Source organism: Aegilops tauschii, chromosome 1, assembly GCF_002575655.3.
Source record: "Aegilops tauschii subsp. strangulata cultivar AL8/78 chromosome 1, Aet v6.0, whole genome shotgun sequence".
Taxonomy (NCBI): domain Eukaryota; kingdom Viridiplantae; phylum Streptophyta; class Magnoliopsida; order Poales; family Poaceae; genus Aegilops; species Aegilops tauschii.
The window spans coordinates 319308926-319380331 of NC_053035.3; the positions used below are offsets into that span (position 1 = coordinate 319308926).

At 45.5% G+C, this 71406-nt stretch overlaps 4 protein-coding genes across 7 annotated transcripts in view; 3 read left to right on the forward strand and 1 right to left on the reverse strand.

Annotated features, from left to right (window-relative positions):
• Positions 1 to 38319: 38319 nt before the first annotated feature.
• On the reverse strand, positions 38320 to 41034 carry LOC109758411 (uncharacterized). 2 transcript variants are annotated; one of them, XM_020317274.4, is made up of 7 exons: positions 40738 to 41034; positions 40216 to 40304; positions 40043 to 40118; positions 39577 to 39626; positions 39237 to 39491; positions 38968 to 39006; positions 38320 to 38673 (listed from the first exon to the last, which is right to left on the reverse strand). In XM_020317274.4, exons 1-7 carry the CDS (start codon positions 40880 to 40882, stop codon positions 38485 to 38487), a joined length of 843 nt encoding a protein of 280 aa, XP_020172863.1. In that variant the 5' UTR covers positions 40883 to 41034; the 3' UTR covers positions 38320 to 38484. The 2 variants fall into 2 exon arrangements, with proteins under 2 accessions (XP_020172863.1, XP_020172857.1); XM_020317268.4 differs by having other exon boundaries at positions 39171 to 39491; positions 40738 to 41033.
• Positions 41035 to 44130: 3096 nt separating this feature from the next.
• Positions 44131 to 48042, forward strand: LOC109758393 (uncharacterized). Of its 2 annotated transcripts, none has more exons than XM_020317245.4 (7): positions 44131 to 44619; positions 45178 to 45318; positions 45436 to 45801; positions 46231 to 46473; positions 47108 to 47200; positions 47313 to 47513; positions 47608 to 48042. In XM_020317245.4, the coding sequence occupies exons 1-7, from the start codon at positions 44287 to 44289 to the stop codon at positions 47818 to 47820; spliced, it is 1590 nt and encodes a 529-aa protein (XP_020172834.1). In that variant the 5' UTR covers positions 44131 to 44286; the 3' UTR covers positions 47821 to 48042. The 2 variants fall into 2 exon arrangements, with proteins under 2 accessions (XP_020172834.1, XP_020172839.1); XM_020317250.4 differs by having other exon boundaries at positions 44153 to 44619; positions 47313 to 47498.
• Positions 48043 to 48316: 274 nt separating this feature from the next.
• Positions 48317 to 50477, forward strand: LOC109758479 (12-oxophytodienoate reductase 1). 2 transcript variants are annotated; one of them, XM_020317341.4, is made up of 4 exons: positions 48317 to 48541; positions 48911 to 49182; positions 49259 to 49432; positions 49714 to 50477. In XM_020317341.4, exons 1-4 carry the CDS (start codon positions 48474 to 48476, stop codon positions 50298 to 50300), a joined length of 1101 nt encoding a protein of 366 aa, XP_020172930.1. In that variant the 5' UTR covers positions 48317 to 48473; the 3' UTR covers positions 50301 to 50477. The 2 variants fall into 2 exon arrangements, with proteins under 2 accessions (XP_020172930.1, XP_073353122.1); XM_073497021.1 differs by lacking the exon at positions 48317 to 48541 and having other exon boundaries at positions 48574 to 49182.
• A 17566-nt stretch (positions 50478 to 68043) lies between these two features.
• LOC109758383 (uncharacterized) overlaps positions 68044 to 71406 on the forward strand; it is a 4796-nt gene continuing 1433 nt past the window's right edge. Inside the window, exons 1-4 of the mRNA XM_073497022.1 lie at positions 68044 to 68331; positions 69472 to 69960; positions 70581 to 70802; positions 70931 to 71015. Of these exons, the coding sequence (XP_073353123.1) occupies positions 68215 to 68331; positions 69472 to 69960; positions 70581 to 70802; positions 70931 to 71015 (913 nt within the window). The 5' untranslated portion in view covers positions 68044 to 68214. The remainder of the gene's footprint in view (positions 68332 to 69471; positions 69961 to 70580; positions 70803 to 70930; positions 71016 to 71406) is intronic.

Below are 71406 nucleotides of genomic sequence, written 5' to 3' on the forward strand. Positions count from 1 at the left end.
TACCTATGACGCCCCCGATTTGACCGTACACTAATCATGCACGCAAATGTGTACGATCAAGATCAGGGACTCACGGGAAGATATCACAACACAACTCTACAACATAAATACGTCATACAAGCATCATAATACAAGCCAGGGGCCTCGAGGGCTCGAATACAAGTGCTCGATCATAGACGAGTCAGCGGAAGCAACAACATCTGAGTACAGACATAAGTTAAACAAGTATGCCTTAAGAAGGCTAGCACAAACTGGGATATAGATCGAAAGAGGCGCAAGCCTCCTGCCTGGGATCCTCCTAACTACTCCTGGTCGTCGTCAGCGGGCTGCACGTAGTAGTAGGCTCCTCCAGTGCCGTAGGAGTCGTCGTCGACAGTGGCGTCTGGCTCCTGGACTCCAGCATCTGGTTGCGACAACCAGGTAGAAAGGAAAGGGGGAAAATATGAAAAGAAGCAACCGTGAGTACTCATCCAAACTACTTGCAACCAAGGAGCTACACTACATATGCATGGGTATATGTGTAAAGGGCCATATCAGTGGACTGAACTGCAGAATGCCAGAATAAGAGGGGGATAGCTAATCCTGTCGAAGACTACGCTTCTGGCCACCTCCATCTTGCAGCATGTAGAAGAGAGTAGATGGTAAGTTCACCAAGTAGCATCGCATAGCATAATCCTACCCGGCGATCCCCTCCTCGTCGCCCTGTTAGAGAGCGATCACCGGGTTGTATCTGGAACTTGGAAGGGTGTGTTTTATTAAGTATCCAGTTCTAGTTGTCATAAGGTCAAGGTACAACTCCGGGTCGTCCTTTTACCGAGGGACACGGCTATTCGAATAGATAAACTTCCCTGCAGGGGTGCACCACATAACCCAACACGCTCGATCCCATTTGGCCGGACACACTTTCCTGGGTCATGCCCGGCCTCGTAAGATCAACACGTCGCAACCCCACCTAGGCTCAACAAAGAGGTCAACACGACGGTCTAAATCCTATGCGCGCAGGGGTCTGGGCCCATCGCCCATTGCACACCTGCACGTTGCGTACGCGGCCGGAAGCAGACCTAGCCTAGCAGGCGTTCCAGTCCAATCCGGCGCGCGCCGCTCCGTCGCTGACGTCAAGAAGAGCTTCGGCTGATACCACGACGTCGAGTGCCCATAACTATTCCCGCGTAGTTGGTTAGTGCGTATAGACCAAATGGCCAGACTCAGATCAAATACCAAGATCTCGTTAAGCGTGTTAAGTATCCGCGAACGCCGACCAGGGCCAGGCCCACCTCTCTCCTAGGTGGTCCCAACCTGCCCTGTCGCTCCGCCACAAAGTAACAGTCGGGGGCCTTCAGGAACCCAGGCCCACCTCTACCGGGATGGAGCCACCTGTCCTTTCAGCCCCCTCATCAGAATCACTTGCGGGTACTCCTCGAGCCGACCCGACTTTAGTCACCACATGTGTCATGTATATAAAGTATATAGTATATACCCGTGATCACCTCCCGAAGTGATCACGGCCCAGTAGTATAGCATGGAAGACGGACAAGAGTGTAGGGCCACTGATGGAACACTAGCATCCTATACTAAGCAGGTAGGATAGCATGTAAGGGTAACAACTGTAGCAACAATGACAGGCTATGCATCAGTATAGGATTAACCGAAAGCAGTAACATGCTACACTACTCTAATGCAAGCAGTATAGAGAAGGAATAGGCGATATCTGGTGATCAAGGGGGGCTTGCCTGGTTGCTCAGACAAGAAGGAGGGGTCATCGGTGACGTAGTCGACCACAGGGGCATCAGCATCGTCATGGGGTCTACCGAAGAGAAGAGGGGGAGAAACAGTAAATACATAGCAAGCAAGTGCATAACAGGACAACAGGCAGAGCTAGACGTGTTCTAACGCGGTATGAGGTGATACCGGCGAAGGGGGGAAACATCCAGGAAAATATCCCCAGTGTTTCGCGTTTTCGGACAGATGAATCGGAGGGGAAAAGTTGCGTGTTCGTTATGCTAGGAATGCGTGGCGGACGAACGGGCTACGTAACCGGATTCGTCTCGTCGTTCTGAGCAACTTTCATGTACAAAGTTTTTTCATCCGAGCTACGGTTTAATTTATATTAATTTTAAAAGATTTAAATCATTTTTTTGGATTTATTTAATTATTTTAAGACAACATTATCCAGAACAGTGCACGCTGACGTCAGCATGACGCCAGCAATCAACAGAGGAGTTGACTGGTCAACTGACGCGTGGGTCCCAGTTATCATGGTCACAGTTTAACTAAACATAATTAATTAGGTTAACTAATCAGAGTTAATCAGGTTAATTTAACAGATCTAATTAAGTTAATTAATTATTTATTTATTTAATTATTTATTTTTACTTTTGTTCTCTTTTTTAACAAAAGGGTGTAGGGCGGGCCCCACTGGGCAGTGGCCCATAGGGCCAAACGGGCGCGGGCGAATGGGCGACGGGCGCTGCCCGATCGGGCACACGCCCAAGGGCGCCCGAGCGTGGGCGCACGGTAGCCGTGGCCGCGGCCGGAGCAGCGGCGCGACGGGCCTAGGCGGGGCAGCGCGGTGGAGCAAACGCGCGGGACGAGCTCCGGCGCCCAGCGGTGTCGCGCGCGAGCAGGGAGGAGAGGTCAGGGGCGGCCGGGCTGCAGCGGGACGAGACAGGGCGCGAGCGGTCGGGCCAGAACGCGGCGCCCAAGGGCAAGGACGTGCGGAACGACGAGGAGAGGGAAGCAGGGGGATGGCGTTCTCACCCCCGTTGCAGGGGAGTTGGGCGGTGAGGCGTGATGGCGCCGGCGATGGAGAGACGGGGACGCGAGCGACAGGGACGAGGCATTCCGGCGGTTTCCGGCCACGGCGCGGTCACAAACGGGGCGGCGTCGGTGCGGAGGCGTCGGGGACACGGCGGGACGGAGTCGAGTGGCGTCGTTGGCGACGTGGACGGCGAGCGCTTCGGGGTGCACGCGGCCGGCGGTGCCGCGGCGGGGTGGCGCGATCCGCGCGCAAGGGCTTGCCTGGGAGTGGAGTGGGGAGGCGGAGCGGTTGGGGGCGGTGGAGGACGGCGACGGGCGGGATTGGGCGCTGGGGCCCCGATCCAGATGGGCTCGAGCGAGAGAGGAGGGGAGTGGGGATCGTGTGTGGGTTAGGGTTAGGGTTAGGTCTAGGTGGGGGGTAGGGGTTATACAGGAGGGCTGCTGGGCCAGCCTGGCGGCCTGCTGGGCCAAGGCCCTAGGGGGGGGTTCTTTTGTTTTGTTTTGTTTTTTGTTTTGCATTTTCTTTTATTTATTTCTCTTTTCTGTTTTATTTCATTTTAATGTATTCAGGCATTTTCTAAAAAGGTGTTTGCTGCACTATAATTACCTATGCCATTTTTGGCACACTACTAATTTAGTTATATTATTATAACTTTATAAAAGGCATTAAATTAATTGTTTTGCCCTAAGCTTTGGTTATTTTACTGAATTTAAATATTATAAGAATGTTGGTTTCTCCACCATTATTACTCATGAATTATTCGGCAACACCCCAACATTTTAGTTTTAATATTTGAAAATATTTTATTGTTTGCTTGATTTTGAATTTGAATTCGACCCGGTTTCGAACTAACGCGAGATTAGCAACAGTAATCGAGGTGACGTGGCATCATTGACGTGGGATTACTGTAGCCTAATTATCCGGGCATGACAGTACCCTAGTAATTCCTCTAATAATTATGGTCATTCCTACAACAATTCTTATGGAAATTTTAATAAGATGCCTTCTGAATTTGAGACTAGTGTTAAAGAATTTATGAATTCGCAAAAGAATTTCAATGCTTTGCTTGAAGAAAAATTGCTTAAAGTTGATGAATTGGCTAGGAACGTTGACAGAATTTCTCTTGATGTTGATTCTTTGAAACTTAGATCTATTCCACATAAGCATGATATCAATGAGTCTCTCAAAGCCATGAGAATTTCCATTGATGAGTGCAAAGAAAGAACCGCTAGGATGCGTGCTAAGAAAGATTGTTTTGTGAAAGCGTGTTCTTCTCGTTTCTATGAAAATAAAGATGAAGATCTAAAAGTTATTGATGTGTCCCCTATTAAATCTTTGTTTTGCAATATGAATCTTGATAATGATGGGACTGAATATGAGCCACCTTTACCTAGAAGGCGTCCCAAAAATTCGGAGTTTTAGATCTTGATGCAAAATTTGGTAAAAGTGGGATTGAAGAGGTCAAAACTTTAGATATCAATGAACCCACTATCTTGGATTTCAAGGAATTTAATTATGATAATTGCTCTTTGATAGATTGTATTTCCTTGTTGCAATCCGTGCTAAATTCTCCTCATGCTTATAGCCAAAATAAAGCTTTTACTAAACATATCGTTGATGCCTTGATGCAATCTTATGAAGAAAAACTTGAGTTGGAAGTTTCTATCCCTAGAAAACTTTATGATGAGTGGGAACCTACTATTAAAATTAAAATTAAAGATCATGAATGCTATGCTTTGTGTGATTTGGGTGCTAGTGTTTCCACGATTCCAAAAACTTTGTGTGATGTGCTAGGTTTCCGTGAATTTGATGATTGTTCTTTAAACTTGCACCTTGCGGATTCCACCATTAAGAAACCTATGGAAGAATTAATGATGTTCTTGTTGTTGCAAATAGGAACTATGTGCCCGTAGATTTTATTGTTCTTGACATAGATTGCAATCCTTCATGTCCTATTATTCTTGGTAGACCTTTCCTTAGAACGATTGGTGCAATTATTGATATGAAGGAAGGGAATATTAGATTCCAATTTCCATTAAGGAAAGGCATGGAACACTTTCCTAGAAAGAAAATTAAACTACCATATGCATCTATTATGAGAGCCACTTATGGATTGCCTACCAAAGATGGCAATACCTAGATATATCCTTGCTTTTATGCCTAGCTAGGGGCGTTAAACGATAGCGCTTGTTGGGAGGCAACCCAATTTTATTTTTACTTTTTTTTTCCTTTTGCTTCTGTTTAGGAATAAATATTTGATCTAGCCTCTGGTTAGATTTGTTTTTATGTTTTAATTAGTGTTTGTGCCAAGTTAAACCTATAGGATCTTCTTGGATGATAGTTATTTGATCTTGCTGAAAATTCCAGAAACTTTCTGTTCACGAAAACAATTGTTAAAAATCACCAGAACGTGATAAAATATTGATTACAATTGCTTCTGATCAATAAACAAATTGTCTCTGTCGTCCTATTTTGGCTGAATTTTTTGAGTTCCAGAAGTTTGCGTTAGTTACAGATTACTACAGACTGTTCTGTTTTTGACAGATTCTGTTTTTCGCGTGTTGTTTGCTTATTTTGATGAATCTATGGCTAGTAAAATAGTTTATGAACCATAGAGAAGTTGGAATACAGTAGGTTTAACACCAATATAAATAAATAATGAGTTCATTACAGTACCTTGAAGTGGTGTTTTGTTTTCTTTCGCTAACAGAGCTCACGAGATTTTCTGTTAAGTTTTGTGTTGTGAAGTTTTCAAGTTTTGGGTAAAAAGATTTGATGGATTATGGAACAAGGAGTGGCAAGAGCCTAAGCTTGGGGATGCCCATGGCACCCCAAGATAATCTAAGGACACCAAAAAGCCAAAGCTTGGGGATGCCCCGGAAGGCATCCCCTCTTTCGTCTACTTCCATCGGTAACTTTACTTGGAGCTATATTTTTATTCACCACATGATATGTGTTTTGCTTGGAGCGTCTTGATTATTTGAGTCTTTATTTATTAGTTTGCCACAATCATCCTTGCTGTACACACCTTTTGAGAGAGCCACACATGATTTGGAATTTGTTAGAATACTCTATGTGCTTCACTTATATCTTTTGAGCTATATAGTTTTTTCTCTAGTGCTTCACTTATATCTTTTAGAGCACAGTGGTGGATTTATTTTATAGAAAATATTGTTCTCTCATGCTTCACTTATATTATTTTGATAGTCCTACAAAACAGCGTGGTAATTTGCTTTAATTATGATAGACATTCAAGATTAGTTAAAAAAATCTTATGAGTGAGTTGAATACTATGAGAAGTTTGATGCTTGATAATTGTTTTGAGATATGAAGATGGTGATATTAGAGTCATGCTAGTTGAGTAGTTGTGAATTTGAGAAATACTTGTGTTAAAGTTTGTGATTCCTGTAGCATGCACGTATGGTGAACCGTTATGTGATGAAGTCGGAGCATGATTTATTTATTGATTGTCTTCCTTATGAGTGGCAGTCGGGGAAGAGCGATGGTCTTTTCCTACCAAACTATCCCCCTAGGAACATGCGCGTAATACTTTGTTTCGATAACTTGTAGATTTTTGCAATAAATATATGAGTTCTTTATGACTAATGTTGAGTCCATGGATTATACGCACTCTCTTCCTTCCACCATTGCTAGCCTCTCTAATACCGCGCACTTTTCGCCGGTATCATACACCCACCATATACCTTCCTCAAAACAGCCACCATACCTACCTATCATGGCATTTCCATAGCCATTCCGAGATATATTGCCATGCAACTTACCACCGTTCCGTTTACTATGACACGCTCCATCATTGTCATATTGCCTCGCATGATCATGTAGTTGACATCGTATTTGTGGCAAAGCCACCGTTCATAATTCTTTCATACATGTCACTCTTGATTCATTGCATATCCCGGTACACCACCGAAGGCATTCACATAGAGTCATATTTTGTTCTAAGTATTGAGTTGTAATTGTTGAGTTTTAAGTAAATAAAAGTGTGATGATCATCATTTTTAGAGCATTGTCCCAAGTGAGGAAAGGATGATGGAGATTATGATTCCCCCATAAGTCGGGATGAGACTCCGGACTAAAAAAAAGAGGCCATAAAAAAAAGAGAAAAGGCCCAAATAAAAAAATGAGAGAAAAAGAGAGAAGGGACAATGTTACTATCCTTTTACCACACTTGTGCTTCAAAGTAGCACCATGATCTTCATGATAGAGAGTCTCCTATGATATCACTTTCATATACTAGTGGGAATTTTTTCATTATAGAACTTGGCTTGTATATTCCAATGATGGGCTCCCTCAAAATACCCTAGGTCTTCGTGAGCAAGCGAGTTGGATGCACACCCACTTAGTTTCTTTTGTTGAGCTTTCATACACTTATAGCTCTAGTGCATCCGTTGCATGGCAATCCCTACTCACTCACATTGATATCAATTGATGGGCATCTCCATAGCCTGTTGATACGCCAAGTTGATGTGAGACTATCTTCTCCTGTTTTGTCTTCTCCACAACCACCATTCTATTCCACATATAGTGCTATGTCCATGGCTCACGGTCATGTATTGCGTGAAGATTGAAAAAGTTTGAGAACACCAAAAGTATGAAACAATTGCTTGGCTTGTCATCGGGGTTGTGCATGATTTAAATACTTTGTGTGGTGAAGATAGAGCATAGCCAGACTATATGATTTTGTAGGGATAACTTTCTTTGGCCATGTTATTTTGAGAAGACATAATTGCTTAGTTAGTATGCTTGAAGTATTATTATTTTTATGTCAATATTAAACTTTTGTCTTGAATCTTTCGGATCTGAATATTCATACCACAATTAAAAGAATTACATTGAAATTATGCCAAGTAGCATTCCGCATCAAAAATTCTGTTTTTATCATTTACCTACTTGAGGACGAGCAGGAATTAAGCTTGGGGATGCTTGATACGTCTCCAACGTATCTATAATTTTTGATTGCTTCATGCTATATTATATTCTGTCTTGGATGTTTAATGGGCTTTATTATACACTTTTAGATCATTTTTGGGACTAACCTATTAACCGGAGGCCCAGCCCAAATTGTTGTTTTTTGCCTATTTCAGTGATTCGCAGAAAAAGAATATCAAACAGAGTCCAAACGGAATGAAACCTTCGAGAACGTGATTTTTGGAATGAACGTGATCCAGAGGACTTGGACCCTACGTCAAGAAATCAACCAGGAGGGCACGAGGTAGGGGGCGCGCCTACCCCCCTGGGCGCGCCCTCCACCCTCGTGGGGCCCATGTTGCTCCACCGACGTACTTCTTCCTCCTATATATACCTACGTACCCCCAAACCAACAGAAGCATCCACGAAAACCTAATTCCACCGCCGCAACCTTCTGTACCCGTGAGATCCCATCTTGGGGCCTTTTCCGGCGTCCTGCCGGAGGGGGCATTGATCACGGAGGGCTTCTACATCAACACCATGGCCTCTCCGATGATGTGTGAGTAGTTTACCTCAGACCTTCGGGTCCATAGTTATTAGCTAGATGGCTTCTTCTCTCACTTTGGATCACAATACAAAGTTCTCCACGATTCTCGTGGAGATCTATTTGATGTAATCTTCTTTTGCGGTGTGTTTGTTGAGACCGATGAATTGTGGGTTTATGATCAAGTTTATCTATGAACAATATTTGAATCTTCTCTGAATTCTTTTATGTATGATTGGTTATCTTTGCAAGTCTCTTCGAATTATCAGTTTGGTTTGGCCTACTAGATTGATCTTTCTTGCAATGGGAGAAGTGCTTAGCTTTGGGTTCAATCTTGCGGTGTCCTTTCCCAGTGACAGTAGGGGCAGCAAGGCACGTATTGTATTGTTTCCATCGAGGATAACAAGATGGGGTTTATATCATATTGCATGAGTTTATCCCTCTAGATCATGTCATCTTACTTAAAGTGTTACTCTGTTCTTTTGAACTTAATACTCTAGATGCATGCTGGATAGCGGTCGATGTGTGGAGTAATAGTAGTAGATGCAGGCAAGAGTCGGTGTACTTGTCTCGGACGTGATGCCTATATACATGATCATACCTAGATATTCTCATAACTATGCTCAATTCTGTCAGTTGCTCAACAGTAATTTGTTCACCCACCGTAATTCTTATGCTCTTGAGAGAAGCCACTAGTGAAACCTATGGCCCCCGGGTCTATTTTCCATCATATTAATCTTCCAACACTTAGCTATTTTTATTGCCTTTTATTTTACTTTGCATCTTTATCATAAAAATACCAAAAATATTATCTTATCATATCTATCAGATCTCACTCTCGTAAGTGACCGTTGAGGGATTGACAACCCCTTTATCGTGTTGGTTGCGAGGTTCTTGTTTGTTTGTGTAGGTGCGAGGGACTCGTGCGTGGTCTCCTACTGGATTGATACCTTGGTTCTCAAAAACTGAGGGAAATACCTACGCTACTTTACTGCATCACCCTTTCCTCTTCAAGGGAAAACCAACACAGTGCTCAAGAGGTAGCAGCCTCCCAACAAGCGCTATCATAACGCCCCTAGCTAGGCATAAAGGCAAGAATATATCTAGGTATTATCATCTTTAGTAGGAAATTCTTCAATTGAACACTTATAACCCTTAGGAGTTTCCTTCTTTTTATTAATGATCAAACTCCTAGGCAATAAATCGAGAAAAACATTTGTAGCAAAAGGTTCCTTAATGATAGCAAAAAAGTTGGGGTGAACACTTATGGATTTGAGATCCGCATTTTCCTTAATAGAAGATTCACCTTTATTTTTAGGCACATACATCAATTTGGCAACTTTGGCAGCAGGAGGATTTGGAGTTTTTTTCATGGAAGAAAAAGCAGACCCTAAGTTGGTAATAACATCCTCAAGTTTGTCAATTCTTGTGGAATCTTGATCTATCTTTTCGTTAACTATGGTTTCTTTTTCTTTAAAAAAATCAGAGTAACTCCTACTCCCTCCATTCCAAAATAGATGACTCAACTTTGTACTAGTTTTAGTATAAAGTTAGTACAAAGTTTAGTCATCTATTTCGGAACGGAGGGAGTACCTTAGATCCATATTGGGTAATCTGGTTGTGGATCTTTTTATCCAAATTCTCAATCAACTCTACAGTGGCAACTTTATTTTCAATAATTTCAAGCCTTTACATCACATGTTCCAAAGTTAAAATAGTTCCATTAACCAAAAGAGGTGGTGGGCCAAACAAATCTATCATAGCATTATAAGAATCAAAAGTATGGCTACCCAAGAAATTCCCTCCGGTAATGGTATCAAGAATATATCTATTCCAAGGGGTGATGCCTACATAAAAATTGCGAAGAAGAACGGAAGTAGATTGCTTCCTAGTAGATCTATTCTGAGCATTGCAAATTCTATGCCAAGCATCTTTTAGATTTTCTCCCTCCCTTTGTTTAAAATTAATAACTTCATGATCGGGAGTACTAACAATGAAAGAAGGACTAGCCATGACAGCAAAGCAAACGATCTAACACACGGAAACACAAGAAGCAGGCGGAAAAAAAGCAAACGGAAAAAGAGGGCAAATAAAACGGCAAGGGTGAAGTGGGGGAGAGGAAAACGAGAGGCAAATGGTAAATAATGTAATGCGAGGGATCAAAGTTTGTGATGGGTACTTGGTATGTCTTGACTTGACATAAGCCTCCCCGGCAACGGTGCCAGAAATCCTTCTTGCTACCTCTTGAGCATGCGTTGGTTTTCCCTTGAAGAGGAAAGGGTGATGCAGCAAAGTAGCGTAAGTATTTCCCTCGGTTTTTGAGAACCAAGGTATCAATCCAGTATGAGGTTACACGCAAATCGCCTCGTACCTACACAAACAAATAAGAACCTTGCAACCAACACGATAAAGGGGTTGTCAATCCCTTCACGGCCACTTGCAAAAGTGAGATCTGATAGAGATAATAAGATAAATATTTTTAGTATTTTTATGATATAGATTGGAAAGTAAAGATTGCAAAATAAAAGATAGCGGAAATAGTAAATTGATAGTAAAATAATATGATGGAAGATAGACCCGGGGGCCATAGGTTTCACTAGTGGCTTCTCTCAAGATAGCATAATTTACGGTGGGTGAACGAATTACTGTCGAGCAATTGGTAGAAAAGTGCATAGTTATGAGAGTATCTAGGCATGATCATGTATATAGGCATCACGCCCGCGACAAGTAGACCAAAACGATTCTGCATCTACTACTATTACACCACACATCGACCGCTATCCAGCATGCATCTAGAGTATTAAGTTCATAAGAACAGAGTAATGCATTAGGCAAGATGACATGTTGTAGAGGGATAAACTCAAGCAATATGATATAAACCCCATCCTTTTATCCTCGATGGCAACAATACAATACGTGCCTTGCTGCCCCTGCTGTCACCGGGAAAGGACACCGCAAGATTGAACCCAAAGCTAAGAACTTCTACCATTGCAAGAAAGATCAATCTAGTAGGCCAAACCAAATTGATAATTCGAAGAGACTTGCAAAGATAACAAATCATACATATAAGAATTCAGAGAAGAATCAAATATTGTTCATAGATAATCTTGATCATAAACCCACAATTCATCGGATCTCGACAAACACACCGCAAAAAGAATTACATTGAATAGATCTCCAAGAAGATCGAGGAGAACTTTGTATTGAGATCCAAAGAGAGAGAATAAGCCATCTAGCTAATAACTATGGACCCAAAGGTCTGTGGTAAACTACTCACACATCATCGGACAGGCTATGGTGTTGATGTAGAAGCCCTCTGTGATTGATTCCCCCTCCAGCGGAGCACCGAAAAAGGCCCCAAGATGGGATCTCACGGGTACAGAAGGTTGCGGCGGTGGAAATAGGGTTTCGTGGTGCTCTTGGATGTTTTCAGGTGTAGCGACCACACCTCAAACAGTCTGTGCTGTTGTGCACTAGTGTCATCCCTGGATCAGTAATGCTGACACGCACAGTACAAATGGAGGATTTATAACAGAGTAGCAATCACACACTTATTACAATGAGTATCTCAAAAGAGAATAAGTATGATAAATATGGCTTAAGACCATCTAAATACGATAACAGCGGAAGACTTGGAAGATAGGTGAGTCCATCAACTCCAACGGCATCACTGAGTATAAGATCACGACCTAAGGCACCTTACTCGTCGTCTGAAAAGTCTGCAACATGAAACATTGCAGCCCGGAACGGGTCAGCACATGGAATATGCTGGCAATGTAACACATAGAGAGTAATGAACATAATAATGCTAGACTACATGCATATATGGCTGGTAGAAGGCTCTATGGTTACAGTTTTGCCAAAAGCCAATTTTTTCCTACTGCAAAGGAATAAATTTTATTTAACTATCACGGTGGTTGTTAAACATTGAGAATGGTTGACAACATTCTCAATCCCAATTAAGTATCATCATTAACCCAACAAAATTAATTAAAGTAACATGGTGATGAGATTCACATGATAATCCAAGTACTAGATACTCAAGATGTCCATAACCGGGGACACGGCTAACCATGATTAGTTTATACACTCTGCAGAGGTTTGTGCACTTTTCCCCACAAGACTCGATCGCCTCCGCTTGATTCTCGCACTACATGATGTTTGAGAAACGGATGACCGAGACACAGTCTTTCAGAATCGTTAACTCTCTACTCCGGGTAGACAGTACCACCTACATCCCCTACATCTGCTAGTCTACCTCTTCAAGAGCTCACACAACTTAATCAACTATGCTAGAGTCCATAATAGCTTGTGGCTGCACATGGAAGTTTCTAGCATGAATAATCTCATGATCCCTTTGAGCCTGGGTGGCGGTCCTTAGAAAAACAGGCAATCCTGGAATACCCAAGTGCCTCAATCCACCCAGATGTGAGTTTTAGTTGCCACCTTAAGTTTAACCATTACTTAACAATCTCTCATCTGTCATGGTAACACTCAAACCCAATCCACGTCTACAAGCATAGCATAGCAATATAAGCAAACGTAGAAGTAACTCCCAAGGGTTTGATAATAAAACAGGTAATAGGTACTACCTCAACTACTTCCCAATACCCACAATTTAATTAGATCCTAACCATGCAATGTTTGAGGGTTTGTCTAATGCAATAAAACTGGGTAGTAAAAGAGGTATGATCAAAGTGTTACTTGCCTTGCTGACGATCCGTGAAACTTAGAGATTCGAAGTAGCAAGCGGCGCACTCCGGGTACTCTATCGCAAACAAACAAGCATACAATAAGCACTCATCAAATGCACAGGTAAAACTCAAATAAAAGATCTAACCAGAAAGTTCAACTTAAGAACTCCGGTTTGCAAAAAGAAACAAATCGAACGAAGCAACGAAAGTCAAACGGCGAAAGAAACAAGCTTTGTTTACTAATCTGAATCTAGGTCAAATTTTACAGTAGCAAAAACTTGTTTGAGTAGGTTAAACGGAAAGAGAATTTCGATACGAAACTCTAGGCGCTTGAATTGCCTGATTCCGATAAACGAGCGAAAAGTTAGACCAGAACGAAAATCTGATCAGAAATCGCGATCTGGAATAATCGCGGAAAAACCGACGAAAAAGAAAACTGACGAACAGTTAAACGAACGGACGTTCGTTAACAGCGACAAACCGACGAACACGTTCGTTAAAACGAACGGGTCGGTGAACGTTCACTAATTAACTAAACCGAAAAAAATAAACCGATCTATATAAAAAAACTAGGGTTTCGAAAAAAAACCGGCTCGGCGGCGGCGGCTCGGCTACCTCGTTGGGCAGCTCCGGCGGGGTCGGGGCGGGGCTCCGGCGGGGTCGGACGGGGCGGCGAGGGGCGGCGGGGCTCGGGGCGACGAGGGGCGACGGGGCGGCGGCGTATGGCGTCGAGGCGGCGAGCTCCTTCGGGCAGCGGGGTCGGCTCCGGCGGCGTCGTCTCCTCGGGCGGCGGCGGCTTCGGGTCGGGGCGGGGACGGGGTGAGGAGAGGGCGGCGGGGCTGGGGTATATAAGGAGGGGGGTGCCCTGGGGAAGGGGGCAAGGCGGCGGGCGGCGGCCGTGCTCGAGCGGGACTCGGGCGGCGGCGGCGCTGTCGTGCCCGAGAGGGAGACGGGCGCGGGGCAGCTGGGCCGTCGGCTGGGCTTCGGCCCAGTCGGCGCGCTCGGCGTTTTTTTTTAAATAATATTTCGCCGAACAAAAAAAATTCATAGAAAAATAAATAAAAATCTAAAAATGCCAAAACAAATTTTCACCGTCTAATTAAAATAATTAGAACGACCTGAACATTTTCTTGGCCCTAAAAATGCAATTTTTAAAACGTGAAATTTTTCTAATGCAATTAAAATTGCAAATAAAATCCGAATAAAATCAAATATATGATTTTAATATTTTTCCTCCAATATTTCAATTATTTTGGAGAAGTCATATTTTCTCCTCTCATTTATTTTAATATGAAATATTTTTCGGAGAGAAAATAATTAAAACCAAAAATCCTCGTTTTATTATTTGATAAAAATCAAATATGAAAACCGGGAAAATCCCCAACTCTCTCCGAGGGTCCTTGAGTCGCTTAGGATTTTTTTCGAGGATTTGCCAAAATGCAATAAAATATGCTATGCAATGATGATCTAATGTATAACATTCCAAATTGAAAATTTGGGATGTTACAAACCTACCCCCTTAAGATGAATCTCGCCCTCAAGATTCGGGTTGGCTAGAAAATAGGTGAGAGTGGTTCTTCCGTAGATCTTCCTCTCGCTCCCAGGTGGCTTCATCTTCAGTGTGGTGACTCCACTGAACTTTGCAGAACTTGATAACCTTGCTGCGGGTGACTCGGCTGGCATACTCAAGAATCTTAACTGTTTCTCCTCATAGGTCAAATCACTTTCCAACTGAATCGCTTCCAGTGGCACTGTATCTCTCAGTGCTATCTCAGCCATCTCTGCGTGGCACTTCTTCAACTGGGAAACGTGAAATACATCATGAACTCCTGACAATCCTTCAAGCAATTCCAGCTTGTAAGCAACTTCTCCCATACGCTCCAAAACTCTGTATGGTCCTACAAAGCGTGGCGCTAACTTTCCCTTAACTCCAAAGCGCTTCACTCCTCGAAGTGGTGATACTCGTAGGTAAACTCTGTCTCCGACTTCGTGAACTGTCTCCTTACGTTTAGAATCCGCATAACTCTTCTGCCTGGACTGGGCTACCTTGTGCCTATCGCGAATCAACTTCACTTTCTGTTCTGATTCCTTAATAAGTCTGGTCCAAACAACTGGCGGTCTCCAACTTCGTCCCATAACAATGGTGTCCAACACCTCCTTCCATACAAAGCTTCGAAAGGGGCCATCTTCAAACTGGTTTGATAACTGTTGTTGTAAGAAAACTCTGCATATGGCAAATTGTCGTCCCAACTAGATCCATAATCTAGCGCACAAGCTCTCAACATGTCCTCCAAAATCTGATTGACTCTCTTGGCCTGTCCATCTGTCTGTGGGTGAAAAGTTGTACTGAATTCTAGCCTGGTTCCCAAAGTTTCATGTAACTGATTCCAAAACTTCGAGGTAAACTGGGTTCCTCTATCTGATACAATGGTCCTTGGAACTCCATGCAAACATACGATTCTGGTCATGTATATCTTTGCCAACTTAGCACTGGTGTAAGTGGTCTTCACTGGGATTAAATGAGCTACTTTCGTCAAACGATCGACTACAACCCATATTGAGTCATAGCATGAACGAGTCCTGGGCAATCCCGTGATAAAATCCATGCCTAGTTTATCCCACTTCCATTCGGGTATCGGCAATGGCTGTAGCAATCCTGCTGGCTTCTGATGCTCTGCCTTCACTCTCTGACATACATCACAAACTGCTACATACTCCGCAATATCCTTCTTCATTCCGGTCCACCAGAAAGTATCCTTCAAATCCAAATACATCTTGGTATTTCCTGGGTGAATCGAATACGATGAATCATGGGCCTCTTGCAAGATCAACTTCCTGATCTCCGGATCATTAGGCACATAAACGCGGTCCTCAAACCATAAGGTATCGTGCTCATCCTCACGAAATCCCTTGGCTTTTCCTTTACTCATTCTTTCCTTTATCTCTGCAATCTTCTTGTCTGTCTTTTGAGCTTCCCTGATCCTTTCCATCAAGGTAGACTGAACCTCCAACGTTGCTACGTAACCTCTCGGTACTATCTCCAAACATAGCTCGCGAAGATCCTCGGCTAATACTTTCGGTAACTCTCCGGTCATGAGTGTGTTGACATGACTCTTGCGGCTCAACGCGTCTGCTACTACGTTAGCCTTTCCGGGGTGATAATGCACTCTCATATCATAATCCTTTATGAATTCCAACCATCTCCTTTGCCTGAGATTCAACTCCTTTTGCGTGAAAATGTACTTCAAACTCTTGTGATCCGTGTACACCTCACAGTGATTTCCGATGAGGAAATGTCTCCATGTCTTCAACGCATGCACTACGGCTGCTAACTCCAGATCATGCGTGGCATAATTCTTCTCATGGGGTTTAAGTTGCCGTGAAGCATATGAAACAACTCTTCCTTCCTGCATAAGCACTGCTCCAAGTCCTCGACGAGAAGCATCGCAATAAACTTCATAATCCTTGCGTTGATCTGGTAGAATCAGCACTGGTGATGTAACCAAACGTTTCTTCAATTCTTGGAAACTAGCTTCACAATCCTCAGTACAATTGAACTTGGTGTCCTTCTTTAACAGCTCTGTCATGGGTTTAGCAATCTTCGAGAAATTCTCAATGAACCTCCGGTAGTATCCTGCAAGTCCAAGAAAACTCCGGATCTCTCCAACTGACGTGGGTGCTTCCCAACTGGTTATTGTGTCAACTTTGGCGGGGTCTACTGCTATTCCTCCTCCGGATATAACATGTCCGAGGAATCCAACTTCCTTCAGCCAAAACTCACATTTGCTGAACTTGGCGTATAGCTGATGTTCTCTGAGCTTCTCAAGTACCAAACGCAAATGCTCCTTATGCTCCTCTTCGTTCTTTGAGTAGACCAAAATATCATCAATGAACACCACGACGAACTTATCCAAAAACTCCATAAACACTTTGTTCATCAGGTTCATGAAATAGGCAGGTGCGTTAGTCAGACCAAATGACATAACGGTATACTCATACAGCCCATACCTGGTGGTAAAAGCCGTCTTAGGTATATCCTACTCTCGAATCTTTAACTGATGGTATCCTGATCGTAGATCGATCTTGGAAAATACCTTAGCTCCTTGTAAGCGGTCAAACAAATCATTGATCATCGGCAGTGGGTACTTATTTTTGATGGTCACTTCATTCAATCCACGATAATCAACAACCATCCTCAACGATCCATCTTTCTTCTCCACTAGAAGTACGGGTGATCCCCAAGGTGACGTACTTGGGCGAATATAGCCTTTATCCAGTAACTCCTTAATCTGCTTCTTAATTTCCTCCAAATCTTTTGCGGGCATCATGTACGGTCTCTTAGATATTGGTCTCGTGCCTGGCAAAAGTTCAATCAGAAACTCAATGTCTCTATCTGGTGGCATGCCTGGCAAATCTTCTGGAAATACGTCAGGGAAATCCTTCACCACTGGTACTTCCTCCTGTACAACTCCTGATAAGGAATTCACCTGAGTCCTCTTCGGCATATGCCGGGATACATACTTAATCCTTCTTCCTTCTGGGGTGGTAAGCAAAATCGTCTTACTGGCGCACTCAATGTTCCCTCCATACTTTGATAACCAGTCCATGCCTAATATCACATCCAATCCTTGCGATTCCAGTACTATTAGGTCCGAGGGAAACACGCAGTTACCAATCCTTAATGGTAACCGGTCACACCATAAACTAGCCATATACTCTGCTCCTGGCGAGGTTACTGACATGGGTGACCTAAGGGCTTGGGTTGGCAGTTTATACTTATCCACAAATCCCCTTGATATGTATGAATGCGATGCACCCGTATCAAAAAGAACGAGTGCAGTAAATGACTTAACCAAAAACTTACCTATTACTGCATCTGGCTGAGCTTCTACCTCCTCCACGCTAACGTGGTTCACATGTCCTTTGTTGAAAGGGTTCGGCTTCTTCCCAGAGCTTCCATTGCCATTTCCATTCTGGGCTTCAGGGCATTCAGTTGCATAATGTCCAGTCTTCTGGCACTTGAAACAAGTAACGTGACTAGATCCCTCTTGACTGGGGTAGATGGGTTATTACGGTTCTGCCCGTTGCTTCCTCCATTCCCATTACCATTCTTGGGGCCGTTATGGTTGTGCGAATTACCTCCTCCATGGGTATGCTGAAACTGTCCTCCCGATTTCAGGGCAAAACGTGGCTTCTGCTGAGCTCCAGAATTGTACTTCCCTTGTCCATACTTCCTCTTACGGTTTTCAATCTGCTGCTGCTTCCCTTCAATCATGAGTGCTCTATCTACCAACTCCTGGTAGTTGTTGAAGGTTGCTACCATTAGCTGCATGCTCAGCTCATCATTCAGTCCTTCCAGAAACTTCTCCTGCTTGGCTGCATCTGTAGCAACGTCAGCTGGAGCATAACGTGCTAACTTACTAAAGTCCTCCACATACTGGCCTACGGTGCGTCCTCCTTGGCGTAGGTTGCGGAACTCACGCTTCTTCCTAGCCATAGCTCCTGCTGAAACACGGGCAGTACGGAAAGCTTGCTGAAATTGGTCCCATGTGACAGTGTCAATAGGGTGTGTGGCGGTGTAATTCTCCCACCATGATGCTGCGGGTCCATCAAGCTGATGTGCGGCAAAACGCACTCTCTCCGCATCTGTGCATCCTGCAGTGGTCAACTCCCTTCCAACTTTGCGGAGCCAATCATCTGCAACAATCGGCTCGGTGCTGCTGGAAAACACCAGCGGATTTAGCCTCAAGAAACGGGCTAAGTGATCAACAGGTGGTGGTGGTGGGTTGTTGTTGTTGTTGCCTTGGTTCTGTACTAACACTTGCATCAGGGCATTCTGCTGCTGAATCAACTGAGTGATCTCCGGTGGGAAAACAAATCCGGTGTCGCGTCTCGGAGGCATCTGATAGGTTTAGAAAAGATGAGATATAGAATAGAATGAGGTCTAGAGAGGAAACACTACCGTTACAAAAGTGCTCATGAGACAAACACAATCAATATCGCTCAATCAATCAAACAAGGCATACAATCGATCTAACTATCGTTACAAAAGTGCTCGGACTATACTATTTACATAGGGGGAATACTACTACTGATATGGTGGTCTACTAGAAATTTTGATCAGTCGAAGACTCCATGATATCTGCTCCAGCTTCATCAACAAATTCATCTTCACTGGGGTCTGAGTCGGTGTCATCGATGATGATGTGGTTATCCGGGCAAGTAGAATCGTCGTCTTGTCCTCCAGGTGCTGGGTCTCCCATGAATACTTCGATCTTCTGTATCAGTTCGCCGTTCTTCTCCAACAACGTGGCGATCTCCTCCTCATATCCATCGCGTGTAGCCTTGAGTTCTTCCTCCAACTCCGTGATCTTGGTCAATGCCTTCTTCAGTTCTATCATGTCTGCGCACATCTGGTTCTCCTGGCGACGAATGTGCTGGTTTTGCTCCTGGATGAAAGCTGCAATTGATCCATCCTTCTTGGTGCTGATCATCTCCCATTGCTCATCTCGGCGTCCACAAATCTGATAAATAGTATCCTTAAGCTCCTTGCGGCAGACTTCTCCAATGCGTCCCATAGAGATGTGGGCTGCCATGCTCTTCCCTAAACTCCAGGTTGGTGCATCAAAGGAAAACTCCATAGGTTCAGTGACTGGCGTGAACGTCCTTCCTAGAACTTGAACCTGAATCTTCCAGCGCTCCTCTTCTGGTAGTGTGGCGTTGTAGGTTCCGGTGAAGCTTGGTATTTCGATGTTCAGGTACTTAGTGACTTCCTTCAAGTATCGTCCAAAAGGTGTCCCTTCATCCGGTTGCATGAACTTGTTCCTTGCATCCGCCATTCCTAAAAGAGTAGAAAGTGGAGAGGAGTCAGAAATGAGAAGAGAGTAGTGTTCTAGGGTTTAAGCTTAGTAGTCGTGTCCTACAGTCAGCGTGTGCTCTGATACCACCTTTGTAGTGACCAGACCTCAAACAGTCTGTGCTGCTGTGCACCAGTGTCATCCCTGAATCAGTAATGCTGACACGCACAGTACAAATGGATGATTTATAACAGAGTAGCAATCACACACTTATTACAACGAGTATCTCAAAAGAGAATAAGTATGATAAATATGGCTTAAGACCATCTAAATACGATAACAGCGGAAGACTTGGAAGATAGGTGAGTCCATCAACTCCAACGGCATCACTGAGTATAAGATCACGACCTAAGGCACCTTACTCGTCGTCTGAAAAGTCTGCAACATGAAACGTTGCAGCCCGGAACGGGTCAGCACATGGAATATGCTGGCAATGTAACACATAGAGAGTAATGAACATAATAATGCTAGACTACATGCATATATGGCTGGTAGAAGGCTCTATGGTTACAGTTTTGCCAAAAGCCAATTTTTTCCTACTGCAAAGGAATAAATTTTATTTAACTATCACGGTGGTTGTTAAACATTGAGAATGGTTGACAGCATTCTCAATCCCAATTAAGTATCATCATTAACCCAACAAAATTAATTAAAGTAACCTGGTGATGAGATTCACATGATAATCCAAGTACTAGATACTCAAGATGTCCATAACCGGGGACACGGCTAACCATGATTAGTTTATACACTCTGCAGAGGTTTGTGCACTTTTCCCCACAAGACTCGATCGCCTCCGCTTGATTCTCGCACTACATGATGTTTGAGAAACGGATGACCGAGACACAGTCTTTCAGAATCGTTAACTCTCTACTCCGGGTAGACAGTACCACCTACATCCCCTACATCTGCTAGTCTACCTCTTCAAGAGCTCACACAACTTAATCAACTATGCTAGAGCCCATAATAGCTTGTGGCTGCACACGGAAGTTTCTAGCATGAATAATCTCATGATCCCTTTGAGCCTGGGTGGCGGTCCTTAGAAAAACAGGCAATCCTGGAATACCCAAGTGCCTCAATCCACCCAGATGTGAGTTTTAGTTGCCACCTTAAGTTTAACCATTACTTAACAATCTCTCATCTGTCATGGTAACACTCAAACCCAATCCACGTCTACAAGCATAGCATAGCAATATAAGCAAACGTAGAAGTAACTCCCAAGGGTTTGATAATAAAACAGGTAATAGGTACTACCTCAACTACTTCCCAATACCCACAATTTAATTAGATCCTAACCATGCAATGTTTGAGGGTTTGTCTAATGCAATAAAACTGGGTAGTAAAAGAGGTATGATCAAAGTGTTACTTGCCTTGCTGACGATCCGTGAAACTTAGAGATTCGAAGTAGCAAGCGGCGCACTCCGGGTACTCTATCACAAACAAACAAGCATACAATAAGCACTCATCAAATGCACAGGTAAAACTCAAATAAAAGATCTAACTAGAAAGTTCAACTTAAGAACTCCGGTTTGCAAAAAGAAACAAATCGAACGAAGCAACGAAAGTCAAACGGCGAAAGAAACAAGCTTCGTTTACTAATCTGAATCTAGGTCAAATTTTATAGTAGCAAAAACTTGTTTGAGTAGGTTAAACGAAAAGAGAATTTCGAGACGAAACTCTAGGCGCTTGAATCGCCTGATTCCGATAAACGAGCGAAAAGTTAGACCGGAACGAAAATCTGATCAGAAATCGCGATCTAGAATAATCACGGAAAAACCGACGAAAAAGAAAACTGACGAACAGTTAAAGGAACGGACGTTTGTTAACAGCGAAACCGACGAACACGTTAGTTAAAACGAACGGGTCGGTGAACGTTCACTAATTAACTAAACCGAAAAAAATAAACCGATCTATATAAAGAAAACTAGGGTTTCGAAAAAAACCGAGGTTTTTTTGAAGAAAAAAAAACCGGCTCGGCGGCGGCGGCTCGGCTACCTCGACGGGCAGCTCCGGCGGGTTCGGGGCGGGGCTCCGGCGGGGTCGGACGGGGCGGCGAGGGGCGGCGGGGCTCGGGGCGACGAGGGGCGACGGGGCGGCGGCGTCGAGGCGGCGAGCTCCTTCGGGCGGCGGCGGCTTCGGGTGGGGGCGGGGACGGGATGAGGAGAGGGCGGCGGGGCTGGGGTATATAAGGAGGGGGGTGCCGTGGGGAAGGGGGCAAGGCGGCGGGCGGCGGCCGTGCTCGAGCGGGACTCGGGCGGCGGCGGCGCTGTCGTGCCCGAGAGGGAGACGGGCGCGGGGCAGCTGGGCCGTCGGCTGGGCTTCGGCCCAGTCGCTGCACTCGGCGTTTTTTTTTCTAAATAATATTTCGCCGAACAAAAAAAATTCTTAGAAAAATAAATAAAAATCCAAAAATGCCAAAACGAATTTTCACCATCTAATTAAAATAATTAGAACGACGTGAACATTTTCTTGGCCCTAAAAATGTAATTTTTAAAACGTGAAATTTTCTAATGCAATTAAAATTGCAAATAAAATCCGAATAAAATCAAATATATGATTTTAATATTTTTTCCTCCAATATTTCAATTATTTTGGAGAAGTCATATTTTCTCCTCTCATTTATTTTAATATGAAATATTTTTTGGAGAGAAAAATAATTAAAACCAAAAATCCTCGTTTTATTATTTGATAAAAATCAAATATGAAAACCGGGAAAATCCCCAACTCTCTCCGAGGGTCCTTGAGTCGCTTAGGATTTTTTTCGAGTATTTTCCAAAATGCAATAAAATATGCTATGCAATGATGATCTAATGTATAACATTCCAAATTGAAAATTTGGGATGTTACATCAGGGTATATAAGTATATATAGGCGAAAGAAGTAGGTCGGTGGAGCCACGAGGGGCCCACGAGGGTGGGGGTGCGCCTACCCCCCTGGGCGCGCCTCCCTGCCTCGTGGCCGCCTCGTTGCTTCCTTGACGTCCACTCCAAGTCTCCTGGATTGCGTTTGTTTCAAAAATAACTCTCCCGAAGGTTTCATTCCGTTTGGACTCCGTTTGATATTCCTTTTCTGCGAAACATTGAAATAGGCAAAAAAACAACAATTTGCACTGGGCCTTCGGTTAATAGGTTAGTCCCAAAAATAATATAAAAGTGCATAGTAAAGCCCATTAAACATCCAAAACAGATAATATAATAGCATGGAACAATAAAAAATTATAGATACGTTGGAGACGTATCATTCTTCATCGCACGTTGAGGGAAGTTTATATGATCCAATTATATTAGCATTGTTGAGAGATTGCACTAGCGAAAGTACGGACACTAGGCCTCATTTTCAAGCATTGTAATACCGTTTGTGCTCCGTTTTATCAATTGATACCTTGCTGTTTTTTATTGTTCCTATTACAAAAATCAATATCTACTATGATTACTATGCTTGTATCACCATCTCTTCGCCGAACTAGTGCACCTATACAAATTACCATTGTATTTGGTGTGTTGGGGACACAAGAGACTTTTTGTTATTTGGTTGCAGGGTTGTTTGAGAGAGACCATCTTGATCCTATGCCTCCCACAGATTGATAAACCTTAGGTCATTCACTTGAGGGAAAATTTCTACTGTCCTACAAAACTCTGCGCTTGGAGGCCCAACACGGGTCTACAAGAACAAGTTGTATAGTAGACATCACAAGTCTCCGTTCTTCCGCGATCCCATCTGGAGGCCTTCTCCGGTACTCTGCCTAAGGGGGAATCGATCACGGAGGGCTTCTACATCAACTTTGCGCCCCTTCCGATGATGCGTGAGTAGTTCACAGACCTACGGGTCCATAGCTAGTAGCTAGATGGCTTCTTCTCTCTCTTTGATCTTCAATACAATGTTCTCCTTGATGTTCTTGGAGATCTATTCGATGTAATCCTTTTTCTACGTGTGTTTGTTGGAATCCGATGAATTGTGGGTTTATAATCAGATTATTCATGAATATTAGTTGAGTCTTTTCTGAATTCTTATATGCATGATTGTTATAACTTTGTATTTCTCTCTGATCTATCTGTTTGGTTTGGCCAACTTGATTGATTTATCTTGCAATGGGAGAGATGCTTTGTGATGGGTTCGATCTTGTGGTGCTCAATCCCAGTGAGAGAAAGGGACATGACACAAATTTGTATCGTAGCCATTAAGGATAAAAATATGGGGTTTATTCATATTGATTGAGTTTACTTTGTCTACATCATGTCATAAAAGAGTTCAGAGAAGACTCAAATAATTTTCATAGATAATCTGATCACAGACCCACAATTCATCGGATCTCAACAAATGCACCGCAAAAGAAGATTACATCAAATAGATCTCCAAGAACATCTAGGAGAATATGGTATTGAAGATCAAAGTGAGAGAAGAAGCCATCTAGCTACTAGCTATGGACCCGTAGGTCTGTGGTAACACTGGTACAGCGACGTGCTAAATAAACGGGTTTTAACCCCTTTCCGCGACGGCATTTGGAACAGTCGCCAAGTGAGTGTGTGCGATAGGGTGTCCTTCCCACATGACCCAGAAATCGTCGGGGATAGGCCCTCCTAGGACCCAGGCTGGGGCCGTGTGCGATAGGGCGAGGCATCGAAACCCAATCATTTCCGTAGGTATGTACACCCCACACGGTGAATCCTAGAAAATCATTTCCGTAGGTATGTACATCCCACACGGTGAATCCCAGAAAATCATTTCCGTAGGTATGTACATCCCACACGGTGAATCCCAGAAAATCATTTCCGTAGGTATGTACATCCCACACGATGAATCCTATAAATTTCCGTAGGTATGTATATCACACACAGTTCTTTATGTGGAAACGTTTGTGCAAGGTGGCCTAACGCAAACAGTTCACTGCCGGAAGCCGTGTGTGATTGTTAGTTGATCGAACACGCCTACTTTCTAGAAACCGTGCAGGTTATTTGAGTTCATCGCCCACGGTGTTGTCTGAGTAACCGTCTGCAATAGAAAACCCCAATAAGCATGGTAATTAGCGTATTATTGATAATCCATGTACTAATCAAACTGATATTTCTTATAAAACACGCCAGATATTTCATATCCGTATAAAATCAACCAGGATTTCATAATCAAATTACATCAGATAGCTTCGGCACTCAGTTACGCCATTACACAACAGCACCAAGTTTCACATGCAGCATCAAAAACCTTTGGAAAGTAGCATCATACACGGTAAATAGACAGATGAATCTCATCTGGGAAACTGCAGAAGCGGAAGGAAAATATTGAGCCTTTAGTGATGTTGAATGTCCTTGCAACTTTAGGCCAGTGGCTATGGATAATTGTCTGCCCAACCTTCGTCCTCTTCAGCAAGACTTCAATATTGTACCATGGGTGTTGAATGAATACCTTCCTCTCCTCTTGACCATGCAGGTGGTTTGAGAGGTAATCATCGGTGAACTGCTTTGAAAAGTACTGAAAACAAAGCTATGCATAAATCGCTGTTGTAAATTTTGAAATGGCGCAAGGGGTAAAAACAAGGTAAAAGAGTTGGTACCATCCTATAGTTGACTGATGTCTTCTTCATTGTGCAAACAAAGATCTTGCTGTTATTCGTCGCAAGTTTCTTCATCCTAACAATCTTTCTAAGTTTCTTGACTTGACTGATATTCATGGACATCTCATTTCCCCATATGCAAAATGGGTCGAACAGTGGGTCTAAGCCTCTGACAGCAGGACCTATATGTGCAAGACCAAATTGTAAGAAACCTAAATATTAGAATGATTCCTGCAACTGCACAATAATGTGCTATTAGCCAAAGGACCCTGCTTGAACAAACCTCGATGGTAAACTGCAGTGTCTCCCATTGTTTCCCTGCAACACACATAAGGAAGATCTTGATCACGTTAACTGAGAGTTGCCATACTATCAGTAGAATATGTATTGAGTACAGCCAAATTCGATTGCTGTCACATGCATAACAATACAAAATTGTACCCACGGCAAATGAAAATCAAATTGCAGAACTGAACCAAACAGTTAAATGGACAGCAGACCAAATGAACCAAAATAGTTAACTGAGCACGACATTGCAGAATAGAAACATGTACTAGAAGATAAGACAGTTAACAAAACAAAGAATGTTTGAAAACAGTACTACGAAATGTAGCAATTGTTGGACCAAAGTGTTAACTGAACATTATATTTCAGAGGACCAAACTATTAACTGAACATTAGATTGCATATTAACATTACAGAGGACAAATCACTAGAAGGCACTAGCGGTGGCCTCGAGAAAACATCACGAACTGTATTTTAAAGTAGACAACCGCGTGGCGGTGTCGACGGTGGCCTCGAAGACGAGGTGCTCCTCCAAGATCTGGCAGTCGACACGCATGGCAGCCATAGCGACCTTGTACGTGCGTGTGGCCGCGTGCTACTCAGCTCCACGTTATACTACGTGTAAAATGGCTGTGGGCGGCGCTTAATTGGAGGAGGGGGCAGTGATTTCGGTGGAAGGTGTCGCTCCGTCGGTCGGGGCATGTGGGACGAGAAAGGAGGAGGATGGTGTGGGTGGGGTGTGGATTACTTGACCATATCGACGAGCCCGCGCAGCAAGAAGAAGGGTCGGCGGCGCGGAGGCCGCGCAGCAAGAAGAAGGGTCGCCGGCGAGAAGGCGGCGCTGCAAGAAGAAGGGTCACCGGCGAGGAGGCGGCGCTACAAGAAGAAGGGTAGCCGCCGAGGAGGCGGCGTTGCAAGAAGAAGGGTCGCCGGCGGGGAGGTTGAGCTGCCAGTAAGTAGCAGTGAAGGTTTGAACTAGGAAAGCAAGGAGGAACAGTGGAAATGTGGCTTTTGGTAGGAGGGAGGGGCGGGGAGATAGATACTTTTGTGGTGGCAAAAAAAATTTGCTCGGTGCCGCGAGAAACTGGCGCGCAAGTGTGGTTCAATCGGGGGCGGTGGACTGTAGACGACGAAGCTTCCTGCGTAAGCCAGACAAGACGGTGCGCCAAGATATTTTATATCGCATCCCACATGATTCTTTCTAGTAAACTATTTGTGGTATACCTGATTTTTTTCATTATGTTTTGAAAGACAAAATGGTGTTACGGAGGGAAAGGATGGTCTTTGAATTGCTAGAACATTTACGTACAGTGAACATGCAACTAGTACATGAGTGTCGTGTTTAAATTTGGAATTGTTCCGGGTTCGTTTGGCATTTTTATGCATTAATTGAGTTTCTGGGCATTTAATGTGCATAATTCAAATTTGAACTACAAGCACATGCTCCAATGCACCAAAGTTTGCTGAAAAATCACATGTGTGTCTTTGTGTGAATTTATAGGTCCCATGCAAGAAATGGGAATAAAATTCAAACATCTGGGTGTTGTGGCTCGGCCGAAATGATTGAGAAACTTGGGTTTTTAATTCCTGTAAATCCAAAACATGGCTGAAAATCATGAAACTTGGAATGGTGTCATGACTCATGACACCAACATGCTGCAGTAAATTTTATGGCCGAATTGGGACAAGCTTTGGTGTAAACTTCTTGCAAACCAGAGCTTCCCTCAAGAAGGCTCTTGGTTCCGAGAGGGGACGTGTCACCTCCGTGTGCGAAACGACATACGTACACTGCCTTCTCCCACCTTAATTTTTGTACACTGGTAGATTAGACCAAATAGAAGTATCGTGCTAAATTTTGGAATTATTCCGTGTTTGTTTGGCCTTTTTTATACATTAATTGAGTTTCTGGGCATTTAATGTGCATAATTCAAATTTGAACGACAAGCACATGCTCCAGTGCATCAAAGTTGTTTGAAAAATCACATGTGTGTCCTTGGGTGAATTTCTAGGTCCCATGCAAGAGATGGGAGTGAAATTCAAACATCTGGGCGTCGTGGCTCGGCCGGAAAGATTGAGAAACTTGGTTTTTTAATTCATGTAAATCCAAAACACGCCTGAAAATCATGAAACTTGGCATGGTGTCATGACATGGCACCAACATGATGCGGTAATTTTTTTGGCCAAATTGGGACAAGCTTTGGTGTAAGCTTCTTGCAAACTGGAGCTTCCCTCAAGAAGGCTCGTGGTTCTGAGAGGGAACGTGTCACCTCCATGTGCGAAACAACATACGTACACTGCCTTCTCCCGCCTTACTTTTTTTTTTACACACGCAGATTAGACCAAATAGAAGTATTGTGCTAAATTTTGGAATTATTCCGGGTTCGTTCGGCCTTTTTTATACATTAATTGAGTTTCTGCGCATTTAATGTGCATAATTCAAATTTGAACTACAAGCACATGCTCCAGTGCACCAAAGTTGTTTGAAAAATCACATGTGTGTCCTTGGGTGAATTTCTAGGTCCCATGCAAGAGATGGAAGTGAAATTCAAACATCTGGGCGTCGTGGCTCGGCCGGAAAGATTGAGAAACTTGGTTTTTTAATTCCTGTAAATCCAAAACACGCCTGAAAATCATGAAACTTGGCATGGTGTCATGACATGGCACCAACATGTTGAGGTAATTTTTTTGGCCGAATTGGGACAAGCTTTGGTGTAAGTTTCTTGCAAACCGGAGCTTCCCTCAAGAAGGCTCGTGGTTCCGAGAGGGAACGTGTCACCTCCGTGTGCAAAACGACATACGTACACTGCCTTCTCCCACCTTAATTTTTTTACACAGACAGATTAGACCAAATAGAAGTACCGTGCTAAATTTTGGAATTATTCCGGGTTTGTTTGGCCTTTTTTATACATTAATTTAGTTTCTGCGCATCTAATGTGCATAATTCAAATTTGAACTACAAGCACAGGCTCCAATGCACCAAAGTTGTTTGAAAAATCACATGTGTGTCCTTGGGTGAATTTCTAGGTCCCATGCAAGAGATGGGAGTGAAATTCTAGCATCTGGGCGTCGTGGCTCGGCCGGAAAGATTGAGAAACTTGGTTTTTTAATTCCTGTAATTCCAAAACACGCCTGAAAATCATGAAACTTGGCATGGTGTCATGACATGGCACCAACATGTTGCGGTAATTTTTTGGCCGAATTGGGACAAGCTTTGGTGTAAGCTTCTTGCGAACCGGAGCTTCCCTCAAGAAGGCTCGTGGTTCCGAGAGGGAACGTGTCACCTCCGTGTGCGAAACGACATACGTACACTGCCTTCTCCCGCCTTAATTTTTTTACACCAGCCAGATTAGACCAAATAGAAGTATCGTGCTAAATTTTGGAATTATTCCGGGTTCCTTTGGCCTTTTTTATACATTAATAGAGTTTCTGGGCATTTAATGTGCATAATTCAAATTTGAACTACAAGCATAGGCTCTGGTGCACCAAAGTTGTTTGAAAAATCACATGTGTGTCCTTGGATGAATTTCTAGGTCCCATGCAAGAGATGGGAGTGAAATTCAAACATCTGGGCGTCGTGGCTCGGCCGGAAATATTGAGAAACTTGGTTTTTTAATTCCTGTAATTCCAAAACACGCCTGAAAATCATGAAACTTGGCATGGTGTCCTGACATGGCACCAACATGCTATGGTAATTTTTCTATTCGATTTGCGAAGGCGCACACATTAACAATCAACAAAGTCATTTTGGAACAAGTGCTGTCACGTTACAAATCGGAAACACAAGTATTATTGAAACCGTGGGCGTTCTACTTACCAATTACGTGTGGCCACGCGTCCCCTTTTTTTATTGGCTAGGAGGTGCCGTGCGGGGTAGCTATTTGCGTACGGGAGGTGTGCGATCAGACCCCTGCACGTGCTCATCGGGAGGAGAGCCCTTTGACCGCTACCCGCCGCGCACCTCCCTCCCAACGTCTCCATTAATGGCGCCCGAGCACCTGTTCTACGGCGTGGCTATATGTCTCACTGGACTGAGATTTAAGAGAGAAAAATGAAAATCGGAAAAGAAAGTTTTGCACGGATCTTGATGTAAGATCCTACGGACCTGTATAGCATCGACTGTGACTTATAGCAAGCATGATGAATATAAGGATGATGACAGTGGATAATAATTGTCTTACATATTTAGAAACATAATTAAAAAAGCCACATGCGGCAACGCCCAAAATACACAAGGGCAAAAGAAGAAGGAAGACAACGATCTGGCTCGCTGATCTCTACTTTCTTGATGCGTTGCTGCAGGCCGTGGGAACTAGTCTCCACGGCGAGCGGCGACGAGCTCTTTCTTGTCCTCAAGATGCTTCTTGAGAGCATCCACGAATTCCTCCACCAGCCTTCTGCGCTCGATGCGCAGCATGGCATTCTCGTCCATAAGTTTTTCGATGATGACGCCGGTCCTCTTCAACAAGGCAGTGGTCTGCTCCTGCTGCTCCGCACTTCCGACGATGTTCGCCCTCAGCAGGTCGCGCTCGGCCCGGAGCTTCGCATTGCTCTCATTTAGTTGCCGGATGACGTCGGTAGACTGTTCAAACGAGGCTTTCAGGTCATCCTGCAACCTCGCCCACCTGGAGATCTGATCCATCTGCCTAAGGACAAGGGCACGCATGCGCCTGTAAGAGTCCTCGCCTGCCCGCGAGACATTTTCCCAGGTCGCCGCGGCGCGGGAGGACATCTCTGCTGCATTCGCGGCGCGGCGGGACATCTCTTCTGCTTCCGCGGCGCGGCCGGACCAGTCTGCTGCATCGACGGCGCGGCGGGACCTCCGTGCTGTTTTGATGGTGCGGCGGGACCTCTCTGCTACTATGGCCGTGCGGCAGGACATGTTGGCTGCTTTCGCGTCGAGGCGGGACATCTCTCGTGCTTCCGCTTCCAGGCTCGCCTCTCCCTGGTGGCAATCTCTCGACTCAGAACTCACGCTGACCATGGCGGACGGAAGGGAAAGATGATGAATGACTTGTTTGTTTTTGACTTTTTGTGGATGAGGAGTTGAGGAGGAATGTGTAGTCATCTTGGAGTAGCAGTATTTATAACCGCGTAGTAATACGCTCCTAAGTGGGAAACCGTTTAGGTTTTGATCGGTGTGAATAGGTTTGCAATTTGGAATGTGACGGGACGCGGCCTCCCTGTTCTTCTAAAAAAATTATGACAGGACGCATGCTCAAAATTTACTGACGGTTATAAGTGCGGCACTATTCCCGGAAGGCGTAACGTGGGCACGTACGCCTTCTGGCCGCGTACGTGGCGTTTGCACCATAGGGTGCACCGCAATAGGCAATGTCAGCACACGTCTTGTTCCAACAATCATGCGCGCTCGTTATTACCATCGTGCACGCTTCTTTTAATTAGAATGTGTGTGCCCGTCTAGCGCACACACGTTGATCTATCTAACTGTTTCAGTTTGTTGTGGCTAATCGCAAACAATTCATCCATGTGAAGTGTATGTCATCAATCGCAAACACTTTGATCTGGCTTACCCGTTTCTGTTCCGTTGCCTAATCGCAAATAGTTAATCCTTCTGAAGCGTATGCCCTCAATCACACACACCTTGATCTAGCTGACCGTTTCTTTTGTGTTGCCTAATCACAAATAGTTTGTCCGAGTGAACCGTATGCTCTATATCGCACACGCCTTCATCAGGCTGCCCGTTTCTTTTGTTCCGCCTCATCGCAAACAGTTCATTGGACTGAACTGTATGCCCTAGATCGTACATGCAACTAAAATCTGAACCATGTTTGATGGCTCCGCCATCGCAAATGTTTTGCACCTTTTTTGACGGTTCTTTTACACCACCGTTTGCGATTATTGCATTGCACACAGTTTCGTCGAAGGGTCTCTGATCGTAGTTTTGCGCTAGCAGCATCCTGCAGTAGTGTAAACTACTCACACATCATCGGAAGGGCGGCAAGGTTGATGTAGAAGCCCTCCGTGATCGAATCCCCCTCCGGCAGAGTGTCGGAAAAGGTCACCAGATGGGATCTCACGAAGACAAAAACTTCCGACGGTGGAAAAGTATGTTTGGTGTGCCCTCTGGTCTACGGGGAATATTTGAGTATTTATATAAGAAGAATTAGGGCTAGAGGAGCAACAGGGGGCCCACGAGCCTAGGGTGTGCCCTTCGAGCTTGTCGTCTCCTCATGGCTCTTCTGGCCTCCTCCCGAAGCTTCGAGGGTGTCTTGTGGTCCAAGAAAAATCGTTAAAAAGTTTCGTTCGATTTGGACTCCATTTGGTATTGATTATCTGTAAAGACCAAAACAAGGAAAAAACATCAACTGGCACCAGGCACTAGGTTAATAGGTTTGTCCCCAAAAATGATATAAATAGCATAATAATGCATATAAAACATTCAAGATTGATAATATAATAGCATGGAACAATAAAAAATTATAGATACGTTGGAGACGTATCAGCAGGCAGGAGTCGGTCTACTTGTCTTGGACGTGATGCTTATATACATGATCATCGACTTGAATATCGTATAACTATGCGCTTTTCTATCAATTGCCCAACAATAATGTTTACCCACCGTATGCTATTTTGAAGAGAGAAGCCTCTAGTGAAAACAATGGCCCCGAGTCTATCTTTTATCATATATAAAATCCAAATATAGCTTGCCGCAATTTATTTACCGTTATTTTATTTTGAATTTTTATCTATCTATCACTATGAGATTTGATCCTTGCAATTAACTATCAGGGGATTTACAACCCCCTTGTTTGCGTTGGGTGCAAGTATTTGATTTTGTATGTGTATGTGCTGCTAACGAGGTTCTATGTGGTTCTCCTACTGGATTGATAACCCTTGTTCTTATCCGAGGAAAATACTTATCTCTACTATACTGCTTCATACTCTCCTCTTTAAGGAAATCCCAACGCAGCTCACAAATAGCAAGTATCGTGTCCAGCCAGGTAGATTTCCAGAAGCATGCCCGCTTGCCATCGTGCACAGTCACCTTTGTGTAGTCGTCGAAGAGCTGGCCATCAGATCTGTCACAGGGGTTTTGGTGCCCGCCCAGGGCTTGTCGGGGCTTGACCAGGCCAACCAGAGCCACCACAGACGAACAACCCTGCTGAATTTGTCCAGGTTGTGGATGTCGGGCCCCCCAAACTCCATCAATGAGCAGACACGTTGCCAGTTAAACTTGCACACCCCGCCAGTGAGCTCTGCGTCGTGCGCCCATAGAAACTTGCGCCGAATTTTTTCAACTTCATAGAAGAACTTCATGGGAGCACGCAAAGCAGTGATGGAAAACGTTGGCATAGCAGATAACACGCACTTGACCAAGACCCGACGAACCACGATTGTCAGGAGCCTTCCCTTCCAGCCGGCCAGCCAGGCCCGAATTCTGTCGTGGATGAACTACAACTAAACCATTCTCAATTGATATAGAGTGATGGGCAAGCGAAGGTATTTGACGGGGAATGCAGCCTGCTTGCCGCCAAAATTCTCAAGGATTTCGTCCAAATTCAGCTCCTCGCACGAGATTGTGGCCATGGTTGACTTATCGTGGTTGATCCCGAGCCTGGTTGCCTTCCCAAACAGCAGTAGGATCTGCATCAGCGCATCCACCTCAGCCTTAACTGGATTTGTGAACATGACGACATCATCCACATACAGGTTGATGGGTAATGCCAAGAGTTGGCCCGAAAGGGGTGCCAACGTGCCATCATTGGACGCCGCCTTCAGCAGCCTGTGCAGCGGATCGATTGCCAACATGAACAGAATGGGAGATATTGGATCGCCCTAGCGCAGATCACTTATGTGCATGATTTGCTCCCCGACCGTGCTGTTCAACAGGCAAACCAATGACGAGGTGGACAGGATTGTGATCCACTCACGCCAGCGCTCACTGAACCCCAGCTGTCGCAGCAATTCGAGCAAGTACTCCCAGGAGATTGAACCAAAAGCACGAGCAATGTCCGGTTTGAACAGCAGGGCACCTCTCTTCTTCCTATGCAATGACGTGACGGTGTTTTGGCCAAACAAAAAGTTGTCATTAATGCACTTGGATTTCTGGAAGCACTTTGGGCCGGGGAGATGATCGTCCTGATGATATTGGATAGATGACTGGACAAAACCTTAGCAATCAACCTAGCAATCAAGTGAATCAAACTTATTGGCCTGAAGTGCCCAAGCTCTATCGCGCCATCCTTCTTGGGAAGTGGTGCGATGAGAGCATCGTTGATTTCTTTGAAATTGTTGGCCGACATGTTGTAGAAGCAATAAAAAATGGCCATGACAACCCTCTTGATCGTCTGCCAGCAGGCCCTGAAGAAATTTCCCGTGAAGCCGTCCGGTCCTGACGCTTTCTCGGTCGGCGAAGCAACGATTGCCGCCCACACTTCACCTTATGAAAACGGGACATCCAGTCCAGGTTGTGGACTGGCGGCAGCTGTAGCTCACCCCAGTTGATAGTGCATTGCCTTTGTGCTCTTGTGCCCAACAGAGAGGCAAATGGTCATGGACGACCTTAGCCTTGTCTTCACGTGCAGTTGCCGTGTGGTCCGGGGTTGCGAGGGAGTGGATGAAGTTCCATTGTCGGCGCGAGCAGACCTTTGCATGGAAACAACGCGTGCTGGCGTCTCCCGCCTTCAACCATAGCACCCTTGAGGCCTGCCTCCTCCTTGCGCGCTCGATCACAGCCAACCCTAGGACACGAAGTTTGAGCTGCTTGCGCAACTGAAACTCTTCCATCGTCAGGGTCTTCTTCTCCTGGGCCACATCTAGCCGTAGGATGACTTCATTTGCGAGATGGAATTTCAGTTTTGCCCCTCCAAACAGGCTCTTGCTCCAGATCATCAAGTCCTTCACTGTGCGCTGCATCTTCACCTTCATCTGGACGATCAGGCAATCATGGTTCACAGGACTGTCCCAAGACTTCTTGACTTCTTCCTGAAACTGCAGGTACTTCACCCAGAAACTCTCAAAACGAAAGTGGGCGTTTTTGTGAGGAGCTGCAGCGCTTGTCAGCATCAGCGGGCAATGATCAGAACATGAGGTCGAGGCTGCCATCAGCATGTAGGAGAGGAACAACACCTCCCAATCCGTGTTGCAAAGGAATTTGTCGATGCTGTAGAAAGTCAGTTGTTCGCGCTCGCTACTCCAAGTGAACCTCCTATTTTACACTTAATTTCCCTAAGCCCTGCGAAATCAACGGCGTTCGTGAATCTACCCCTGATCTGCCTATTTAAGTTGAGCTTACTCTTATCCCTAGCTTGATAGATGATGTTGAAGTCGCCAACCAGCAGCCAGGGTTGGCCTAGTGGTGGTGCAGCGACAGCAAGTTCAGCCAGGAACGCGTCCTTCATGTCGTCATCGGTGGGGCCATAGACTTTGGTCAACCAGAAAGCTGTTGATGAGGCGAGGAGCCATGCAGAGACAATGATCAAGAATTGCCCCAAAGCATGAGATTCTACTTGTACTAGGTCCTTGTCCCAGAAAATCGCCGTCCCGCCCCTAGATCCTACTGTCGGAAGCACTACGCAGCCTTCCAGGCGGTGTCCCCCAATCTCATGTGCTACCTGGATTGTCCATGTCTCGATTTTTGTTTCTTGCAGATTGAGAATGGCAAGCTTGCGCGTCGGCTACTTCCCTAACTGCTTCACGCTTCGCCGACGAATTTAGCCCCCCAACGTTCTAGCTCATAATTGGACAATTTGTGTCATTCATGGGGACACAATGCAATTCTCCATCGACTACGATTTCTACTCAAGCAACTGGAAGCAAGCTTACAACACACATCCATCTGATCCAGGTGGCGACGCCGGCCACCAACAGGCCCAAAACCCCAGCGTCGTCTAGTCCTGACCACTGCTACAGAGGGCACTAACATGAAAGAAAAACCTAACTCAAACCATGATCACACCATGGCCTCGTCGGCAGCTGCCTCAGGGCCGGCCATGCTGGCGGCGATCCTAAGCGCAACTAGGTCCATGTGTTTGAGCTTGGTGATGCTCTCGACCTCGCGGTCGGTGGGGGGCTCGTCGAAACGCTTGATTAGTGCCTCCGCAACTTTGGGTGTCATCTTGTCCTTCGGGTCTAGGTCTCCGAGCTCCTGGACCAGCTGCATCGTGGCGCGCTGCGATACTGGGACGACAGTGCGAGTCGCCGCCCTCCCAGCACTCTGCCTTGCCGGAGCGGAGGTGCTCGAGTCTTGGGTGGAGCTGAGGAGCGCGGGGGTGGCGTCGCCGGGGAGGCGAGGACGCCTGGCGTGATCCCCTTGAACAACCGCTGCACTGGGTTGCCGTCCGTGGCCGTGCCCTTGGACAAATGCACATGATTGACGCGGTGGCTGACCGCGCCGATCTGCAACTCGACATTTGGTGTCGAGGGTGCAGCACGGCAATGCATCGTTGGGGATGTAGATGGAGGCAATACGCACATAGCAACACAATGTCATCATGTCCTCTTAATTTTGAGATTCGGGTTCCCTCTTCATTATCCTTATCCAAATAATAGGGGAGTTGAGAGTAGTGAGTAAATAATAGAGTTGGGGAAATGCCTAGCTATAGGCAAAGCCTGTTATGCCATTGCATACTTCTTGCATCACTAGATAAATAGGATAACTCCATTCTCCTTCCACGAAGAGGGGTTCAATGTTGCCACATAAGGGTGGGTGGAGCCGGTTGTCGAAATTTGCCTCTTCATTCATTTTGTAATGTACCAGCTCACATGCATCTTATAACATGATTGTTTGGACTTTGGAGTACTTGCTTGGGTTGGTGTAGAGGGTGAACTCAAGCGGCATAATATATACTCCCTCCGGTCCTTTTTACTCTGCACATTAGATTTGTCTAAGTCAAACTTTGCTAAATTTGACCAAATTTATATTAGAAAATATTAACATCTATAATATCTAATAAATATAATATGAAAATATATTCCGAGATGGATCTAATGATATTGATGTTGTTATGTGAATGTTAATAATTTTTTGTATAAACTTGGTCAAAGTTGGATGAGATTGACTTCAGACAAACCTAATATGCAGAGTAAAAAGACCGGAGGGAGTACCACGGATAAGACACGGTAGACAAAGAGTAGGCAATGTAGCTTACATCTAAGTGATAAGAGAGGGGTAGGAAATTGTTATGCTCGTGGTCAGAGGGATGATTTCGTGACGCTACACTTTAGACTCGTTTCAACTTTATGGGTTTGGGATGCATCGTGAAGTCACTCTACACCAGATGAGTCCACTACGTTGGAGGCAGACAAGTCCACCACTCCAAAGGCATCTGACACCCCTGTGCTTCAGACAGGTTTTGACCTTGAAATGACACTTTTCTCCAAAAAAAATGCGTGTTGTTAGTTATACCATGTTTTAAAGGATTTCTTTTCTCTTGTTCTGGGTTAACAACACCAGTACGAGTTGTGAGGCATTATCTCAAGATTCCAAGTTTTTCTTTGCTCTCCAAAGGGGCCTAAACTGAGAACAAATTCATATTCTTTGCAGAAGCGTTTAAGAGCATCTCTAGCCGTTGTGCCCTCGAGGAGGCATTTTTCTCGCCTCTTGGGGGGCTGCCGGCGGAACTTTTGGCCTGGGGGTGAAAAAGCTTCCAGTCGTGTCCACCCTCAAGCCGTGCCCAGGCCGCGCCCGCCCCAGGCCACGGCCGGCCCGGCCTCGCCGCCGAGCTCGAGCAGCATGAGCACGAGCGCGAGCCAGCGGAGCAGAGGACCAAGGACCGGTGCAGCGCAGGCGAGAAGATGGCTGCCACGTCGAATGCCGCCTCCTTCGCCCACGTCGCCACGCTCATCCCTCCGCCCACGGCGGCGTCAGCGGCAGCGGCTGTCGCGGCGGTGGACGCCTCCCGCGGGTTCGTCGTCGCCAGGCCGGCGTCTGTCGCCCTCCACGACCTTCGCACCCTGGAGCCAACATCCACCTCCGACTCCGTGTCCGGCGTCGCCGCGTCCACGGACGGACGCCTCCTCTTCTCCGTCTCCTGGGACAAGACGCTCAAGGTATGGGCCATCCCGTCCCTCCGTTGCTTGCAGTCGTTGCCGGCGCGCTCCTCCTCGCCCTGCGACCATCGAGGGAGGGGGCGGTGGTGAGCTCGGGCCGGCGGAGGCGAGCGGGGAAGGCAGAGGGGCCGGAGGCGAGCGCGGGGGAGGCGGTGGGGCCGGAGGCGAGCGCGGGGGAGGCGGTGGGGCCGGAAGCGAGCGCGAGCCGGCGGAGCAGGCGAGGCGGCGAGGAAGTGGAGCGGGGCGGAGGAGGCGGGGCTGAAGATTCTTTTAATGCACATGCACGCGGTGGGCCTAGCAGCAAAAGAAGGAGAGAGAGAGAGAGAAAAGAGACTGACTGGTGGGGTTTTGCCATGCAAAAAGTGACGCCGGCGGTCCCAAGTGCGCCCCGGCGGGCTGGGTTTCGCCTGTGGTCGCCCGGGCTAAATTTTCCTAAATCCGGCGCAAAATAGCATGTTGGGGGCCTGACTGGGGCTTTTTTTTACGCCGGTGCTAAAAAAGGTGCTTCGGGAGGCATCTTGGGGGGCCTAGTGGAGATGCTCTAACATGTAAAAATGGGTTTTAGCTCCTACAACATCATCTTTTGTTTACATGAAGAACATTTCAAACTTATATGTGTGATTGCAAGATAAGCCACACATCACTTGTTGTACCGAGTAGAGACATCAAGCTTCAAAATTTTCACCATCTACATGGAACATAACGTAGATCAGATAAAGTGTCTCAGCAAAAATAGCTGGCCTGGCCGTTGTTGTTGAGAATATCATGCAGAAAGCTATGACTATTGCTCTAGTGAAAGATTCGGCTAGTGGAAAAAATAGCAAAAACTTGGCTACAAATAACTAGAGTCAATGCCACTGCTATCTGTTTGATTTCCGACTTCGACGGCGGCAGTCAAAGCACTCCGAGCATGGATAGTAGGCCTTCACTCCACTTGTCCGATCCGGTTGTAATTTAGCTGGTGAAATCTTAAGTTCCTCTATGAGCACCTGACGCAGCTTTTCATTCTCGTCTCGTAATTCTTCGATAACTCTTTGGTGCTTCAGCACCTGGACAAGCAAGAAATGCAGAACTAGTTAGTAGTGAGCTATGAAATGAAAGACGGAAACTGTAAACCATTCCGTACAAGAAAATGATTTGCAACAATAACCGCCCTGGCAATACTGTCAGTTGAGCCGCGAGTAAAATTGTACTCGTTAAATAGGTAAGGCACATCATTTTAAGGCCACACTGGGTGCAAATGAGTAAAACCCATCTGACAGAAAGGACAAGGATAGAACTACCGAGCCATAGAGTAAAGTCAAGAAGTATGCATGAGGAGCATTAGATGTGATTGAACTCACCAACTGAAGTACATTATCCGTCCCATGCAAATTTACAGCCTGTAAAAATAATAAAGAAAAAGAGAGTGTTTATAATGTCCATTACACAACAATGTATGCACAAGCAAATTGAGCAGCAGAAGACATAGCTGCAAAATATAATAGTGCATCAATATGTATGATACATGTTAGCAAGAACATAGAGGTGAGATTTTAGCGCATACTGCATCCCTGATGTCCGTTTTTGTATCATTCTGGAACAGGGGACTCTGCAGAAAGTTGGCAATGACCTTTTCAGTTCGACCTCCTGTTATCATCTCTTGCTGCATCCCATTCTGGCCACGCAATTCATGAGTCGGCTGTACTTGTGATATTTCATTGCTTGAAGTATGCTGGAAATTGCTTTTGAATGCCTTAGCCTCTAGATCCATGGACATACCATTGGGTCTTTGTCCACTGGTAGGCAACGAACCAGAGGTAAGATCTGATGTAGCTGTCTCCCCACTGGAATCCCTCAGCTTTGAAGTTAACTTGGACAAAACTTCCTAGAAAAAGTTGTTCTGTTAATGTTTATACAACAAGAAAGGAAACAGAAAAGAAATCAGGACAAATTAAAGTTAAGGTCTGTACTGCAATCGATGATTGAATTCCATGAATTGCTCGTGGTTTCAAGGCAATTCCTGAAAATTGAAGAGATACTTTATTGATTTAGCTTCAAGACCACGGCAAACAAGATGACATGCTTGTGCAGAAAGGCAGTTCACAATGTAACATTAATGGTTCTAAACTAATTTGCGGGGCACATGATGTATGTAAAGGAACACGGTAAGAATCATAAGTTGTGGTAAAAAGAAAACATTGAGCAGGAAGCACTGCAGGAATTTAAGAAATTGCCTAATCTTAGTCTTAGTCTGATTTCTATGCAGGCAACTAGACTCACTATTATGTGGCCATCAAGAGAAGAACAGATATACTGAGCGTGTAAGAGATTAAAGATGTTTTTACTTGATGAGCCACTATAATTGAAAATAACCACGACCTATAGATCAACAGAAAGTTTACATGGCTAAATAGATGGAATGGCTGCAATGTGTACCTATCCCAAAACCATGTCCTATACCAACTCCGCATCCAATGCCCGCTTCAATGTTCTTTAACCCTGCTTTCCTTAGCTAGAGCACAAGGAATTAAAACGCAAAATCAGATCCAGAAAATCACTAAATACAAAATCAATTTAATCGTGCATACGCTCATGGGAGAGTGACTTACAGCAGAATTAACATGTCTCGTGACACCAGAAAAAGAATCGGTTGCACCTCTTGTGGCACTCATAACTTGCTGAAGGCCCGGTATCATACCTGACCACCAGAACAACAGCCATTTGCTTAAACAACAGCCACTCACTGAAATTTAGTCGATTTCTTCTTGGCACGGAGCACAGTCAGTACAGCATGGATGTGCACGGTGCCACTGTCAGCAAGCTTGAACTAAGTAGCTGACACTACTTCCCTGTGCTTCCCAATCATCAAATTTTGATCTTGGTCTGGTGTGTGCCTTAATCGCTTTATTAAATTAAATGCCTTAATCGCTTTAAAATACAATCGTGCACGGTTACAACTACATACGGCAGCACGGCACTAACTGTTCGACAGGGTGCCCCGTTTCATCACCCATTTCAGCTGTTCGACAAAATGCCGAACCCGCCGACTCGTGACGGACTCGATCGATGTCCATCCTGATTATCCTAAGAATAGAAGGAACAGCAGCGCGTGGAAGGTTAATTCTTATTACCTAGGTAGATTGGGCGGCCGACGCCGATTCCGACGCCGCAGCCGACGCCGGCGCCGGTGAAGACCTGAAGAACCTTCACGCTGAAGGGGTTCTCCATCTGGAAAGCGGGTGCGGGCGGAAGCCTGCGTTCCCGCCGACTCGCCATCGGCGTCGGCCTCCGTCGACGGGAGAGGGAGGGGGTTGGTCGCGGACAACTACCTTTCAAGCTGCGTCGTCGCCGTCACAGCTATTGCAATGAAGAAACACAGGAGTGAGGTAGCACCGGCGGCTGGCCGTCGAGGAGTTGGGCCTACTCGTGGAAAGCACGGCGGCTGGGCTAAACTGAAGGGGCCTACACGGTTGTAATCCGTACGGGCCATGTGCGAGCAAGCCCATCACCCCTTGCAATTTCCAAACCCCAACTTCACACTTTAAAAGAAAAATCTTTGTTTTCGAACCTCTGTCCTTTTCTAGAACCGTTCAAAATGAGGAAAAATATAGGAAGTTTTTCTTTGCGGGGACTAGGAATTTTCTTTTTCCGAAAATTGTCGATCTATTCATCTCCAATCATGGCAGTACAACAAACACCAAAAATAATAAAAACTATATCCATATTAATAGACCACCTAGCAACGACTACAAGCATTGAATCAAGCTGAAGGCTCGCCGCCGTCATCGCCACTCCCTCGCCGGAGCTGGCACAAATTGTTGTAGTAAACAGTCGGGAAGTCGTCGTGCTAAGGCCCCATAGGACCAACGCACCAGAACAATAACCGTCCCGATGAAGAGAAGTTTATATTGGAATAATACAATCTGAATACGCATGAACAAAGACAAACAAAGACCGGATCCGAGCGGATCCACTAAAAACAACCACCGACCGAATCCCGCGAGATCCGCCGGAGACACACCTCCACACGCCCTCCGAGGATGCTAGACACAGCATCGGGACGGGGACTAGGTGGGGAGAACCTTATTCCATCTTCAAGAAGTCGTCGTCGTCTCGTCTTCTTGAGCAGGACATAAACCCTAAAAAACTTGAAGAAGCACGTGAAAACGGAGCCCTCCCGCCGGCAAGGGACAGGATCCACCGCACACCCATGGCCCTAAGGACACAGGAGATGTGGAAGATCGGCGGCACCGCCGCCGACGGGAGGTAGAAACCCTAGCCGCCTTTTCTTGGAGGAGGGACTAGGAATGTTAGATGATAGGATCTACATAGAAAAAAAATATTAGTGCCATTTGAAACAAAAGAATTGATATCTTACATTCCTTTGAAATATATATGGATTGGGATGCTTCATATAAAATTTGGAGAAAACCTAACATTAGGTCCCACCTCATATTTTCCTCTATTCGCGTCTATAATTCCTGCGCTTTTCTGCACGACATCCAAATGATAGTTTTGAAGTTTTTCCATATAAATTCAGAATAGACAAAATCTTTAATTCACGTGTTTTTTTTCTTTTCTATTCCTACATTTTAAGGTCCTACGTTTCTAACAGCACATATATACTACTATGTGTCCCACATATATCCTACTATATGTCCCATTGGGTACTGCTCTGCGATCTGTGTGTGGGTGTTTTATGAGCTAGTCCGAATAATGTTATAATATGTACTTTCTCAGTTCAAATATTTAGGGTCTAATATGTTTTTTGAAGTTGTCTTTCACCATTGATAATATTATTAAAATATGAGTTGCATGATATATATAAAACATACCGTTACAAACTCTTTTCACATACGAATTCAACGGTATATTGTTTTTACCAAAAAAAAAGTGTTATTAACTTGTACTCAGGGTACATTATATAGTAGCAGAGGAATGAGCTCAAAGGGAGCATCGTCAAACCACTCTCTGGAAGAGCCTCTCCTAGCGAACTCATAGGCAACAACATTATGCTCTCTAAAACAATGCTGAAAAGGAATTAAGGGAATTCACATGCTAAGTGGTAGCAGTCGCTGAAGATTGCTATCTCCCTCCCTCCTTCGTAATCTCAATAACTTATACACTGTCAGAGTTGATAACTAATTCGCTACAACCTGTCGTCTGTGCGAAAGAAAGACCAAAGTGAAGCGCCACACAGCTTCAGTTGTTAAAACATCGACACATATATCAATCTTGTTGTTTGTCGCCACGATAAAAATTCCCCGAAGAATCACAAAGTACTGCCCCAACAACAACCGTGAGGAGATCATGACCAAAGGGGGCATCGGATGTTTTATTTTAACATGTCGCCTGGGCAGTTTCTCCCATCCTCCCGACCTCAACATTGCTTTTGGAACTAACACAACTTTATAGTTTGCAGTTAGAGCACGTACAAATAAGACTATCTAACTTGCATCATGCATTTTTCTCACCGTGAACGAACTTACATCTCTCCCACCACAAATACCATGGTGTCGCTGCTATTAAATTAAGTACTTCCTCCGTTTCTTTTTAGTCTGCATATAAGATTTGCTATTAAAAAATATAAACATTCACAATATGAAATCAATATTATCAGATGCACCACGAAACGTATTTTCATACTCTATAGTTTTAGTATTGTAGATGTTCATACTTTTTTATATAAATTTGGTCAAACTTTGTGTAGTTTCACTTTGACCAAATCTTATATGCAAAGTAAAAAGAAACGGAGGGAGTATGTCATGTTGCCAGAGTAAGAAGAAGTGTTGTTCTGGGAGTTGCAGAAGAAAATCTGGGACTGACTGACCTCCACGATTAGTTTTGTAGGCCTGGCGTGTCGGTGGTTCGTTTTGGCAGTAGTAATGGTCGTTCGCTGGCCTTAAAATCTCGGTGTAATTTTTATTATGCTTGAGATGGTTTGTACGTTCGTTGAACTTTCATAATACATTTAATGAAATACTCCTTCGGTTTTTATTTAGACCGTATATTAGCTTTGGTCAAAGTCAAGCTTTATAAATTTTGACAAAGTTTACAAACAAAAATATTAACATATACGATAACAAATTAATACCATTAGATGTATTACTGAATATACTTTTATATCATATAGATTTGTTATGATAAATGTTTATAATATTTTTTATAAATTTGGCTAAATTTATGAAGTTTGATTTCAGTCAAATTTAACATGCAGACTAAATAAAAACAGAAGGAGTATATATATGGCAAAGCAACGACGGACGGTGGATCCATGCATGTGCATGGTAGGGAAAACCAGTCTCGTGAGTGCAAAGAACGTTGTCATTTTCACGAGGTCCGTTATAGCTGTGTCCTAGTCCGGACCCACTGCTCAGCGGGCCACAACAAGCTTGAGTTCTCGCCCTCCGCCGGCGGCGGTGCATGGATCAAACCTCGGGCGGTCCAAAATTCCCGTGCATCCGGTCTCCCTTTGTACGCTGGCGGCGGTGGAAAGAAAAAGGGAAGAAAAGAAAACGCTCGTCACGACGCGGCCATTCACGAGGCACAAGACCAAGCAAGCAAACAAACCACTGAGCCGAAAACTCGGCAGAGCAGCAAATGGCCTGACGCTCACGGAGCTCCAGTCACGGGCGCATAGATAAGTGGTGCCCCACCGCGGCCACCGCGGCACGCGGGCGATGGCGGCGTCGGCGCCCAGGCCGCGGCAGCGACGCCTCGCCGTGCCTATCCTCCTCGCCCTCCTCCACCTTTTCCTGGCTCCGCCGCGATGCCAGGCCGCGGCAATGGACCTTCTGCCGCGCCGGCTAGCGTGGTCGCTCATGGGCGACACCGTACACAGCGCCGTCGACCTCCTCCCGACCTTCGTCGCCTTCGCGGCGCCCGGCGGCCCCGCGGCCGCCTGGCGCGGCGCGTGCTTCGCGGAGAACGAGGCGGTCCTCAGCCTCACGCCTGGTCCCCGTGGAAGCAACAGCACGGCCGCCGGCCTTGGCGGCGCCGTCCTACGCCTCAAGGTGCCCTTACATTGACCTCCAAATTGCCTTTTGAATTTTTTTTGCGGGTTCAAATTGCCTTTTGATTAACTTCGACTTTGATGTTGCAAAAAAAAAAAACAAGTTCTGTTTGATTTCACCGTACATGCATCTCAGCATCTTAATTTCGCATAGGATTCCCAGTATTTTGTTCTCATTGGTAAAAATATTAGCTAGGAAATTGTTTTCATGTGAATGTGATCCAGACCAGACATACGACAAAGGCTAAAAATAGAAAAGAAAGTTGATTCCCACGAAAACTAAAAGCAATAATTCTGTAAGAAGACAGAAAAACTCGCACGTTAGGGAATGCTAATAGGATACCCACGGGTTATATCATTCGTTAGTGGCAAGTTGCAACCATTCCAATCAATAACAACGCCAAATTGCGAGCGAAAACCTTCATGCGAATCTGTCAATGTAATGGACGATTAGAGGCATGCATGATTCCTACTGTATGTTTTTGTTTTCATTTACTGAACCATAGTCCCTCATATAACGAGTTTTGCCTGACGAAATATTTCTTGTGGGTCTATATAGACTGCTTCGGCTCAGAGCTGGACATGCATGGACCTGTATGTATTTGCAACGCCGTACAGGATAGGATGGGATTACTACACCAGAGCACATCAACACACCTTCGAGATCAAATCATGGGAGGAAGCAGGAGAAATGGAATATGTACGTTCCGTCCCTCTACGTAGGTTGTTTTCAGATTTCTCCTCCTTCACATGGCCACTTGTTAGTTTTGCTTTACTAATTCTAACAATCGGCATCTCTGGATCGATCTGTGATTAGGTGAAGCTGCATGGGGTCGCCATTTTTCTCATGCCATCCGGAATGCTCGGCACACTGTTATCTCTGATCGATGTGATTCCGCTGTTTTCGAACACCATTTGGGGACAGGATGCGAATTTGGCATTTCTTCAGAAGCACATGGGGGCTTCATTTAACAAGCGTTCTCAGCCTTGGGCTGCCAACATACGTAAAGAGGATGTGCACTCTGGTGATTTCTTGGCTCTTTCCAAGATTCGAGGGCGATGGGGTGGGTTTCAGACCTTGGAGAAATGGGTGACTGGTGCATTTGCTGGGCATACTGCGGTTTGCTTGAAAGATGAGAACGGCACACTATGGGTTGCAGAATCAGGTTACGAAAATAAAAAGGTACCACATGCAATCTCTTGTTTGAAAAACTAGTCACTAGATGTGATTACAAGATTAAATTTAAAAGAGATAAAAAATTAGGAAAATAATACGACATGACCAAATACTTACTGCAAGATATGAACAAATTTTCTCGTTTTCATCATTTCCGATTTTTGCAATAAGAGCATAGGCGAAAAGTCATATGCTATCCACTGGAACAAAGAACTACTTTTTCCTTTCGGTATATTTGCTATTTGTCATTTGGTTGCAGTAAGGTGCCTGTTATATATGATTTTTTTTATAATCCTAGGCCTCAGCAAGTTTGAGGTTGGTTCCTTTCAAAAAAGAAAGTTTGACGTTGGGTCAAATCTATGAATTGTTTTGTGAACATTGATAACGTTTGCATTATTGCATACTTATGTTGGGCTTTATGTGGTACAATTATAGGGTGAAGAAGTCATTGCTATAGTTCCATGGGATGAATGGTGGGGAGTGGCACTCAAAGATGACTCGAATCCACAGGTAGCATTGCTGCCCTTGCACCCTGACGTGAGGTCCAGATTCAATGAAAGTGCTGCATGGGAATTCGCCCGAAGCATGTATGGAAAACCCTATGGCTATCATAATATGATATTTAGTTGGATTGATACAATGTCGGAAAATTATCCCCCACCTCTTGATGCTAACCTGGTATAATCTCCATTGCTCCCTAGTCCTTTCGTATAATTGTTTCAATTTTTAAGTTTCTTATTAAGTTGAATTTTTTTTCTGCCTTTTGGAGCTTCATGCTGTTATCTTCATTCATGTGGGTACTTTGCACTAACAATTTCTCGAGGGACTTCACGATGTATAAGAGTAACTCTAAAAAGTAGGTATATTGAGTCTTGAAAGTGTATGTGCATTCTATGTTGATTCCAGTTTTATTATGCATAACAGTAATGCAGAATTAGATAATAAAAATTTCTAATCTTTTGAGTAAACTTTGCGGTGCTGTAAGCTACGGATGCACAGGTCCTCCTAAACTTGTTCAGGCTAGGCTGAAATTACCTTCATGACTTTAATTAAGTCAATAATTATCTGTATTTGTTTTTATATATTTATTATACTTTCCCTATTCTACTTGCTGATAATAGCTCTTTAGAACGCTTGATTCCATACGTCGTCTTCTGTCATGTTGGTTACATCTGTTCATACCCGTGGTTGTCTTTGTTTCGTACTCTGCCTAATAATTACTAATAAAGATGGTTGTGTGCATCACAATGATGCAGAAGCAAGGGGTTTTAACCTCCTTTAAAAAAAATCTTATATAGTATTCTGTTTTCAGGTAATGGCGGCTATGTCGATGTGGACCAGATTACAACCACACTATGCTTCAAACATGTGGAACGAGGCTCTTAATAAGCGACTTGGGACTGAGGTTGTTATAACCAACTGCCCTGCAATAAATTTCACTTCATATTGGAACAGAGGACTGAGAAATTGACAGTAAGTACTATATGATGATGATGTGCTCAATTCCGTTCGTGTAGCAACTTGACTTGCATGGCATCATCAGCGAGACGGAGCGACGGGGCATGTCTTTCAACCAGCTGCTGACCATACCGGAGCAGGACGAGTGGGAGTACAGCGACGGCAAGTCGACGACCTGCGTCGCCTTCATCCTCGCGATGTACAAGGCGGCTGGGGTGTTCGCTCCCTTCACGGAGTCCATCCAGGTCACGGAGTTCACCGTGAGTGCCGTGCCGGCCGCTTCAGTCAAGCTGCCTGCCATTTTATCTGCTCCTGATCTCGGCTGATCAAGTGCTTTGCCTCTTCCTCCCCTAGATCCGGGACGCGTACATGCTGAGGATCTTCGAGGACAACCGGACGAGGCTGCCGGGGTGGTGCAACGGCGACGCGGACGGGCTGCCCTTCTGCCAGATCCTCGGGGAGTACAAGATGGAGCTCCCGGAGTACAACACCATCCAGCCCTACGCCAACATGAACGAGAACTGCCCCTCCTCGCCGCCCACCTACGACAGGCCGCTGCGCTGTTGATCATGGATCCATCATTCTTCCGTCGAAAGGAAAGATGATTTTACAGTATTGTGCCCTGTGCAATCAATTAGGACGTAAATAGACCACGTACGCTTTTACTCCACATCGTACGCTCTCATCCAGCAACATGTAAAGAAGTACTACTGTAATATGTTATACACCTGCCCTAATTGTGATGGTTTTCTTTATAATCTTTAACACGGATGGATGGTAGTTATATGATGACCTAACCCAAAATGTGATGTTTTGTTTGTAATTTTCTCCGCCCGGACTTGGGCGCTGCTGGTAGCCAGAGGCACGCAAAGCAGCCACCTCCATTCGTCTCCTTCCCCGTGAATCCGGCTCTCCTGCGTGGGTAGGTGCGTCATCGGCGTCATCTTGCACTGAGGATTTATGTAAGGGACGAGACAAAGTGCGCTTAGCAGCCGTCCGGGGCCCAGGCGCAGAAAGGAGCTTTCACCTAGCTTAATTAACACCCGGCCGGGTCCCTCCATGCACCATCGCATCGTATTCTTATCTTAATATATGTACCTCGTATGATCGCATCCGCTCTATAAAAACGAGTACCTCCACAGCACCCCCTCACTCACTCGAAACCAACCTGCCAATCACACATCACTCACTCGGCCACAGGAACCAGCATCCATCGATCCATGGAATCCACGCCGGCGCCCCCTCTCCTCACGCCGCACAAGATGGGCCAGTTCGACCTCTCGCACAGGCATTGCAAACGACCAGCACAATTTCCATTCATGCCATCGTAGCTGAAGTTCTTTTTCTTGTTATTCTTTTTTTTTTGCGGGTCTTTTTCTTGTTATTCTGATGATAGGTCGATCATGCACATGCGTCTGGTTTTTTTTTTCCTGAAAATTTCATTGAGCTTCGACGAGGATTACCAAATTGTCTGTGTCTGCAAATTTCAGGCCAAATTTCCTAAATTGACTTTTTTTTATTTTGTTTTACCAAATCTGCCTGAAATAATATTGATATGTCAGCAAAAAAGAAGATTCGTCAACCGTGATAGGGACATGGTTTGGTGCACCCGGCCGAAAGTCGTGCAGCCTTGTTCATCCATGCCGCGTTCGTGCAGGGTTGTGCTGGCGCCACTGACGAGGCAACGGTCCTACGGCAACGTGCCGCAGCCGCACGCGGGGGTGTACTATGCGCAACGGGCGACCAAGGGTGGGCTACTCATTGCGGAGGCGACGGGAGTGTCAGACACGGCACAGGGGTACAAGGACGCCCCTGGCGTGTGGACGAAGGAGCAGATCGACGCGTGGAAACCCGTGGTCGACGCCGTGCACGCCAAGGGCGCGCTCTTCTTCTGCCAGATATGGCATGCCGGACGCGTCTCAAATTACAGTAATGACTCTGCCACCTCCTGTTTGGTTCTAGTAGTACGTTCGATTTTTTGTGTTGATTGTTCGAAAATATGTAGAGTTACAGCCGAATGGGCAGGCGCCGATATCGAGCACCGACAAGCAGGTGAGTCCTCAGATGAGCGCTGACGGCCGTCTCGAGGAGTTCTCGCCGCCGAGGAGGCTCGCAAAGGACGAGATACCCAATGTCGTCGATGACTTCAGAGAAGCCGCAAGGAACGCCATCGCAGCTGGTACGTGTTACTCACCGATACTACTTTACTTTATCGGCCACTCATGTACTACTACTTACTCCATCCGTTTCTAAATATTTGTTTTTTTAGATTTCAAATGGACTACCACATACGGATGTATATAGACATATTTTAGAGTGTAGATTTATTCATTTTGCTCCGTATGTAGTCACTTGTTGAAATCTCTAGAAAGACAAATATTTAGGAACGGATGGAGTACTAAAGTTCATCGATCATACTCTGTCAAAGCAACCATTGGTGATATGTGTGCATGAATGTAGGGTTCGACGGTGTTGAGATCCACGGCGCCTACAGCTACATCATCGAGCAGTTCCTCAAGGATAGCGCCAATGACCGTACCGACGAGTACGGCGGCAGCCTCGAGAATCGATGCCGCTTCGCACTAGAGGTGGTGGACGCCGTCGTCAGGGAGGTGGGCGGCCATTGCGTGGGCATCCGTCTGTCTCCCTTCACTGACTACATGGATTGCCATGAATCGGACCCTCAGGCTCTCGCCCTCCACCTTGTCAAGAAGCTCAATGACTATGGCATCCTCTACTGCCACATGATTGAGCCAAGGATGGCGCACGGCGATGGCCGGCGCCAGGTCCCGCACCGCCTGCTACCCTTCAGGGAGGCCTTCAACGGCACCTTCATCGCCAACGGGAGGTACGACCGGGAGGAAGGGAACAAGGTGGTCGGCGAGGGGTACACTGACCTCGTCGCTTATGGGCGGCTGTTCCTGGCAAACCCAGACCTACCAAGGAGGTTCGAGCTCAATGCGCCGCTCAATGACTATGACAGGATGACATTCTATACCTCTGACCCTGTCGTGGGCTACACCGATTATCCATTCCTCGACAAATAAATCAGCTTCCTGCAAAGCTCGAATGATCGAAGAAAAAAAAGAAAAAAAAGATCGACATCAATTATCTACTGTACTTTTTCTGAAATTTGGTTGTGCCAAAAATAAAATAAAATGACTAATCTATGATGCTCGATTACCATCTTATTTCAATAAAAGAGTGACAAGAGAATTAAGACTTCATTTGTATGCGCGTGTTTCATTTCGCTGAGAAGGGTGCTCATAGAAGTGGAACATAATCCATGAGTTAAAACTTGTGAAAGATCGTGGATGTCGCCTAGAGGGGGGTGAATAGGCGCTTTAAAATAATTACGGTTTAGGCTTGAACAAATGCGGAATAAACCTAGCGGTTAATTTGTCAAGCACAAAACCTACAACAACTAGGCTCACCTATGTGCACCAACAACTTATGCTAAGCAAGATAAACTACTAGGTGATAGCAAGATATATGACAAGAAGCAATATGGCTATCACAAAATAAAGTGCATAAGTAAAGAGCTCGGATAAGAGATAACCGAGGCACGCGGAGACGACGATGTATCACGAAGTTCACACCCTTGCGGATGCTAATCTCCGTTTGGAGCGGTGTGGAGGCACAATGCTCCCCAAGAAGCCACTAGGGCCACCGTAATCTCCTCACGCCCTCGCACAATGCAAGATGCCGTGATTCCACTAAGGGACCCTTGAGGGCGGTCACCGAACCCGTACAAATGGCAACCCTTGGGGGCGGTCACCGAACCCGTACACTTTGGCAACCCTTGGGGGCGGTCACCGGAACCCGTCAAATTGCTCGGGGCGATCTCCACAACCTAATTGAAGACCCCGACGCTTGTCCGGAGCTTTACACCACAATGATTGAGCTCCGAACACCACCAACCGTCTAGGGCGCCCAAGCACCCAAGAGGAACAAGCTCAAGGGCACCAAGCACCCAAGAGTAATAAGCTTCTCAACTTGTAACTTCCACGTATCACCGTGGAGAACTCAAACCGATGCACCAAATGCAATGGCAAGGGCACACGGAGTGCCCAAGTCCTTCTCTCTCAAATCCCACCGAAGCAACTAATGCTAGGGAGGAAAATGAGAGGAAGAACAAGAAGGAGAACACCAAGAACTCCAAGATCTAGATCCAAAGGGTTCCCCTCACATAGAGGAGAAAGTGATTGGTGGAAATGTGGATCTAGATCTCCTCTCTCTTTTCCCTCAAAAACTAGCAAGAATCCATGGAGGGATTGAGAGTTAGCAAGCTCGAAGAAGGTCAACAATGGGGGAAGAATTGTTGGGAATCGTAGCATAATTTAAAATTTTCCTACGCTCACCAAGATGCATCTATGGAGTATACTAGCAACGAGGGGAAAGGAGTGCATCTACATACCCTTGTAGATCGCGAGCGGAAGCGTTCCAATGAACGTGGATGACGGAGTCGTACTCGCCGTGATCCAAATCACCGATGACCGAGTGCCGAACGGACGGCACCTCCGCGTTCAACACACGTACGGTGCAGCGACGTCTCCTCCTTCTTGATCCAGCAAGGGGGAAGGAGAGGTTGATGGAGATCCAGCAGCACGACGGCGTGGTGGTGGATGTAGCGGGTCTCGGCAGGGCTTTGCCAAGCTTCTGCGAGAGAGAGAGAGAGAGAGAGAGGTGTTGCAGGGGAGGAGGGAGGCGCCCAAGGCTGTTGTGTGCTGCCCTCCCTCCCCCCCCCTTTATATAGGCCCCCTGGGGGGTGCCGGCCCCAAGAGATGAGATCTCAAGGGGGGGCGGCGGCCACAAGGGGGGAAGGGGTTGCCTTGCCCCCCAAGGCAAGGGGGAACTCCCCCCTAGGGTTCCCAACCCTAGGCGCATGGGGGGAGGCCCAAGGGGGGCGCCCCAGCCCACTAAGGGCTGGTTCCCTTCCACTTTCAGCCCACGGGGCCCTCCGGGATAGGTGGCCCCACCCGGTGGACCCCCGGGACCCTTCCGGTGGTCCCGGTACAATACTGGTAACCCCCGAAACTTTCCCGGTGGCCGAAACTGGACTTCCTATATATAATTCTTCACCTCCGGACCATTCCGGAACCTCTCGTGACGTCCGGGATCTCATCCGGGACTCCGAACAACTTTCGGGTTTCCGCATACATATATCTCTACAACCCTAGCGTCACCGGACCTTAAGTGTGTAGACCCTGCGGGTTCGGGAGACATGCAGACATGACCGAGACGCCTCTCCGGTCAATAACCAACAGCGGGATCTGGATACCCATGTTGGCTCCCACATGTTTCACGATGATCTCATCGGATGAACCACGATGTCGAGGATTCAGTCAATCCCGTATGCAATTCCCTTTGTCAAACGGTATGTTACTTGCCCGAGATTCGATCGTCGGTATCCCAATACCTTGTTCAATCTCGTTACCGGCAAGTCTCTTTACTCGTACCGCAATGCATGATCCCGTGACTAACGCCTTAGTCACATTGAGCTCATTATGATGATGCATTACCGAGTGGGCCCAGAGATACCTCTCCGTCACACGGAGTGACAAATCCCAGTCTCGATCCGTGCCAACCCAATAGACACTTTCGGAGATACCCGTAGTGCACCTTTATAGTCACCCAGTTACGTTGTGACGTTTGGCACACCCAAAGCACTCCTACGGTATCCGGGAGTTGCACGATCTCATGGTCTAAGAAAAAGATACTTGACATTGAAAAAGCTCTAGCAAACGAAACTACACGATCTTTTATGCTATGCTTAGAATTGGGTCTTGTCCATCACATCATTCTCCTAATGATGTGATCCCGTTATCAATGACATCCAATGTCCATAGCCAGGAAACCATGACTATCTGTTGATCAACGAGCTAGTCAACTAGAGGCTTACTAGGGACACTTTGTGGTCTATGTATTCACACATGTATTACGATTTCCGGACAATACAATTATAGCATGAATAATAGACAATTATCATGAACAAAGAAATATAATAATAACCATTTATTATTGCCTCTAGGGCATATTTCCAACAGTCTCCCACTTGCACTAGAGTCAATAATCTAGTTACATTGTGATGAATCGAACACCCATTGCGTCCTGGTGTTGATCATGTTTTGCCCTAGGGAGAGGTTTAGTCAACGGATCTGCTACATTCAGGTCCGTGTGTACTTTACAAATATCTATGTCTCCATTTTTGAACACTTTCACGAATGGAGTTGAAGCGACGCTTGATATGCCTGGTCTTCCTGTGAAACCTGGGCTCCTTCGCAAGGGCAATAGCTCCAGTGTTGTCACAGAAGAGAGTCATTGGGACCGACGCATTGGGAATCACCCCTAGGTCGGTAATGAACTCCTTCATCCAGACTGCTTCCTGTGCTGCCTCCGAGGCTGCCATGTACTCCGCTTCACATGTAGATCCCGCCACGACGCTTTGCTTGCAACTGCACCAGCTTACTGCTCCTCCATTCAAAATATACACGTATCCGGTCTGTGACTTCGAGTCATCCAGATCTGTGTCGAAGCTAGCGTCGACGTAACCCTTTACGACGAGCTCTTCGTCACCTCCATAAACGAGAAACATATCCTTAGTCCTCTTCAGGTACTTCAGGATATTCTTGACCGCTGTCCAGTGTTCCTTGTCGGGATTACTTTGGTACCTTCCTACCAAACTTACGGCAAGGTTTACATCAGGTCTGGTACACAGCATGGCATACATAATAGACCCTATGGCCGAGGCATAGGGGATGTCACTCATCTCTTCTATATCTTCTGCCGTGGTCGGGCATTGAGCCGTGCTCAACTGCACACCTTGCAATACAGGCAAGAACCCCTTCTTGGACTGATCCATATTGAACTTCTTCAATATCTTGTCAAGGTATGTACTCTGTGAAAGACCAATGAGGCGTCTCGATCTATCTCTATAGATCTTGATGCCTAATATATAAGCAGCTTCTCCAAGGTCCTTCATTAAAAACACTTATTCAAATAGGCCTTTATACTTTCCAAGAATTCTATATCATTTCCCATCAATAGTATGTCATCCACATATAATATGAGAAATGCTACAGAGCTCCCATTCACTTTCTTGTAAACACAGACTTCTCTATAAGTCTGTGTAAACCCAAACGCTTTGATCATCTCATCAAAGCGAATGTTCCAACTCCGAGATGCTTGCACCAGCCCATAGATTGAGCGCTGGAGCTTGCATACTTTGTTAGCATTCTTAGGATCGACAAAACCTTCCGGCTGCATCATATACAACTCTTCCTTAAGGAAGCCGTTAAGGAATGCCGTTTTGACGTCCATCTGCCATATCTCATAATCATAGTATGCGGCAATTGCTAACATGATTCGGACGGACTTCAGCTTCGCTACGGGTGAGAAAGTCTCATCGTAGTCAACCCCTTGAACTTGTCGATAACCCTTAGCGACAAGTCGAGCTTTGTAGATGGTCACATTACCATCTGCGTCCGTCTTCTTCTTAAAGATCCATTTGTTTTCTATGGCTCGCCGCTCATCGGGCAAGTCAGTCAAAGTCCATACTTTGTTTTCATACATGGATTCTATCTCGGATTTCATGGCTTCTAGCCATTTGTCGGAATCCGGGCCCGCCATCGCTTCTTCATAGTTCGAAGGTTCACCGTTGTCTAACAACATGATTTCCAGGACAGGGTTGCCGTACCACTCTGGTGCGGAACGTGTCCTTGTGGACCTACGAAGTTCAGTGGCAACTTGATCCGAAGCTTCATGATCGGCATCATTAACTTCCTCCCCCGTCGGTGTAGGCACCACAGGAACATTTTCCCGCGCTGCGCTACTTTCCGGTTCGGAAGGGGTGACTATCACCTCATCAAGTTCCACTTTCCTCCCACTCAATTCTTTCGAGAGAAACTCCTTCTCTAGAAAGGACCCGTTCTTGGCAACGAAGATCTTGCCTTCGGATCTGAGGTAGAAGGTATACCCAATAGTTTCCTTAGGGTATCCTATGAAGATGCATTTTTCTGATTTGGGTTCGAGCTTTTCAGGTTGAAGTTTCTTGACATAAGCATCGCATCCCCAAACTTTTAGAAACGACAGCTTAGGTTTCTTCCCAAACCATAATTCATACGGTGTCGTCTCAACGGATTTAGACGGAGCCCTATTTAAAGTGAATGCGGCAGTCTCTAAAGCATAGCCCCAAAATGAGAGCGGTAAATCGGTAAGAGACATCATAGATCGCACCATATCCAATAATGTGCGATTACGACGTTCGGACACACCATTTCTCTAAGGTGTTCCAGGCGGCGTGAGTTGTGAAACTATTCCACATTTCCTTAAGTGTGTACCAAATTCGTGACTTAAATATTCTCCACCACGATCTGATCGTAAGAATTTTATTTTTCTGTCACGTTGATTCTCAACTTCACTCTGAAATTCCTTGAACTTTTCAAAGGTTTCAGACTTGTGTTTCATTAGGTAGACATACCCATATCTACTTAAGTCATCAGTGAGAGTGAGAACATAACGATATCCTCCGCGAGCCTCAACACTCATTGGACCACACACATCGGTATGTATGATTTCCAATAAGTTGGTTGCTCGCTCCATTGTTCCGGAGAACGGAGTCTTGGTCATCTTACCCATGAGGCATGGTTCGCACGTGTCAAATGATTCGTAATCAAGAGACTCCAAAAGTCCATCTGCATGGAGCTTCTTCATGCGCTTGACACCAATGTGACCAAGGCGGCAGTGCCACAAGTATGTGGGACTATCGTTATCAACTTTACATCTTTTGGTATTCACACTATGAACATGTGTAACATCACGTTCGAGATTCATCAAAAATAAACCATTGACCAGCGGGGCATGACCATAAAACATATCTCTCAAATAAATAGAACAGCCATTATTCTCAGATTTAAATGAGTAGCCATCTCGAATTAAACGAGATCCAGATACAATGTTCATGCTCAAAGCTGGCACTAAATAACAATTATTGAGGTTTAAAACTAATCCCGTGGGTAGATGCAGAGGTAGCGTGCCAACGGCGATCACATCGACCTTGGAACCATTCCCAACGCGCATCGTCACCTCGTCCTTTGCCAGTCTCCGTTTATTCCGTAGTTCCTGCTTTGAGTTACAAATATGAGCAACCGCACCGGTATCAAATACCCAGGAGCTACTACGAGTACTGGTAAGGTACACATCAATTACTTGTATATCACATATACCTTGGGTGTTGCCGGCCTTCTTCTTGTCCGCTAAGTATTTGGGGCAGTTCCGCTTCCAGTGACCACTTCCCTTGCAATAAAAGCACTCAGTCTCGGGCTTGGGTCCATTCTTTGACTTCTTCCCAGTAACTGGTTTACCGGGCGCGGCAACTCCCTTGCCGTCCTTCTTGAAGTTCTTCTTACCCTTGCCCTTCTTGAACTTAGTGGTTTTATTCACCATCAACACTTGATGTTCTTTTCTGATCTCCCCTTCCGCTGATTTCAGCATTGAATATACCTCGGGAATGGTCTTTTCCATCCCCTGCATATTGTAGTTCATCACAAAGCTCTTGTAGCTTGGTGGAAGCGACTGGAGGATTCTGTCAATGACCGCTTCATCCGGGAGATTAACTCCCAGCTGAGACAAGCGGTTGTGCAACCCAGACATTCTGAGTATGTGCTCACTAACAGAACTGTTCTCCTCCATTTTACAGCTGAAGAACTTGTCGGAGACTTCATATCTCTCGACCCGGGCATGAGCTTGAAAAACCAGTTTCAGCTCCTCGAACATCTCATATGCTCCATGTTTCTCAAAACGCTTTTGGAGACCCGGTTCTAAGCTGTAAAGCATGCCGCACTGAACGAGGGAGTAATCATCAGCACGCTGCTGCCAAGCGTTCATAACGTCTTGGTTCTCTGGGATTGGTGCTTCACCTAGCGGTGCTTCTAAGACATAATCTTTCTTGGCTACTATGAGGATGAGCCTCAGGTTCCGGACCCAGTCCGTATAGTTGCTGCCATCATCTTTCAGCTTGGTTTTCTCTGGGAACGCGTTGAAATTGAGGACAACGTTGGCCATTTGATCTACAATACATAGTGTAAAGATTTTAGACTAAGTTCATGATAATTAAGTTCATATAATCGAATTATTTAATGAACTCCCACTCAGATAGACATCCCTCTAGTCATCTAAGTGAAACATGATCCGAATTCAACTAGGCCGTGTCCGATCATCACGTGAGACGGACTAGTCAAGATCGGTGAACATCTCCATGTTGATCGTATCTTCTATACGACTCATGCTCGACCTTTCGGTCCTCCGTGTTCCGAGGCCATGTCTATACATGCTAGGCTCGTCAAGTCAACCTAAGTGTATTGCGTGTGTTCCGAGGCCATGTCTGTACATGCTAGGCTCGTCAACACCCGTTGTATTCGAACGTTAGAATCTATCACACCCGCTCATCACGTGGTGCTTCGAAACAACGAACCTTCGCAACGGTGCACAGTTAGGGTGAACACTTTCTTGAAATTATTATAAGGGATCATCTTACTTACTACCGTCGTTCTAAGCAAATAAGATGCAAAAACATGATAAACATCACATGCAATCAAATAGTGACATGATATGGCCAATATCATCATGCTCCTTTGATCTCCATCTTCGGGGCACCATGATCATCTTTGTCACCGGCATGACACCATGATCTCCATCATCATGATCTCCATCATTGTGTCTTCATGAAGTCGTCACACCAACGATTACTTCTACTTCTATGGCTAACGCGTTTAGCAACAAAGTAAAGTAATTTACATGGCGTTATTCAATGACACGCAGGTCATGCAAAATAATAAAGACAACTCCTATGGCTCCTGCCGGTTGTCATACTCATCGACATGCAAGTCGTGATTCCTATTACAAGAATATGATCAATTTCATACATCACATATATCATTCATCACATCTTCTGGCCATATCACATCACATAGCACTTGCTGCAAAAACAAGTTAGACGTCCTCTAATTGTTGTTGCAAGTTTTTACGTGGTTTGTAGGTTTCTAGCAAGAACGTTTTCTTACCTACGTATGACCACAACGTGATTTGCCAATTTCTATTTACCCTTCATAAGGACCCTTTTCATCGAATCCGTTCCGACTAAAGTAGGAGAGACAGACACCCGCTAGCCACCTTATGCAACTAGTGCATGTCAATCGGTGGAACCTGTCTCACGTAAGCGTACGTGTAAGGTCGGTCCGGGCCGCTTCATCCTACAATGCCGCTGAAACAAGAAACGACTAGTAGCGGCAAGAAGAATTGGCAAACTCAACGCCCACAACTGCTTTGTGTTCTACTCGTGCATAGTAACTACGCATAGGCCTGGCTCATGATGCCACTGTTGGGAATCGTAGCATAATTTAAAATTTTCCTACGCTCACCAAGATGCATCTATGGAGTATACTAGCAACGAGGGGAAAGGAGTGCATCTACATACCCTTGTAGATCGCGAGCGGAAGCGTTCCAATGAACGTGGATGACGGAGTCGTACTCGCCGTGATCCAAATCACCGATGACCGAGTGCCGAAAGGACGGCACCTCCGCGTTCAACACACGTACGGTGCAGCGATGTCTCCTCCTTCTTGATCCAGCAAGGGGGAAGGAGAGGTTGATGGAGATCTAGCAGCACGACGGCGTGGTGGTAGATGTAGCGGGTCTCGGCAGGGCTTTGCCAAGCTTCTGCGAGAGAGAGAGAGAGAGGTGTTGCAGGGGAGGAGGGAGGCGCCCAAGGCTGTTGTGTGCTGCCCTCCCTCCCCCCCTTTATATAGGCCCCCTGGGGGGCGCCGGCCCCAAGAGATGAGATCTCAAGGGGGGGCGGCGGCCACAAGGGGGGAAGGGGTTGCCTTGCCCCCCAAGGCAAGGGGGAACTCCCCCCTAGGGTTCCCAACCCTAGGCGCATGGGGGGAGGCCCAAGGGGGGCGCCCCAGCCCACTAAGGGCTGGTTCCCTTCCACTTTCAGCCCACGGGGCCCTCCGGGATAGGTGGCCCCACCCGGTGGACCCCCGGGACCCTTCCGGTGGTCCCGGTACAATACCGGTAACCCCCGAAACTTTCCCGGTGGCCGAAACTGGACTTCCTATATATAATTCTTCACCTCCGGACCATTCCGGAACCTCTCGTGACGTCCGGGATCTCATCCGGGACTCCGAACAACTTTCGGGTTTCCGCATACATATATCTCTACAACCCTAGCGTCACCGGACCTTAAGTGTGTAGACCCTGCGGGTTCGGGAGACATGCAGACATGACCGAGACGCCTCTCCGGTCAATAACCAACAGCGGGATCTGGATACCCATGTTGGCTCCCACATGTTTCACGATGATCTCATCGGATGAACCACGATGTCGAGGATTCAGTCAATCCCGTATGCAATTCCCTTTGTCAAACGGTATGTTACTTGCCCGAGATTCGATCGTCGGTATCCCAATACCTTGTTCAATCTCGTTACCGGCAAGTCTCTTTACTCGTACCGCAATGCATGATCCCGTGACTAACGCCTTAGTCACATTGAGCTCATTATGATGATGCATTACCGAGTGGGCCCAGAGATACCTCTCCGTCACACGGAGTGACAAATCCCAGTCTCGATCCGTGCCAACCCAATAGACACTTTCGGAGATACCCGTAGTGCACCTTTATAGTCACCCAGTTACGTTGTGACGTTTGGCACACCCAAAGCACTCCTACGGTATCCGGGAGTTGCACGATCTCATGGTCTAAGAAAAAGATACTTGACATTGGAAAAGCTCTAGCAAACGAAACTACACGATCTTTTATGCTATGCTTAGAATTGGGTCTTGTCCATCACATCATTCTCCTAATGATGTGATCCCGTTATCAATGACATCCAATGTCCATAGCCAGGAAACCATGACTATCTGTTGATCAACGAGCTAGTCAACTAGAGGCTTACTAGGGACACTTTGTGGTCTATGTATTCACACATGTATTACGATTTCCGGACAATACAATTATAGCATGAATAATAGACAATTATCATGAACAAAGAAATATAATAATAACCATTTATTATTGCCTCTAGGGCATATTTCCAACAAGAATACGAGCTCAAAGGATAAGGTTCATTGGGGAAGAAGACCTCCTTATATAGTGGGGGGAACAATCCAACCGTTACCCCCACTTCAGCCCCGCAGAGAGCGGTACTACCGCTTGGCCAGCGGTACTACCGCTTGCCCCTATAAGCGGTACTACCGCTCCCCCTCGCGGTACTGCCGCTGGGCCCAGAGCGGTACTACCGCGGTGGCAGGGCGGTACTACCGCATACGAGCGGTACAACGGCCCCCACTGCCGTGGCCAGTACCGTAAAACCCGACATGAAAAAAGACCCCTCGAATTGAGGCGGTACTAGCACGAGACCGCAGCGGTACTACGGCTGGGGCTACCAGCGGTACTACCGCTCTGGAGCGGTACTACCGCTTGTAGCACCCAAGCGGTACTACCGCTCCGGCCCGCGGTACTGCCGCTAGGAAACCAAAACTGCCATAACTTCTGCATATGAGCTCCGAATTGAGCAAACTCAAGCTTGTTGGATAGAGGAAGACGAGTAGCATCAAAACAGGGGAGGTATGACAACAAATAGAGGAGTGAAACCTCCAACCGAGAAGAACCGGCATAACCTCCAACATCGAAAACATCATAGAAGATGCGAGTGAACTCCGTTTTCGATGAACTCGAGCTTGTCATCAAGATGACCATAAGCTCCAAAACTCACAAAGAGAAGAACCAAACAAGAACCAATAAAGATGATGCAAGGATGCAATGGTTTGAGCTCTCTATGAACGATACGATCAAGCTACTCATCGAGAGCCCCCCTTGATAGTACGGCAATCATCCTATAACCCGGTCTCCCACCTACCATCATGAGACCGGTAAAATAGAAAACCTATCAAGAGCAAACCTTTGCCTTGCACATGGTCCACTTGAGCTAGATGATGACGATCTTGACTCCCTCAAGTTGGACCACCTTTCTTGGTTGCGTTGGCTCGATGAAGACTAGTTGATTGCTCCCCCATGCTCCACTATGGGTGAGCCACTCTTCCGCACATCTTCACAAGTCCATTGTCACCACAATGGACGGCAAGCTTCAAGCATTTGATCTCTTCATGATGCTTCACTTGAACTTGCACACCGCAACATCTTCACAAGTCCATTGTCACCACAATGGACGGCAAGCTTCAAGCATTTGATCTCTTCATGATGCTTCACTTGAACTTGCACACCACAACCTAACCCCACAAAGAACTCTCACGAAGATCATGGGTTAGTACACAAAGCGTAATTGCCAATGCTCACCACACCATGGGATCGCTTGATCCCTCTCGGTACATCTTCTACGCTTTGTGAGTTGATCAAGTCGATTCACTCTTGACTTAGTCTTGACCAACCATGAATCTTTTCAACTCTCTTCATTTGGATGATGTCTTGAAGATATACATGAATGATCACACAATCTTCTTCTCCAAGACATGCTTGCAATAAGCTCAACTCTCACATGACCAATCTTTGGATAATTCCTTAATAACACCTTGGTCACCACATAAACTCCTTGAAACCAACACATGAACTTCAAGAAATGCCCATGGACAAATCCTTCAAATATAACTCAAGGCAACCATTAGTCCATAGAGATTGTCATCAATTACCAAAACCAAACATGGGGGCACCGCATGTTCTTTCAATCTCCCCCATTTTGGTAATTGATGACAATCACTTTCAAGAGAGTTTATATAAGGAATTATGCATCACCATGTAATGCAACAACCAATAATGCATGCGTATGAGATGCAAATGCTTAGGAACAAAACCAAAGTAAGGAGAAAACTCTGAAGACTTCTCCACAAAACTCTCTGAAACTTCTCCCCCATTGGCATCGATTGCCAAAATGGGCGAAAAGCTTAGAAGGCCAATATAAAAAGTGTTCCTCCATAAATTGTGTATTTCTCAACAAGAGAGTGGAATGCAATACACATGTCCAACGGTAAATACATGGAGGAAGACAAACTATATTGAGGCCCAAAGATTGCACAAGATTGATATGCCACAAAGACATAACAAAGAGAGAAACAAGCAACCACGCAATCAAAAGATACCAATTGAAGCAAGCAATCAACGGATATCAATTGAGCCAACTAGACCAATGATCCTACATGCCACATGAATGAAATAAATTATGATATGAGCAAAGGAGTGTTCTAGAGAAACTAGAGAAGCTCCCCATGATTTGGGCACAATTTAGTTTTGTAATTGGATACAACGAGGACAAAATAGGATCGTCACTTCCCCAAGATCAATAGAACCTCACGACAAGTGCAAGATAGCAGCATAGTGTTCTAAAGACACTAGTGAAGCTCTCCATGATTTGTGCACTCCTTACAATATTTGCATTAGGATACCAAGTGCACAAAATCGGATCATCACTCCCCGAAAATCAATCGAAACTCACAACAAGTGCAAGTGAGCATGTAGGAAACAAAGCCTAGCACTTGCAACAAACAAATGGTTGAGCAACATATAAAAGAGGCAACTTAAGAGTAGGCTCAACCAAAATGATGTGTGTGAGTCATGGCAAAGCACTTGAGAAGACTAATGTACGAATGAGCATTAAGCATCAACATAGTCTTGGATAGTGGAGATACAAGGTGCATGACATGTCCTCCCCACACACACCAAACTAGCAAAAGGGTTCACAAGCATACTAAAAATGCAAAATAAATAACCAACACTTGTGACAACCCATGGTGAAGATAAAAGATGAAAGCCTCATCAAGACGAGGGATACCAATTAAGATGGCAAAAGCCTCGTAGAGATAAGCATGAGGAAAATAATCTTCACCACACAGGAGTGCATCAAGATGCAACGAGATAAGACATGCACTCAAGGCAAAAGCTTTCACGGAGCCACCAAAGAAATAACAAGAAAGACAAGGTGGACGTGAAAGAAAGGATATCATCTAGAGATGTAATTTCCCTCAAGTGTATAAGGTTCTAGGTAGACGAGATCATGATGATATATATCTACAAAGAAGGATGTACACCCGAAATAGTTACAACACGAAGGAACAAGATATCCAAAAGGAAGTCATAGATATACCAATAAGATATTTGCTTGGAAGCATAGCACATGGCTAGATATGGTCTTATTGTACATAAATGAATTCCTACCACACAATCATCAAAGACATCACAACTAGCAACAAGAGATCATTGTCGGGATGCTTTGAGAAAGGAAACAAGTATCACAAGAGAGAATGAATAACATGCCATGATGCAACCTACACAAGGTTGATACAAGAAATGTGTGCATGAAGTATATGAAGATACTTGTTACCGAGTTAACATTGGAAGGATGTAGTAGATACCAATTGAAGGTACAAAGTAGTTCATTGATCATCCTAGCTTGACTCCAAAAAGCACATGGTGACAACACCTTCCTTGTGAGTGAGCCGAGCATCCAATGCATCTCCAATTGTTCCTAGAACAACAACACAAACAAAATGGTACCCAAACTCATTGTGACCAAAGAGTTAGAAACACCAACAATACATAGGACAAACTCCACATAATTATGTGCATATAGATATGGAAATGAAATTCATGCACATCTCATCCAATTTGAGACTTGGTGGAGTTTTCCCTATATATTGGGTAAAAGAGAGAAAGCATGCCAAGGAAACTACATGAAGTTAATATGCATGCTCAAGACTTTCAAGAACCGATACCAAAATACAAGGAAATACCAAGTGAAAAGAATACCAAATGGAGAAATCATCACTTGGAAGATATCAATAAAAGATACATCAAGGAATGAGATATCCATTGGAACCCACGAAATGATATCAAACTCCCAAAAGAGAGGATGGTTCCAAACAAACCAAGCTCTCTACAAAGTTTCATGATGGCACAAGTACCAAAAAGAAACGGCTTGCCGTCCACCAACACACACTTAAAATGGATCACAAGTTTAGTGTTTTATAGAAAATAGGATAGCTCCCCACGAGTTGTGCATTATAGAGAATTTGCATTTGAATACAAAATGCACAAGGTAGGATCACCACGTTCACTATATCAAGGAAAACACTAGACAAGATCAAGAAAACAACAAGATCCTCAAGTGGCACGGAATGCAATGGGAGTTGACACAAACTTGGCAAGAGATAAGGCAAATAAAAAGCAAACGCCAACGTGAAGATGATCAATAATTTCTACCACACATAAGTGAGTACCAATTGTCAAAAGACAAGAAGTATTTGGAAATAATTCCCGTTGGTAGATGGCAATGATATCCAACATCATCTTCACACCAAACACAAGCAAATTGCAACTTGTAGAGCTAACATGCTACCTAGGAATAAGATAATTTACAATATCAACTCTAGGTGACAATATCTCAAATGTACACATTTTCTAGGCTGGTAATATACACATAGCATATTACTCCCCCATAATGTGATACCAATTAAGGATAAACAAGAGGCAAATAAAAGGATCCAACAAGAGATAATTAATGGACTATTTAGAATTTGAATTTCTCATGAGAAGACATACCACATAGCGACTAGATAATCTTGAAATATCAATACTAGATGGTATTACTCATGTACACACATTTATAGGATTGTGAGGTGCACAAAGCACATCACTCCCCCATAATGGGATATTTCATTAATCTCTCACAAGAGCCAACTAAGATACAAACAAGATGCACAACGGCTCAACGAACGACACACATGTACATGAAGTGCAAACCAACATACATATACTTGATTACTCAAGATAAGCAATTTGGAGACACAATCATATACAACCACATGCAAGGAACAAAACCAAAACATGCAACGGGGGCAAGTAACTTTCAATGTGAGCAATTTAAGTACAAGTTACCGCAAGGAGGCACATTGGATATAAGATATAAACTTGATGATTCAATTGACTTGGCTTGAGACAATAAGAATGATGAAGTCCCCTTAATTCTTCATAATGTAGCCAAGTCTCCAATGACCTCCAACAACACCTATTGATCAAGTTTGAGCTAGTTAGTCCCCAACCAAGTTGGGTCCTAAGAGGTTAGTCACAATAGGCTTGGCTACCCAAATGGTTCTTTGCTTCAAACCACTTTGAGTACCAACAAACTTGGCAACCACATTGCCAACCTTATCCTTCCCAAGAGAATAGACATCATCAATAATAATTGGGTTGGATAAGTTACCACTAGTGCATGAAGAAGCGACGTGACCTTTTTCACGACATAGGTAGCAACGCCTACTCTTTACTTTCTTCTCACTTGATTTCTCAACTTGAGAAGCATTAGCTTGAGTTTTCTTGGGAAGAGGCCTTTCTTCAACTTGAGGTTGAGAATGAGAGTGAACTTGTGGCCGCTTCCCTTGTTGCTTATCACTAATGGCCTTCTTCTTCAATGGGCAAGATCTAACATGATGCCCTTCTACTTTGCACTTGAAGCAAACAATCTTGGCCGAATTCTTGACTTGTTCTTGGCCCTTATTTTTGTTCATCTTGGACTTCTTCTTCTTGTTGGAGTTGAATCCAAGTCCACCTTTGTCATTGGGGGATTTTTGCACTCTCAAGATGTTGTTGAGTGTAAATTTCCCTTCATGACTCTTTTCCAAGTCTTTCTTCAAAGAGGCGACTTGCACCATCAATCGTGAACACCATCGAAACCCATCGTCGGGGTCTCCAAGGTGACACTTCCAAGGAGGAAACGATGTTGAGGACACCGCCATCACTCAATCTGGCATTGCTTGATCTTACGTTTTCACACGAAGATCTCACGCTATTGGGTAGGAAGGGCAAACGACTCCACAACGATACCTCCAAGGAGCAAGACGATAGCCGTGGATGCCATTACCGCCAGCAACGACAGAGTCGATGCATGATTTTCAGCCGGAGCCGAGCCTTCCACCACAAATCCCAGGATCCGAGGCCACCGGCGCCACGTAGCACCACGAGCCCAAGCAAAACACCACCAGAAACGCATTGGTCGAAGCCGCGCAGGAACTTGGCAAGCACACGCAACCTGACTGGTCCGCACCGCCGCTCACAACCCTTGGGCGAGCCAAGCCGGATCTGGCCCTCCTCTACCTCCGTTCGCAGAGCTATGTGATCCTCTGCAGCACAGTGCACATGAAAGGCCAAGGGAGAGCCGGACATAGCCGGTCTGCACCACGGCGCGCAGGAACTGGGAGGGATCCAAGCCAAACTGTGCAGCTCGCACCGCCGCGCGCAAGAACAAGACCGTGTTGGATCGGGTCTGCCCGAGCCTTTGGTGGAACACAACAAACTAGACGGCGCCATAGCTCCAGGAGCCGGGCGTGGACGCGCTTGAAGGAGAGAGACCACCGGCCATCCCGACACCACCGCTGCAACCACCACACAGCAACCGCAGCTGAAACCAGGCGCGTAATGCAGCCACATTCCTCCAGCGCCTGAGGCCTTCTCGCGCCAAGCCCTCCAGCCACAAGAGAGGCCAGAGCCCGCCCGCCCGCAGCGCCCCCCGCACCCCCGCGGATGCCAGCCTAAGCCAGTCGCACCGTGCCCTTGCGCCAGGCCCATCCGCTCGCACGCGCCATGCCCGACGCGCCACGCTAGCTTGTCGTGCCCGTTACGCACCACGGTGCCATCTCGCCCACCGGCACCGGTTCGCCACGCCCGCCGCGCACCATGGCGCCATCTTGTCGTGTCCGTCGCGTCCACCGGCACCGGCTCGCCGCGCCCCCGCGCCTCTCCTCGGTCGAGTGGCCCCGCGCTACCCAGACCTCGCCAGAGGGGAAAAAAGAAATGCCCCGCCAGCGCCTGCTAGAGGCGGCGAGGGGAGGGAGGAGATCGGGGACGAGGAGTTCCTGGCGGCTAGGGTTTCGCCCGGGTCACCCGCGGGAGGGGGACGACACGGACGCTCGGGGTTGGTACTTCACTCCATTGCTATTGTCATCACCAATCTCTCTAATTTTACTGTACTTTACAACAAGTAATTCCAGCCGACGTATCGTGCGTTGCGTAGTCTGTAGAAAGAATTCCTTATTTAACATCGTATCTAAATTTTATGCCCTATTTGACATTGACATTTCTTCTCTATCTAACAACGAGTCTAAATTTTATGCCTTTTATAACACTTCTGTCCATTTTAAACCGAAGTGACATCTGAAAAGACCCTTTTGCCCTGGTATGGTATATTTGTGTGCGCGCGTATGTGATGTTGCGTGTGTATGCGCGCGCGTATACATGTGTGCTACTGCTGCGTGTGTGTTCGCTACTGCGGGTGTACGTGCAGGCGTCCGCATTGGCTTACTGTGTGTGCTGCGTGGGTGTGTGTGCGCTGATGCACGTGCCAGTGTGCTGTGTGTGGGCGCGCTGCTGCTGCTGCGTGTGTGCTGTTGCGTGTGACTGTGCTGCGTGCGTGTGCTGCTGCCTGTGAGTGTGCTGCGTGTGTACGTGCTACTGCCCTCGCACTGAAGCTGCGTGTGTGTGCTACTGCCGCGCATACACACATACCACATAAAGGGCAAAAGAGGTTTTTTAGGTGTCATTTAGACTTAAAATAGACAAAAGTATTATGGAAGGCATAAAATTTAGAGTCGTTGTTATATAGGGAAGAAAAAGTCTTTCAGTATTATATTTTGGAACGAATGAAGTATTAAATAAGGAATTGTTTCTGGTCTGTACTACACCACACTACGCTACGCGCACTTCCGACTTTACGTCTCCACCCTCCGAACGAATTCAAATCCCAAACACGAACCCTTCAAAAGCCTCTAGGAAAATCGACATTCCAACGCAGCCCCAACCCCCACCTCGCCTGAGCAGGTCGCCGGCGACCGACAGGCTTCAGCCCCCCCCCCCCCCCCCCCCCCCCCCTCCCGCGACCCGGGGGAGGCGCTGAGCGAGCAAGGGGGATGGAGTTCACGGAGGCGTACAAGCAGACGGGCCCGTGCTGCTTCTCTCCCGACGCCCGCTTCCTCGCCGTCGCCTGCGACTACCGCCTCGTGGTCCGCGACGTCGTCACCCTCAAGGTATACACACTGCCATTTGCCCGGCCCGTTTCGCCCTCTTAGAATTGGGTTGCGAGTCTGGGGTTCATCCCTTTGGGGTAGTTGCTGGCGAATCTGGGATTTGAGGTTCGTGCCAGCTGGCGTGCTTCAGATTTGAGCGCCTTGATGCGTGGAAGGCGCCCAATTTCGACTGATCCGCATCTTAGTTAAGTTCTGACTGAAATCAGATCGACCTGCCATAGCATATGAATCGACATAGCACTTCAAAGTCGTATCTAAACTCTCGCTTTAACAAACATTTAGGTCAGGTCTGTACTTGCTATAACTAAGTAATGTGATTCGACCTGATTACTGCTGAGTAGCCACTTGTCTTGCTGTGGTCATGAATGGTTCAACATTTACTTTTTGCGGGGATTCAACATTGGCTTCTGTCTCCTACATCATCCGTAGTGTACAAGACTTCACATTATTTAAGGGGTCAATTTGGGGCTGTGACCCGAGAAATCATGGTACCAAGTGGTATGGGAGTGGATAATACGAGGTTTTGTTTTTCATGTGCAGGTTTAGATGGATGCATCTGGTCTGCACATATGAATTCTAGCTGTTGTATTAGCTTAGAATGCACCTTTTTATCTGTGTTATCATTATTATTGGTCTAATGTATTGTGCAACCTCTAGATTACTCTTTACTATCTTTTTGGGTTCATGGAAGTTCCATGAGCTCTTCACGTTTCATATCTCTTATGTGAATGCCGCTTGCTGTATTATTGCGTTATCATTTCAACTTTGAAGAATGGTTATGTATGTATGATATCTTGCATGTTGCATCCATCACCCAAGAAATGGTATTAATTCCTTACAACTTTCTACTCCCTCTGTTCCTAAATATTTATCTTTCTAGAGATTTCAACAAGTGACTACATACGGAGCAAAATGAGTGAATCTACATTCTAAAATATGTCTATATACATCCGTATGTGGTAGTCCATTTGATATCTCTAAAAAGACAAATATTTAGGAACAGAGGGAGTAATTTACTGCAGGCATGCCCATAAGAGTTACATGAACTTTAAGTTTACGTGATCTCCTTGTCATTATAAGAATGTTAGTCACATCTAGAAACTAAAAATTGTAAACACGTGCTTTAACTTGCTTGTGCAGGTGGTGCAGTTGTTTTCATGTGTGGACAAGATAAACTTTTTGGAGTGGGCACCGGATTCAGAATATATTCTATGTGGACTTTACAAGCGGCCAATGGTGCAGGCTTGGTCGCTGAGCCAGCCTGACTGGACCTGTAAGATTGATGAAGGATCTGCAGGGATTGCTTATGCTCGCTGGAGTCCTGACAGTCGTCATATACTCACTACATCAGAGTTTCAACTTCGTTTGACTGTATGGTCTCTTGTAAATACTGCCTGTGTTCATGTACAGTGGCCAAAGCATGCATCCAGAGGTGTTTCTTTCACTAAGGATGGGAAGTTTGCTGCGATCTGCACCAGGCGGGACTGCAAAGATTACATAAATTTGCTCTCATGTCATTCCTGGGAGATAATGGGTGTATTCGCTGTTGACACACTAGACTTAGCAGGTGTGGAGTGGTCGCCTGATGACAGTGCTATTGTGGCCTGGGATTCACTTCTTGAATACAAGGTGCATGTGCTATCTCTTCAGAAACTTCCTGGTGATTTATGTGTTGTGGCTTGTGACTGTAGCCAATTCTTATGCATATCTCTATGCAGCAGTTTTAGTTACCCCCTTTGCTATATTATGCTACTCTTCCATAATTATCTTCATTTACAGCATCTCATGATCTTACTTCACACCTTTCTAGCTTGCTAAAGACAGCTTAGTTTTTGAGATTGAGATGACGTTGCTTGAGTTACCTTGTTCGTTGCATGGTTGACAGGCCACACCGTGTTATCTTTTTCGAAGGGCAGCACAGCTTTTACCTTATTTTGGTTTATTACTCTTGTTGCCAAACTGGTACTTGATGACATAACTGAATTTGGTTCATGCCATGTACCTATATGTTTAATTTGGGTTTTAATGATTGATCATTTGGAACACTGGGTTACGGTTTCCCTCAAAACATATTGGGCCATGGCTTAAAAAATAATCCCTTGCATGATTCTTCAAAAGCTCACCCTCACATTTTTATAGCTTAACCAATCTTTTATTCAACTCTTAAAGTTCTTTTTTGTTTCCTAGACGAAAAATTAGGTGAGATAGTGAAATGTAAACTGACCATTCAAAGAACATGTCTTGTGCAGGTTCTAATATATTCACCGGATGGGCGATGCCTGTTCAAGTATTCAGCATATGAAAGTGGGTTAGGTGTCAAAACTGTTGGTTGGTCACCATGCGGGCAGTTTTTAGCAGTGGGCAGCTATGATCAATCAGTGCGAATATTGAACCATTTGACATGGAAAACCTTTGCCGAGTTCACTCATGCAGCCTCGATTCGAAGTCCCTATAATGCTGCTGTATTTAAGGTAAATCTGTCTATTCCTATCATCAATTCCCATCTTAGCAGATTTACTGTTGTTTTGGTGTTTGAACTCAGCATATTTACACTTTTATTGTCCATGCCATTTGATTATAACAACAAAATATGTCACAGGAAGTGGATGACCCATTTCAGCTTGATATGTCAGAGTTATGTCTAAGCGAAGGCTTGTCTCGTAACATGCGAGACAATGGCACTGGTAAGATTACGCAAATGGATTTGTACTCATCATTGCTTGTTTCCCTATGTTCACCCATTCATCATACCTTTTTCTTAGCATTTCTTGCTTGGCAGTTCCCTTATAAACTGAAATAGGTTGTGCACGGTCTATGGAATTAACCAAAGAAATCATCAAGATGTTACCCTGTCTAACAAAATTGAACAAGAGCATATTCTGGGACATCCTTTTTTGTGTGTACATAGTCTTATCAGACTTGTAAGCTTAACCTTTCTGATTTTGGCAGTTAATGTGATACTCCCTCTGTCCGGAAAAACTTGTCCCAAGCTTGTCCCCCTCAAATGGATGTATCTAGCACTAACTTGGTGCTAGATACATCCATTTAAGGGACAAGTTTTTTCGGACGGAGGGA

Excerpts from the sequence above, each read along its gene's own strand:
- LOC109758393 (XM_020317245.4), top strand. The coding sequence starts at position 44,287 with ATGGCGGCGTCGGCGCCCAGGCCGCGGCAGCGACGCCTCGCCGTGCCT. Across the intron at positions 45,319-45,435 it reads AAGCAGGAGAAATGGAATAT|GTGAAGCTGCATGGGGTCGC; the intron begins GTACGTTCCGTC and ends ATCTGTGATTAG. Across the intron at positions 46,474-47,107 it reads CACCTCTTGATGCTAACCTG|GTAATGGCGGCTATGTCGAT; the intron begins GTATAATCTCCA and ends TTCTGTTTTCAG.
- LOC109758411 (XM_020317268.4), bottom strand. The coding sequence starts at position 40,882 with ATGGCGAGTCGGCGGGAACGCAGGCTTCCGCCCGCACCCGCTTTCCAG. Across the intron at positions 39,492-39,576 it reads GAATTCAATCATCGATTGCA|GAAGTTTTGTCCAAGTTAAC; the intron begins GTACAGACCTTA and ends AACTTTTTCTAG. Across the intron at positions 39,007-39,170 it reads AAACGGACATCAGGGATGCA|GCTGTAAATTTGCATGGGAC; the intron begins GTATGCGCTAAA and ends TTATTTTTACAG.
- LOC109758479 (XM_073497021.1), top strand. The coding sequence starts at position 48,657 with ATGCACATGCGTCTGGTTTTTTTTTTCCTGAAAATTTCATTGAGCTTC. Across the intron at positions 49,183-49,258 it reads CGGACGCGTCTCAAATTACA|AGTTACAGCCGAATGGGCAG; the intron begins GTAATGACTCTG and ends GAAAATATGTAG. Across the intron at positions 49,433-49,713 it reads AAGGAACGCCATCGCAGCTG|GGTTCGACGGTGTTGAGATC; the intron begins GTACGTGTTACT and ends GCATGAATGTAG.